The following is a 72089-nucleotide window of genomic DNA, read 5'->3' on the forward strand; positions in this document are numbered from 1 at the left end:
TAATACTCTCAAAAAATTGTGAAAATTCTGAAAGTACCATCACAATTTTCATTTACTTCCTACTAGTGTATTAATAAGAAAGTGTTGTAACAATTGATGTCTCATACATAATTTGGGTAAAATAAATCTAAATATAAGTAGAAATTCTATTCATATTATATATTACTTTAAGACATGTACATAAATATTTATGTTAATTATTATATAGGTGGGGTTCCTACAAGTGTATCCTATAATTTGATACATATTATATATATATTATATATATATAGTACCTGACCTGTAGTTAGGAAAATAGTGCATGGCATATAATTGGGTATTTAATGTGCAATGCCTGACAAATAGTAGGTGCTTAGTAAATATTGTTGAATAAAACAGTAAATGATTAAATGATTTAATTAATTTATGTCAAAGATATGTCTGAAATTGACAAGAGGAAGGAAAGAAATGGGAAGTGAGCCAAATTTCATGGTTCTACAAGATAATGGCTTTGAAGCCCTAAATGCCAGAAAAGAGTATATGCAATACCAGAATACTGAGAAAAGGCTAAAAATCAATTTGCATCTAACACTGGGATATTTAACAACAGAGTCTAAGCTTAGTGTTGAATTGTTATAAGTCTTTCTTTAAATGTTATCTTCTGGGGTGCCTGGGTGGCTCAGTTGGTTAAGTGTCCACCTTCAGCTCAGGTCATGATCCTGGAATCCTGGGATTGAGCCCCATGTCAGGTTCCCCACTAGACAGGGAGTCTGCTTCTCCCTCTCCCTCTGCCCCCTCCCTGCTCCTTCTCTCCCAAATAAATAAATAAAATCTTTAAAAAAATAAATGTTATTTTCTATGTTAATATATAATATGGATACGTGATTTTTAATAAAATAAGAATTTTCATTATAACTTACATTTATATAGAAAAGATGTAATTTACACATTCATTTCAGTTTTAGTTACACTGTCCTAAGGAACAAGGAAGTGAGCCATTGAGTCTTTGTACCTTTACCTGGTGTTGCTGTGCATATTTTGTCAGTGATGAAAATTACAGTAACAAAAAGCAATTAAGAACGAATGAGATTCATGCCTTGTAGAGGTAACAATATATTATTAGCCTTTCAATAATCATTAACTTTCCCTTTCTTAAAAAAAACTAAGAAAAACAAATTTGTTTTAATTTGGTAATAAGAAGAAAATTATTATTTAAACCAAAGTAGAAAACATATATATTATATGCAAATGGAAACACTGTCAAATGAAAAGACATCATGTTATATTTATGAAACCCTAAAAAAGTCAGAAAGCCTACCCAGAAATTCATAAAATCAAGAGCAGGAAGTTAAGACAAATTCAAATCAGCAATATTCCTTTTTATTTAAACCCCCTGAAAGTCTTATAAAGAGCTTTTAATAGTCACATTCACCAATTTAATTTTTATAAATTCAGCAGCAGTCTTTGGAACACTAGGAGACAAAGGACTGTATTGTAATCTTCAGTGAACAAGGTGGATTCTTGCTCTATTCCATAGTTCAGGTCTTCATCATGGGATCTTAAAGGCTGAACTGAAACCATAAATAGAAAAACTGTTATTTTCCTCTTTATACACACTTGCACAGAGGAATTATACTATAATGTCATATAATGTGTTATATGACAACACACACACACACACAAACTCACATGTATTAAGAAGCGTACCACTTCCCTGAACAGAAAACTTCAATGCAATGATTTGCAAACTTTAGCATGCATAAGAATTATTTCTATTTCATAGAACTAAGATGGCACCCCAAAATGCCATTTTAAAGTACCCTCACGTGATTCTGAAGCAGTGACTCAGCAATGATTCCTCTTTAAGGAAAAAGTAGTTTAATCCTTATTCATTATGTTGGAATAATATTCATATGTTCAAGATTATAAATCGTAAGTCTATTGTAGTCTTAATCTAACAAAGTTCAATTTTTAATGTTTCCATATACATATACCTACATATAATCTTATAGGTGTAAACATTTAATTATATCTGATAACATGAACACATAAATGGAATGATGCTGCATTTTTGTGGATGATTTTTCCTTTTTCAGTTGGCCGTACCATAATTTTCTAGCCATTAGCTCACTGACATTCATTCTGTTTCCAGCTTTTTGCCACTACTCACAATGCTGTAAAAAGGAATCATTATATATAAGTTCTTACACACTAGTGGCTTTATCTGCAAGGAAGAAATTCTCAGGGGTAGAATTTTGCATGAATGGATCTGTGGAATATTTAAAAAAATATTTCATAGACATTTCCAGATTGTTTTCTGCAAAGGCTACCACACCTCCCATTTCCAATAGCAACGTTTGAAATTACAATTTTCTCTGTATTCCCACCAGCAATAAATATTGGTGCTGTTTTAAATTTTTGGTGGTCTGATTTACATAAAGTGACATCTCAGTGTTAATTATAATTTGAATTGCCTTGACATACTGGTGAATTTGAGCATTTATAAATGTGTGTTTGTCACTTGAAATTCATAGCTTTGCCCAGTGATGATCCATCAAATGCTATCCTTTAATAATTGTTAAGACATATATTAAGATGCATATAAATGTATATTTATCCCTTTCATGCCATATACAATTTATTACCTTTTATGTGTGTATGTGTATATGTATGATTTAACACTTTATATTTATATACTTTTAAGAGTTCCAACTTTAATCCTGTGTCTCAATCTGTATTTCTTATAAAAAAAAAACCCATGCTTTGGTATATATTATTTCTAAATATATAGTCTTCCCAAAATTGTTTTTTTTAATGGAAAATATATCCACTACCTCATTTCACCATCTTTTCTTTTTAATGTATAACTTAACAAATTTCTTCTGTTATACATTCTGCATGAAAGCAAATTATAAAATGCAAATCTGATTGTGTCTTGCCCCAGCTTAATCTTTCAAAGCCCACTGCCTCCATAACAGTCCCTAAAATAAAATATAAATGTGAAATATAGCAGACAAGGCCATTCATGATAGGGCTGTATGCAGCCTTTTCAGCTTAGATTCTCACCACTTCCTCTCTCTTGAGATTTACATTAAACAATCATGTCTTTGTCAGTAATATCTTTTATTTATGTGTCTTCAGTGCTCAGAACACTACTTGTTACCATAAATATGATCAATACATATTTTTTTTCCAATGGTTGTACCATTTTATTTTATTTTTTTAATTTTTTTTTGGTGGTTAATTTTTTTTTATTATGTTATGTTAATCATTTTTAAGGTTTTTATTTTTAAGTAATTTCTACACCCAACATGGGGCTCAAACTTACAGCCCTGAGAGCAAGAGATGCATGCTCTCCTGACCAAGCCAGCCAGGCACCCCAGTTCAATATATTTTTTTTTCAAAGATGTTATTTACTTACAGAGAGAGACACAGTGAGAGAAGGAGCACAAGCAGGGGGAGTGGGAGAAGGAGAAGCAGGCACCCCATGGAGCAGGGAGCCCGATGCGAGGCTCGATCCCAGGACCCTGGGATCATGACTTGAGCCGAAGGCAGACGCTTAACCACTGAGCCACCCAGGCGCCCCTCAATACATATTTATGAATGAAAAACTTCTTACTGTTCCCCAAAGATGTGGTTCTTTTCTATGCCTCCATATTTTGTACATGCTATGTCCTTGCCCTAAAATTGTCTGTCTTTCAATCATTTGATGTTTGCCTTGAATATCACATCTTCAGAATTTCCTCCAATTTCTTAGGAAAACTTTCTATGTTCTTATGGCATCTTATACTACCTTTACCATAACGTGCACTATACAAGTGTTGACATAAGTCTTTTCTCTTTCACAAAATGACCGTTACAATATCTTAAAAAAATTTAATCATATAAATGTACCCAGTTTCTCCTTAGCTCCATGATATACCATTGTTATTGCTTAGAATATATAACTAATAATTGGGGTGCCTGGGTGCCTCAGTCAGTTGAGCATCTGCCTTGATTTCAGCTCAGGTCATGATCTCAGGGTCGTGGGATCAAACCCCGAGTCGGGATCCCAGCTCAACCAGGAGTCTGCTTGGGATTCTCTCCCTCTCCTTCCCCCTCTGCCTCTCCCCTTTTTTCTCTCTCTTTTTCTCTTTCAAATAAGTAAATAAATCTTTAAAAATAATAATATATAACTAAGAGTTGGATAAGAGTCACATTTATAAAGAGCTGTTATATATTCTGAATATGGATATACATACATACATAAATAAATATACATATGTATGGAAATATGTGTATATACATTCTTTCTTTTTTTATAATACCAGAGGAGTTCCCAATTTTCAAAAAAATGTATCTGGTTTGAACAACATTGAATAATTTCTCCTCACTCACCTTCTTGGGTTGTAATTCCCATTTTCCTTTTCAGTGTACCTCAGAATGGTCTTCTTTTTCATCCAGAAACAGGAAGAGATTTAGACACAGAAATTAGCCCAACATCATTAAAATCATCTGACTCATTGGGATTTTCTGAAAGGAAGGAAATAATTACTGGGAAATAAATCAGACCTCCCCTCAAGTGCCTTAGAACCTCTTTGAACATTTAGACGCATTGCCCACAATTAGGAAGGCAAAGGTGTGATTTACGGGGCACAGGAAGTCTTTTCCATGCCTTAAATATGTTTTCCCGACATAGTTGCCGCAAATACCAAGTCCCTGGGATGGAAGAAGTGAGGCAGGCCCTTCTCAGAAGGTAAGGAATACAGAGAAGGTGTTGATCCTTCATGGAGTAGGTGGGTGTTGGGCTATTTCTTCCAACCCAGCAGAATTAGGCCGCCCAGAGGCAGAATTAGTGCATTGGTGCTAAACAGAAGTTGGAGGACAAAGAAAGCCATATGATGTAATGGGAAATAGTGATGGCTTCTATGGGAAAAAGATATAGGAACTTTAAGCTTTTATTTTTATTTTTATTTTTTTTAAAGATTTTATTTATTTATTTGAGAGAGAGAAAGCATGAGAGGGGGGAGGGTCAGAGGGAGAAGCAGACTCCCTGCCGAGCAGGGAGCCCGATGCGGGACTCGATCCTGTGACTCCAGGATCATGACCTGAGCTGAAGGCAGTCGCTTAACCAACTGAGCCACCCAGGCGCCCGGAACTTTAAGCTTTTAGATTTTTAGGGGAAAATATAAATATCAAGTTAGAGTAAGGAAAGGAGCAGGAAGTAAGAATGGCAGGAATTGTGAAAGAAATGTGAAAAGTGAAACCTTTTAGATTAATTTGTTTCAGTAAGATGAGGTCCAAATCAAATATTCTACTTGCATGGTTCTTTGTACCTCCACCAGAAATCATCACAGACCTCTAAGTCAGATCGCATGATTGCAGTTTTTATGTTCTCTAAGAGTCACTTGTAGTTCATTCCTGCCTTTCTTCCTTATATTCATCATAAGCTTCCTATTACATGTTTGAGATTTCTTTCACAGCTATGCAAAGTACAATGCCTCAGCTGCAACTGTAGCTACTGGTCTGAACCCCAGGGCTGTAGACCCTCAAAGAACCCACAGACCTGAGGAAGTCAGCACATCCAGATCATCTGCTTTCAGGCAAGAATTCATCTCCCGGTATTGAACTTGGTGGACAGAATTCTCTCCTCTCGAGCAAACTGACAACAGAGGTCCTAGATTAGGGATCAGCAGATCATAATAAAACTTGCCCTCCCTACCAGTGCTTTTTCCCAGCAGTGCACACATACTCAATCTTTATCCATGCCCTTGTCTTGTTTGCATCCCTTCTACTACCAAGCTTTTCCCTTATAAGGCTACAAACTCAAATGCAGTAGGTTGAGGCGAAACCACCCCTACTGCCATCAGATGCCACCCCAGTTTTTCCCCCCAAGCAGGCGGCAGTCTTCTCTAATTCATGGGAGCTTTAAAAAAAAAAAAAATCTCTGAAATCTATCCATCCTCTCTTCTCCATGCTCACTATCAAGTCCTTTTCATCTTTCATGTCAACTATTTCAAAATGCTACCCCTGTCAATAATGTGGTCTTCCTACAACCCCTCACACATCCCGTCATCAAACAGAACTTTCTAAAAAACAGCTGGACTATTTCACCCTCCCCGATCACATAATACTCTTTGACGTCATCTTCTTACCAGGAAGTACATGATTCATCCTTTGTTCCCCATTCTTCTACAGCCTTATCAGTAGCTTCTCTCTTTGAGCTCAACTTTTACTTCCCCTCAAAATGGCAGGTGGCTGTCCCTTAAGCTTCTCTACACTTGTACATATTTTTCTCTTTCCCTATAATGCACTTTACCTAGTTCTTGGAACTTGATTTTCAAAATGTCTCAAAAGCTTCCTAGAAGCCTCCAATTCTCCCCCTGTCCCTCCCCTAGTTAATTACTGTCTTCTCTGTGCCACTTGTGTTCCTTATTCTCATGAATGTGCAATACTACATGGTGCCTTATTGTCTGCATATATCTCTCTTCCGCTAGACTTGAAATTCCATGACTACCAAAACACTTGACTATTGCTGTCTATATCTTCAGAGCCTAGTACATTGCTTAACAGAACAGTAGAATGAGTACTAAGTATATAGTAAGAGCAAATACATATTTGGGCAATAAAAGATTCCTCCTAAACCATATAAGCATATTCATTCTAAACTACCAATTCTATAATGTCCCAATTAAACATCCAGCTAAAGTACAGGAATCATCAACCAACCAAAACCCCTTTCTCCTCTGAAATCTTGTTCCCTCTTTTGGAGAAACTGCTTAAACCTCTTCTAGGTTCCATCATTTTGGCTGTTTGATGCTTGAGTCTAATATGCATACACTTGCTTTTAATATGTATATATATATTTCAGATAATATGTATTTTATCCCAAGAATTTTCTTATCCCATAGAGACATTAGAAAGACCATAGCTTGGCTCAGACCTGTAAGCCGCTGTTGCTGTCTTCGCCTCTGAATCCACAGGAGGAGAACAACGAGAAAGGCCAACACAATGACGCCAAGGATCCCAAATGCAACAAGGGATGCGTGACCTAAGTGCAAGTAAGTATCACAAGAGATGATGTCTTAGCTAACAGACTGAGGTCCCTGGTACCATCCCTCTCTTAAATACAGGATGGCTGAAGTAAGTTTCCCAATCCTCAGAAAGACTTCTGACCGGGGCGCCTGGGTGTCTCAGTCGTTAAGCGTCTGCCTTCGGCTCAGGTCATGATCCCAGGGTCCTGGGATCGAGCCCCGCATCGGGCTCCCTGCCCGGTGGGAAGCCTGCTTCTCCCTCTCCCACTCCCCCTGCTTGTGTTCCCTCTCTCGCTGTGTCTCTCTCTGTCAAATAAATAAATAAAATCTTTAAAAAAGAAAAGAAAAGAAAGACTTCTGACCCAAAGTCTCTTAACAAAAAAGATTCTAAATAATGCAGACAATTGGACCCATGCTCATAAACCCCATGATATACCTCCAGCATTTGATGATCTCTGCGTCATGGCAATTTCTGTAGGAGAAAAGAGAAGGAGACTCAATTTGGGGAGTAATGTGTAGAACAAATATTTCTATTTTTTTATGTGAGCCTCGGTGCCTCTCAACCAAGTAAACTACTCCTTCCCACCTAAAACTAGGGTCCCTTTATCCTTATTCTTCCTGTACAGAGATACATATAAGTTATATGCTTTTCCTTGGTGAAAGCCAATGTATAACAACAAATGTTCTCATCGTTCCTTCAGATTGAAATATCATCATTCTGGGCGCCTGGGTGGCTCAGTTGGTTAAGCGACTGCCTTCGGCTCAGGTCATGATCCCGGAGTCCTGGGATCGAGTCCCACATCGGGCTCCCGGCTCAGCAGGGAGCCTTCTTCTCCCTCTGACCCTCTCCCCTCTCATGCTGTTTCTCTCTTTCCCTCTCAAATAAATAAATAAAATCTTAAAAAAAAAAAAAAGAAATATCATCATTCTTTCCCCACCAGGTCTCTGTGTTGAGGTGTCCAGTCTTGACACAAGGCACTTCAATGCCCACCCCCTCATTGCTGCCTGAGATTCCAAGCTTACTCCAGGCTCCTGGCACTCACCTGAGCACCTCACAGCAGCATCTTCCTTGTGCCCACAGTCACTGTGCCCCCAGGGTCTGGCAGGACAATCCCACAAGGAAGACTCATTTCCTTTGCATGTCACTTCATTGAGCCATATGGGCCCAGTCCCCTGGCCAAATGCTGCCTCTTTTAGTGCCTCTAAGGCTGGGCCACAGCCCACCTGCCGACACACCACCTGTGCGTCTTCAAGGTCCCAGGAGTCATCACACACTGTCCCCCAGGAACCTCCATGCCAGAGCTCCACACGTCCAGAACAATTAGAGGTTCCTTCTTGAAGTCTTATCTTGTCTGAAAAATCACAGACACCTAAATCATTTCTGAGAACATAAAAACTTCTAAGAGGTCACAGAGGAAAAGAGAGATTTGAAATTCTTTTTAGATCTCTATTTTAATACTTTGCTATTTAATGTGCATTTAAAAATATATTTTTAACAAAATTTATCCTTTATGAAAGCCTATGTCCTTTCAGCAAACTGGGTGTATTTCATCCTGGACATCAGAACATTAGTGTGGGGGCACCTGGGTGGCTCAGTTGGTTAGGCATCAGCCTTTGGCTCAGGTCATGATCCCAGAGTCCTGTGATTGAGCCTTGAGTTGGGGTCCCTAATCAGTGGGGAATCTGCTTCTCCCCTTCCCTCTACCTCTCCCCACTGGTGCATGCTCTCTCTCCCTCTGTCTGTCTCTCCTGCTTGCTCTCCCTCTCTCTCTCAAATAAATAAATATTTTTTTAAAAAAAATAACATTAGTGTGAGTCAGAAAATGTGAAATAAACAAAGTTAACACTGTATAATGTTAATTTCTCTCAAAGAGAAAACGATTTAGGAGATTGCCAGGTACATAAAAAACCTCTTCCAGTGTAAGAAGATGGAGAATGGCAAAATACTTCAGGATTGATATTTTTGACTGCTTCCCTTCTTCTATTAGTAAAGCAAGATAATATTTGAAAGAAAAGTGGGAGGAGGGGCGCCTGGGTGGCTCAGTTGGTTGAGCGTCTGCCTTCGGCTCAGGTCATGACCCAGGGGTCCTGGGATCGAGTCCTGTGTCGAGTTCTGCTCAACAGGGAGCCTGCTTCTCCCTCTCCCTCTGCTCATGCTCTCTCTCAAATAAAAAAGTATTAAAAAAAAAAGAAAAGTGGGAACGGTAAGGTAGACCATTCAATAGTCAACTACTGAATTATATATTTTCTGCTCTTCATGTGTTCTCAGAGAAAGCAATTAAATAAAACTTTCAAGGAGACCGTGGGGAGTGTAATGCTTTTTGGACAACTAATCCGTGATCCTGAATACCTATAAGCCAAATTAAATGAAACCAATTACACCATCAGGGTAGAAGAGGTAGCAGAGGTTGTTCATTCCTACTTAATGAGATCAGAAGATGATAGTAGAATTAAAAATGGAATTCTCATATCAACCAGCGGATACTCACCGGCACATATGATCCAGGTCTCCTCTGAAGTGCTGGCCACTCTCTGTTTCCATGGAGCAGATGGACACTGCCATAACGTGTCGGGTCCTTTCGGGCACTGGACATTGTCCACCCACATGTGCCTGGATGTTGGTTTGTCTAAAGATGCAGGGATGATGTCTCCTCTGTCTGCACAGCCCAGCTGCCTGCATACCACCTCCACGGTGGCTGCAGACATACCACTTTTGCCAATGCTGCCCCAAGCTCCATTGTAAAAAACTTCCAGACGCCCTGCACAACTGTGTCTGTTGGTTTCATCAGTCAGTCTCAGAGACATGAACTCTGGGGTGAAATACAGAGTTAGTAGTTTCACATCCTCTCTGAAGATTCACAGGGCTCCCTCCCTTTACTCTAAGGTAGAATGGTTTTAAAAATAGGTATAATATGTCAATTACTAGTAATTCTTTAGTAACTTCTGGATGATTTAGTAGATTTCGATAAAATGTATTATGTTCTACACTAAATATAGTATAGCTCTATAAATAGCTTATGGTGTTCTAGTATTGGGTTTTGTGCTTAGGGACCTCTTTAGAAGACCACCAATGATTCTAAATTGATTTCTAAATCTTAATCAAGGGCTCAGAGCCTTTATACCAATCATATAGTTTGTATTTTTCTCCCTAAATTACTGCAATTTTAGCCTCAAGAAACTTATTTCATTAATTTTTTTTGCAGCTCTCTTGATAGTTCACATTTATGGAGATACTCAGACACTAAAACCAATGTTGTGTACATTACCTTAAAATAAAATATTTCCTTTTCTGACTCTTCATAGTTGGCTGTGTATGTCCTCTACCAGTTTATGATATTAAATGCAAATGATATCAAATCACTTCTGGCATATAGAATTTTTCCCTTCCCCAAGTAACCAAGTCATAATTCTGTTTTTCCCAATATACTACAACTGAGTACAGTTCTCAACTTCACAATAGTTTCTAAAGCTTGCCATGTATACAGAATAAAAGCGGTGGCTTCTTATGATAATTTTTACTCCTATGACAAGTTAAGTTTCATTTGCCTATCATGAAAAATTACTTGGGTATGGTAATTATCTTTTGCCCTGTAGAAGGTAGTGCTGGATTTATTTCTTCTTGTCCCTTTTAATCTACTTCTTTATACAGTGATATCAAGTGGTGCACTGAATGTAGCTCCATATATATTCATAAAAGAAGTTCTCAATCTTAGTTTTGTTCTCATGTTCATGATACGCAAGCCTATTTCTGTATTTTCCTCTTTCTGATGTTATACTACCTTGCACATGGGGTAGCATTAATTAATCAAATCCACATGTCGGGACCCTGACTCAAGCAATAGTTTCCTCTAAACCTGCTTCTCAGGGAATTCTCTCAGTTGAATATCCCTCACTCCCCTTGGCTCCTCCTCAGTCCTTTCTTAAGTAATTGTGACCAGAGCTTCCGTGCAGAACTTACCTGAGCAGATAACTCCCGCATCCTCCTTATGTCTGCAGTTGTGCCGCCCCCAGCCATGTGAACGGCATTGCCAAATACGAGATTCTTTTCCATTGCAGTTCATCTCATCCAGCCAGATGGGCCCTGTTCCTTCCCCAAAATGAGCAGAGCCAGTGGCATTAATGGCCATTCCACAGCCGAGCTGTCTGCACACCACGTGGGCATCACTCAGGTCCCAGCTGTCATCACAGATGGTGCCCCAGGAGCCCTCATGGTAGATTTCTATTCTCCCAGCACAGCGACCACCTCCATTTACCAGGCGAAGCTGACCACTCCCTGAAAAGAGAAAATAAAATGTTAATAAAAATGAAGGGGGGGGAATCGGAGGGAGAGATGAACCATGAGAGACTATGGACTCTGAGAAACAAACAGGGTTTTAGAGGGGAGGGGGGAGGGGGATTGGTTAGCCCAGTGATGGGTATTAAGGAGGGCACGTACTGCATGGAGCACTGGGTGTTATACGAAAACAATGGATCGTGGATCACCACATCGAAAACCAATGATGTATTGTATGGTGACTAACATAATATAATAAAATTTAAAAGAGTTCAAAAAAAAAATAAAACACATCCATAACGATTGGGATCATTTTTATAGATTGGTCACTGATTCTCACCTATGCAAGGAACACCACTTTCTTCTGGAATGGTAGACATCGTGTCCAGAGATGATGAGTTGCATGGCGATAGCGTCTGACTCTGATTTCCTGCAAACACCAAACTGCTCAGTCATACAAGATACAAAAAGTTAGGGTGAGGAAGGGAGATCTGATGAAGTGTAAGACAGATGAGCTGAGAACAAACAGCTTTAGAGAGAGGGGAAGTTGGTAGGTCAACCAGGCTGGGAATGAGTCAAACGCTTTGAGAATGGCTGGTACATGGTAAGCACCAGGTATGTAATTATGAGGTTTGTGAAAATTAAGTTTACTTTTCCTCTAAAAAGACACATGAGGTTAATATTCTGGCACACTTCTCATGATTCCTTAAAATAGATCATGCCCTTTTACTTTTGTTCTTCATCTCTATAGGTACACCTGCTCTGAAGGCACGCCACCATGAGAAACGTTCGTCATTGGCTGTCCGTCATCCTCTTACCTGAGCAGATTACAGAGGCCACTTGCCCGGCTGAACATAGTGACGCACCCAGAGCAGTTACAGGACAGTCTCCCATATGCTGCTCAGTCCCAGTGCAGTGAAACATGTGCCTCCAGATCGGACCACTTCCTTTCCCAAAATGCGCTCCTCCTGGGGTAGAAAGGGCTGGTCCACATTTGAGCTGCTGGCACAAAACGTGGGCATCTTCCATGTCCCAATGAGAGTTGCAGAGGGATCCCCAGTTCCCAAGTATCTTAAGCTCCACTCTTCCCTCACATTGGGACTTGCCATTCACCAAACGCATTTCTGTGTATCCTGGAAAGAGACAGGGCTTTTAAAAAGATGTCTGCAATTACCTAACCCCACCCTCTTCACAGTATGGGAACAACTTGAACATGTTCTCTGGGTCTCACTTGAGCAGACGACTCCAACATCCCTGCTGTGGCTACAAGTCCCATCTGGCCGGGGGGCTACTGAGCAGAGTGAAAGATGGGACTCCTGCCCCTCACACTGGAATTCTTCAGCCCAGATCTGTCCATTTCCTTCTCCAAAGTGAGCTCCCCCTAGGATGGAAATGACTGTGCCACACTGTAACTCTCTGCACAGCACACTGGCAGCTTCCAGAGAGAAGTCAGAGTCACAGACGGTGCCCCACCTGTCGCCATGTTTCACTTCAACACGACCAGAGCAGGGAACTTCTCCTCCAACGAGTTTGGGTTCCCTGTGGGCTGAAAAATGATACTATTTCAGTGAGAAATGACATGATTCCTAGATTTTCCTTCATGATGCGACTGGAAAGGGGAGGCCGGGGTGTTTAATGATTTTTCATACTTGTCCCCCTTGGCTTTTCTGCCTGGAGTTGGGCATAGCAAATTCTAGATCTCCCCATTCCTCACTGGACCAATTCATCTGAGAGAATTTTAGAACTTTGTTTCTTGGCATCAACCATTCCTAGAAGCATGATAACTCTTTCCATTTAGTATTTTGTGTACATTATTCATAACACTGGAGACCATAGATGATATATAGCTTCTCTTTTTATTTTTTAGCCTTATATTCATTTCTCTACCCACCGCAGTCTGGTGTTGGCCCCAACCTTTTTGAATGGTTTAATATAAAGCGTTGCAGTATACTTCCTGTTTTCAAACTGAACATGGGATTTCTTCTTCCCTTTGATATATGTTACACTAGATACATGAGATACTCTCTTCTCCTGTTTTCTCCTCCTTCCCGTCTGACAGTGCTTTACTAAAACACTTCATGCATTCCCTGACCAAGATTCTGTCCTCAACTCCCTCACCTTCTCTTAAATGCCAATAAATATGTTTTCATCTCTATGTTTCTCTTTAAATTTATATTCATAAACCTATCTACTTGGACATCAGAATATAAAGTGTTCAAAATTGAATGAATTATTTTACTGACAGGACCACAGTATTCTTTACTCAATTAATGACATCCAGACCAAATTAGAATCACTTAAAAATCGAACCACTTCTTTATCTCATAAATAATGGTAATGATAATGACAGTAGTGAGCATTAAATGAGCACCTATTTTATTTATGGCACTTTACTAAATATTGAGCAAACATTATTTCACCTAATCTTTACAATCTCCTCAGGGGATAATTATTAGTATCATTCCAATTTTACAGACAAGGAAACTGAAACAGAGAGGTGTAGTAATTTGCTGCAATCACATAGAGAGTTACTGAAGGGCCAGGATTCGAAGGCAGGCAGTATGTTCCAGAGCCTAGAATCCTGACCTTCTCAATACACTGCTCATGTGGAACATCACCAAGGTCTGTCAGTCCTCCGGGATATTTCTCCTCCTTATTTGTTGCTACTGCTTTTTCTTTTAAGATTTATTTATTTATTTTAGGGGGGGCAGAGGGAGGGACGGGGAGAGGGAGAGAGAGAATCTCAAGCAGATGCCCCGCTGAGCGCAGCACCCGACACAGGGCTCAATCTCACGACCCTGAGATCATGACCTGAGCCAAGAGTCAGATGCTTAACTGAACCACCCAGGCACCCCTGTTGCTACTGCTTTAATGTAATTTGTCATCTTATGTCATGTAGACCTTTGCAATGGCTTCCTAAGCAATCTTGTTTCTAAGCCTTCTTTCTAATAAATATATGCATGCCCACAGATATGTTATTACATTTCAAGTATTTTCACATGATTTCTTTGTCTTCAAGGCAATTCAACGTTTCTTTACTATTTATGCAATAATTTATCATTTCAACAAATAGTATTAAGGACCTACAATGTTTTAGGCATTTGGGTGGGCTAAAAAGTCTGTCACAGTTCAGTCCATCAGTGAAAATAGCTACTGCTACTAATAATAATCATAACCATAGCAGTTAACATGTATTGATCACTTGTTGTGTAATTCCTGTGAAGCAGGTATTATAACTACCACTTTTCTTTTGAGGCAATTGAAGCACAGAGAGCTTTGGTAGATACTCCAATGTCACACATCTATTAAAATTAAAGAGAGATAATAAACAGTAATTTCTTAGCATACTTTAAAATACTTTATGATGTCACCTTTAAAGCTTTCATGTCTATTACTCTATCAATCATACCTGATGTTCCAGCCTTAAAGAATCCTGGTCATGCCATGTTTCTGGGCCTCTGCAGAAACTTTTCTCTCCATTTATAATGTATTTCCCAACCTTTGTACCTGGGAGAAAGCTACTTCTTTTCAAGGTTACTCAATCTCTCATTGAACACCCTCTCCCTCAAAAACACACAGGTGAGCAGAAGATATACATGCTCAAATAATGATGAGTCCAGGGGTGCCTGGGTGGCTCAATCTGTTAAGTGTCTGCCTTCAGCACAGGTCATGATCTCAGGGTCCTGGGATCGAGCCCTGCATCGGGCTCCCTGCTCATGGGGAGTCTGCTTCACCCTCTGCCCTTCCCCCGTCCTGGTGCGCTCTCTCTTTCTCTCTCTCAAATAAAATATTAAAAAAGCAAATAATGATGAGTCCAAAACTAAAAATATATGTTAGATACAAAACTAATAAACGAAGGAGTCATCAGCCCTGTTGGAGGCTTTGCAGGAAAACTATAGAGAGTGCTATAAATTCGAGCTGAGTTTTGAAATAAAAAGATAAGGAGTTTGGCAAGTAAGCGATGTGTAAATCCACATTTAATGGATACGGTCATAGGGGCGCCTGAGTGGCTCAGTTGGTTAAGTGTCCTACTCTTGATTTCAGCTCAGATCATGATCTCAGGGTCATGAGATTGAGCCCCATGACAGGCTCTGCACCTAATGTGGAGCTTATTTAAGATTCTTTCTCTCCCTCTGCCCGTCCCCTGCTCTCCCTCTCTTAAATAAAATAAAATAAAATATAAAAATAAAGGGTACAGTCATGAAATATGGCATAATTGAGGAATTATGAATAATTTAGTATGAATGGGATTTAAAATGTAAAGAAAAGACGCACCAGAAATAAAGCTAAAGAAATGGAGCTCAGGTTTTAAGAACACTCTTTGCCAAGTACAACCATCAAGATAAGTAAGAGTTTCTTTTAACATACTCAGAGATGATTGAAATTATTTGGGGAATACAAACTGATTCCTTTAATTAATTTTTTAAAGAAAGGAAGTGCATTTGAAGGACCTTCTAAAGGGCATACGTCTTTTAGAAGTGCCTGCTGTCAAACATCACTAATTCCCTTGACATTACTCTCAGCGTGACACAGATATCCTATCAGCACTTGCCAGTTTCTGAAAATGTTTTAGATCTGACTATATTCTCTATTGTAGCAGTATAAAATACCCCAGCACATTAAAATTTCACCACTTATCCATTAAATCTGTACAAAGCAAGTCTCTACACAAATGTGAATTGAAGAACACATTGCTTTCTAAACACAGCTCCGAGTTTAAAGCAAATAATGTCCCTAACCCCACAAATAATGAAGGACTCTTGAGTCCTTAATTTCTTCTTGCTAAATCATTATCTGAGCATGAAATTCCTCTAAGATATCATTAGCTAGTATGCATATGATCCCATTCCACTTTGGGAGAGATATAAACCTTTAAATAAAGGCAGTTTCTTAGACTGAGCCAAAGTCAGCTTTCTTGTAACCTCTTGCTCTCTCATCTGGATCCATCTCGAACAAAATAAAACACAGCTGATGCCAAAACAAACCAAAAAATGAAACCAAACCAAATAATTTTCTCTTTGATGGTGAAAACTTGTGAAGCACTGGAAAACAGTTCCCTTCTATAAATACCCTCGTTTCCTTTTTTCCTAAAATGTTTGAATCCTGAGCAAAAGGAGAGTCTTCCATTCAGAAATGACTTGGGAGATTCCATTCTAGCTTTCTTTTTTTTCATGAATCTGTTAGTAATACATTAATCTACACCATGAGTTGGCTTCCTTATATCGTTTACTTTGTGTACATGGTTAGACTATTCATAATTTACTCCTTTAAGAGATTTCTTTCCTGCTAAACCTGTGACTGCATTTTAACATAAAAGCCATTAATTTGATTTTTGTACCTGTATTTAGCTCCTTTGATCAATAATTTAAACTTTCCCCTGGCATAAGTAACTGAATTTGTATTTCTTTCTTTCTCTAGAAGTAAATAAATGAAGACAGAAGAACAAATATAAGAATTCATTAGAATTACTTCCTTTTGTTTAGTAATAGATAAAATACACAATATGATTTAAAGAAGCATTAACACATTTTTATCATTTATTCCTTTCCAGACTCTGAAGAAGTATAAATCATTCTAGTATCAAAACTATTTCTCAAACCTTAGTAAATACAGGGGCGTCTGGGTAGCACAGTTCGTTAAGGGACTGACTCTTGGTTTCTGCTCAGGTTGTGATCTCAGGGTTGTGGGATCCAACCCGAGGTCAGGCTCTGTGCTCAGTGCTTAGTCTGCTTGGGATTCTCCCTCCCTCTGCCCGCCCCCCCCACCCTGTGTTCTTTCTCTCTCTAAAAAATAAAAATAAATCTTAAAAATAAAAAAAACCTTAGTAAATACAGCACAAATCATATGAACTGATGCTTAAGTTCAGATGTTCTCTGTGGCACATACATAGCCATCACAAACAAAATGTCTGGGATTCAAAGTAATTTTGTAGCCAATTTTCTTAAACCGTTTTGTGGCTGGCTTATAGAAACTGCACATCAGAGATAAACTGTTGCTTTATCTTTCTAGTCTTCCTGCTTTGTTGAGTTCTTTGGCCCTTTTCAGCCCTAAAGCCCTGTGCTCTACAAAACTAAGAACTCTAAGAATCTAAGGAGATAATGGAATTTGTAGTTTGAATTTGGCAGGCACAGAGATAGTATTTCCATGATTTTCCCCCCTGGAAATCTTCTGGAAGTACCAAGAAATCAAGAAACAAAATTAAAGGGGCAGCTAGGTGGCTCAGTCAATTAAGTGACCAACTCTTGGTTTTGGCTCAGGTCATGATTTCATGGGTTGTGGGATCGAGCCCACTTCCGTTTCGGGTTCCCTGCTCAGCAGGAAGTGGGTTTGAGATCCTCTCCCTCTGCCCCTCCCCCTACTTGTACTCGCTAGCTCACTCTCTCATAAATAAATAAATCTTTCAAAAAAGAAACAAAATTACAAATTCTATTTCTAGCAAAACAAGAAGAGTGCTAAAACCTAGGTACCCACTAAGTAGAAGAGCTTCTAAAAACTGCACGAATATAACAAAAGAGTTTACAAAAGAAGACAAAGAGCACACACAACATACTTAACAAACAAAAATATAGTTCTGTAAACAAAAGGGCCCACCTTCTGCTGCAAATTTATGCTATTTCTATTTGGGATTTCTATTATATGCAGTTGAATAGAATCCTAAATAATTCAGAATGTTACCAAAACTGCGTGCTCTAGTAATAAAACCTAAATTTGGATGCGGTTGAATGGAATGGATGGAAAAAATATATAATAACTCAGATATTATAGGCTGGAAAGCTAATGTCTTGTTATCCATGGTAAGATATTTGGACAAGTGTCACCTTGAAAAGAAAACGATGTGTGCTCTGAAGCTGAAAAATCAGAGAGTGTCCTTGGAGAACAAAAAAAAACTGAAAAAAAAATCGGAATGCTGGCATGACGTAAATCCTCCTTGCCACTTTCAGCATTTACAAGAGAGAGATGAACTCAGACTTGAAGTAGCCACACTGAAAGAAAAAAATGGAAGGAAAAATACCAATTTTGTGAGGGAGGTATGTTCTGCCTTCAGCTACTACATAATGAAATGAGAGACCTATAATTGGGAACTTGCAGGATTGAAAAAACAAAACAAAACAAAACCCTAAGCATCCTTATCCCCCAAACTGAGGTGGTGATAAAACTGTAGGCTTAGCAGAAAATAGAATTGATACTCCACAAAGTCCATGAGCCTACCAGCAAAGACAGGACTTTGGTCTTGCTTTTTCTCCCAAACCCCAGGTTTCAAATGACCTTAGGGCAGTGAAGGAGCTGGTCATAGCAAAGATCAAAGTTTATAAATATATTCCTTGACTCTGGTTACTTTCAAGTGGCATTACCATGAAAGAAAATTGACCAGAAGAATTCTCAGTTTGGAGAGAATTATTTCGCTGACTTTGAGGACAGCTGACATCAGCCAACAGTAACTCAACCTGTAAAGCAATCCAAGGGTCCCTGAACCAAAGTCAGCAGAAAGTGGGTTGTGAAAGGTGTGCAGCCCCCAAACCGCACCTAGATATGACTTTGGAGAGCCTGCAGTAGAAGGAACTGGCCCAAGAATAGACCTGGGCCCATGAAGGACAATGGACAGAGGACAGCTTCTCAGAGGGCAGAACCTGGACTATCAGATTGGCTTACCAGGAAGCTCACTCAGTTGCAGGGCAACTTATCATTCTTGACCAATAGGATTTGATAATTACCTCAGAGAAACAATTCTAGGCACTTCTTGGTGACCACAGAACCACCCAAACAGCCTTAAACTGCTTACCTATTTGACTTATTTTAGTGAGAAAGAAGTAAAATTTTCTTTATCCACTCTTATTTGGCTTTCTTTTGGATGCTGCTAAACTAAATGCTAACTAATATAAAATACAATTAATAGGAAAATATTTAGAAGAAAATGATCTTACATACAATAATGCTTACACATGCCCAAACATAAGCAAAGTTCCCCCCCAAAAAAAGTTATATAGAGAAATATAGTTCATAGTTGTAGCATGATACATGATGACAATAAATATTATGGATGTATAATATGACAACAAAAAATGAATAATATGACTAAGTTAAGGTCAAATATGTCTCTCATCTCTCAAAATTAATCCAATCAGAGTTCTTTTTAAAATAAATCTGAATTCTAGGATGAATACAAGTGATGCGCCTAGAACAAAATGATTCATAAAGGTTGAAAATAAGAGAATAGAAAATAAATAAAGCAATAGTTGTGATACTAATATCAGACAAGTTTGGGGGTGCCTGGGTGCCTCGGTGGGTTAAGCATCTGCCTTCGGCTCAGGTCATGATCCCAGGGTCCTGGGATCGAGCTCCGCATCAGGCTCCCTGCTCAGCGGGGAGCCTGCTTCTCCCTCTCCCACTCCCCCTGCTTGTGTTCCCTCTCTTGCTGTGTCTCTCTGTTAAATAAATAAAATCTTTAAAAAGAAATATCAGACAAGTTTGATTCAGAACAAAAATCATTCAACCATAGAAAAGGGGAAACTTTATAATACTAAAGAGAACAATTCATAATGACCACATAACAGTCATAGGAAGATCTATGTCCCAGATTCACAGAGCATCAATTTGTCAATTATATGAGGCAATCACTGGTATATTCAGTGGAAGACCTATAACCTCACGTATTTATATTAATAACTAGGAAAGAATCAACATTAATTAAGCACTGCACTCAAAAAGTTAAATCAGTCAGAAACCGGAAAGGAATTAATAGAAAGAAAAACAAATTATAATGAATTAGAAGATGAAAATAATATTAATCTTAAAAAATCCAAATGCTGGTTCATTAAAAAAAAGCAAAACCAAGCTAATTTTATCTAATAAAAGAAATTAAAAGTATAAATAAAGTCACAGAGTAATAAATGATAAGAAAAGAAATGTCATGGATAGAGAAGTAATTTCAGAAAGGTCTTTAAATATTGATATGAAATTACGGTCAAGATGTTTTACCAAGTGAATACTAAGGTACACAACAATTCATATAATATACCATCACTTGAACAACAAAATGAGGTGAAACTTATATATGGATTTGTTTGTATTTACATAAAATATCTCCTAAAGAATATATATATATATATATATATATATACACATACATACATATATATATATTTGTGAATATATATATATGTGAAGAATAGAACTGGACAGCTGGGGATAATTTTTGGGAAGAGCTTACACTTTCATTTCAAAGTGTGAATCATAAAAAAAACCACACACATACATACACGAACACACACACACACAAAGTGTGAACCATGTGAATATATTGTCTAATCAAGGAATCTCTTTAAAAAAGAAAAGAAGAATGGTTGAAAAGCAGATATGTATATTCAAATTTGTACCTTAAAAGATTGTCTTTTTCCAGTCAGAGGATAATTTCTATGTAACTAAAGGTAGACACAATTTGTAACATCAGGTAATGCACATAGGAGCACATCTAGATTAGGATGTATCTGAAGTAAAGTCATTGGTTAGTGGACATGGAGCACCACATGACCACATCTCTATATGGTTAACAGTTTTGTTCTTAGGTTGCTTTTCTTAAAGTCTTTCTTTTACCATATCAGTAATAGTTATGTCAATATGTTACCTTACAGTTGTTAAAAAAGGCATCACTTTTCAACAATGTTAACATTTGTGTAAATGTGATTAGCATAAAATACTAGAGATTTTCCTTAAACCTGGCCAACTCACAGCTCACTTTGGAACTGCTAAAAGAAGTTGCAGTGAAAACACAAAAACATTCAGAAAGAAGAAATTCTTGCATAGTCATGCCAGTTTATCCAACATATTTTTTTTTAATTTTGTTTTATTATGATATGTTAGTCACCATACATTACATCATTAGTTTTTGATGTAGTGTTCCATGATTCCCTGTTTGTGTATAACACCCAGTGCTCCATTCAATACGTGCCCTCCTTAATACCCATCACCAGGCTAACCCATCCCCACACCCGTCTCCCCTCTAAAACCCTCAGTTTGCTTCTCAGAGTCCATAGTCTCTCATGGTTCGTCTCCCCCTCTGATTTCCCCCCTTCATTTTTCCCTTCCTACTATCTTCTTCTTTTTTTGTTTTTTTTTGACATATAATGTATTATTTATTTCAGAGGTACAGGTCTGTGATTCATCAGTCTTACACAATTCACAGCGGTCACCATAGCACATACCCTCCCCAGTGTCTATCACCTAGCCACCCCATCTCTCCCACCCCCCACCACTCCAGCAACCCTCAGTTTGTTTCCTGAGATTAAGAATTCCTCATATCAGTGAGATCATATGATACATGTCTTTCTCTGATTGACTTATTTTGCGTAGCATATAACCTGCTAGTTCCAACCACGTCGTTGCAAATGGCAAGATTTCATTCCTTTTGATGGCTGCATAATATTCCATTGTATATATAGATATAGATATAGATATAGATATAGATATAGATATAGATGATATAGATATAGGTTTCTATATCTCTCTCTATATATATACCACATCTTCTTTATCCATCCATCTGTTGATGGACATCTTGGCTCTTTCCATAGTTTGGCTATTGTGGACATTGCTGCTATAAACATTGGGGTGCACGTACCCCTTCGGATCACTGTATTTGTATCTTTGTGGTAAATACCCAGTAGTGCAATTGCTGAGTTGTAGGGTATCTCTATTTTCAACTTTTTGAGGAACCTCCATACTATTTTCCAGAGTGGCTGCACCAGCTTGCATTCCCACCAACAGTGTAGGAGGGTTCCCCTTTCTCTGCATCCCCGCCAACATCTGCCGTTTCCTGACTTGTTAATTTTAGCCATTCTGACTGGTGTGAGGTGGTATCTCATTGAGGTTTTGATTTGGATTTCCCTGATGCCGAGCGATGTTGAGCACTTTTTCATGTGTCTGTTGGCCATTTGGACGTCTTCTTTGGAAAAATGTCTGTTCATGTCTTCTGCCCATTTCTTGATTGGATCATTTGTTCTTTGGGTGTTGAGTTTGATAAGTTCTTTATAGATTTTGGATACTAGCCCTTTATCTGATATGTCATTTGCAAATATCTTCTCCCATTCTGTCGGTTGTCTTTTGGTTTTGTTGACTATTTCCTTTGCTGTGCAAAAGCTTTTTATCTTGATGAAGTCCCAATAGTTCATTTTTGCCCTTGCTTCCCTTGCCTTTGGTGATGTTTCTAGGAAGAAGTTGCTGTGGCTGAGGTCGAAGAGGTTTCCGCCTGTGTTCTCCTCTGGGATTTTGATGGATTCCTGTCTCACATTTTTTAAAAATCATTTGGAGACATTCCCATGAAAGACATATTTAAGTTCTACCTTCAAAATTTTAATCCTTCTTAATCTTTCAGTACTTCCATGGATTTAAAAATGACTCAATTGTTTTGTTTCTTAATCAATAAGCATAGGGAAAAGAAGGGAGAGGGGCAAACTAAGAAACAGACTCTTAACTATAGAAAACAAATTGATGGTTACCAGAGGGGAGGTGGGGCGGATGAGATTGAGGAGGGCACTTGTGAAGAGCACTGGGTGTTCTTTATAAGTGCTGAATCACTAATTTGTACATCAGAAACTAATATTATACTGTATGTTAACTAATTTATATTTTTAAGATTTTATTTATTCATTTAAAGAGAGAGAGAGAGAGCTGAGGGAGGCTCAGAGGGAGAGGGAGAGAGAGAATCCCAAGCAGACACCCCAACGAGCACAACGCAGGGCTGATCTCATGAATGTGAGATCATGACCTGAGCAGAAATCAAGAGGTGGTCGCTCAATCAACTAAGCCATCGAGGTGCCCCTTAATTAACTGTTATTTAAATAAAAACAAAAACAGGGGCGCCTGGGTGGTGCAGTTGGTTAAGCATCGTGAGATTGTCGTGAGATTGAGCTCCACACTCAGTGGGGAGTCTGCTTCGGATTCTCTCTCCCTCTCCCATTGCCCCTTCCTCTGCTCAATCTCTCTCTTCCGCTCATATAATTAAATCTTAAAAAAAAAATTCCTGAAAAGCTAAAATGAACAAAAACAAAATAAAACAAGTCACACCCTTGACCAAGGCACAAAATGAATTATAATTTCATCTGAAACTCACACAATGGAATAGGCATTTTCTGGTTTCTTGAGTGAGATCTAGTCATAAGTACCAATGTTTCTCATCAGTTTCAAGGATCTTACTGGAAATTTATACCCCTGGAATTCAACTTCTTAACACATTGATTGAAAGTCTTACCTGAGCAGGTAACTTTAGCTTCTTCATAGTGATCACAGCTAAGTCCACCCCACTGCCAGTTCTTGCAGTCCCAAAGAGAAGTTTCATTTCCAACACAGCTGCTTAAAAACAGCCATGTGTCTGTTGCCTTAACTTTGGAATAAATCTGATAGGATGTTTTGAGAGCAGATCCACATCCCAACTGCCTGCAAGCCACATCGGCTTCTTTCAGTGTCCAGCCTCTGTCACATACTTTCCCTATCAGTTTCTGAATTTCCACCTCCACTGTCCCAGCACAGCGGCTGCCTCCACCAACAAGTCTCAGCTCCAGATCGGATCCATCTGCAAAAGAAACTTAAGCTTAGTCCATAGGTACATATGGAGGTTAGCTCCCAAAAGATAGATTTTTTTTATCTTGCTCCTTCCCACATACTGAGGCATTGGAAAGGATGACTTATCCATCTCTTGGTGTTTTTTTTTAACAGCCAGTATAGGCTATGAATTCAGTTAGAAACAGGATTATAGTTGCAAGGGTTAATAAAAATTGTCAATGGCAGAAAAATATGAGCAAGCCAGAGATTTTTTAAAAAGACATAACATTTTGTGTCTTGGAGCTCCAGGTAGATTTAGACTCTGAAATGTGGTCCCTAACAGAAGCCTGAATAATTACTACAGAAAATAGACAATCCTCCAAACTAGTCAAATAAAGAATGGGGATGTCTGGGTGGCTCAGTTGGTTGAACGTCCAACTCTTGGTTTCAGCTCAGGTCATGAGCTCGAAGTTGTGATTTTGGGATCCTGATCTCGGGGTTGTGGGGTCGAGCCCCACGTTGGGTTCTGCACTCAGTGTGGAGTTTGCTTGAGGATTCTCTCTCTCCCTCTCCCTCTGCCCATACTCTCTAAATAGATAGATAGATGATAGATAGATAAGACCTTTTTAAAAAGAAAGAAAAAAAAGAATGTGTTTAAGATTCCTTACAACATGGAAATTATTAGTTATTTCTATCTCTCCCATCTCACATCTATTCCTACTCCTAAAGAACACAGGTCCTTCCTTCTCTGTTTTTCTTTTTCTTTTAACTTACCAGAACATGTCACACCAGCATCTTCATTATGATTGCAATAATGCTTTCCCCATTCGTGGTGTCTACACTGCCAGAGAGCAGATTCATGTCCGTGGCAGGAAACACTGTCAAGCCAAATGTGTCCAGTTCCCTCAGTGGCATTAACTCGACCAGTGGTGGCGATGGCAGTTGGGCATCCCAGTTGCTTACATACCACAGCGGCATCATTACTATCCCAGCCATCATCACACACTGTCCCCCATTCCCCTTGGAATTTTACTTCTAATCTTCCTGAACATTCAGTGACTCCATCTACCAATCTCAGGCTGAGATCTGCTCCATCTGTAAGAGAGACACAAAACAAATCATAATAAAGAAACAAGAATAAGGGGGGACTATAAGTAGAGACAGAGAAAACAGTGAAAAATCATTAAAGGTGGAGAAAGAGTGGCTTGGGCAAGAAGACAGGACTTTTCAGAATGGCTAATAACAAAAACATAAGAAATAACAAGTCTGGTGAAGATGTGGAGAAAGGGGCACCCTCTCGTACTGTTGGTGGGAATGCAAACTGGTGCAGCCACTATGGAAAACGGTATGGAGGTTCCCCAAAAAATTACAAATAGAACTACCTTATGATCCAGGAATTGCACTACTGGGTATTTCCCCCCAAAATACAAAAACACTAATTTGAAGGGGTGTATGAACCCCTGTGTTTATAGCAGCATTATTTATGATAGCCAAATTATGGAAGCAGCCCAAGTGTCCATTGATAGATGAATAAAGAAGATGTGGTGTATATATATGGTGGAATATTATTCAGCCATAAAGAGAATAAAATCTTGCCATTTGCAATAACATGGGTGGAGCTAGACAGTATAATGCTAAGTAAAATAAGTAAATCAGAGAAAGACAAATACCATATGATTTCCTTTATATGTGGAATTTAAGAAACAAACAAATGAGCAAAGGGGAAAAAAAAAAAGAGAGAGACAAACCAAGAAGCAGACTCTTAACTATAGAGAACTGATGGTTACCAGAGGGAAGGTGGATGGGAGGATGGGTGAAAAAGGTGCAAGGGATTGAGTACACTTATCATGATGAGCACTGAGATAGTATAGGATTGTTGAGTCACCAATTTGTACACTTAAAACTAATATAACACTGTGTTAACTATACTAGAATTAAAATACAAAACTTAATAAAAAATTTAAAAATAGAAATACCATATGATCCAGTAATTCCACTAATGGTTATTTACCCAAAGAAAATGAAAATGCTAATTTGAAAAAATATACATACTTCTGTTTATTGCAGCATTATTTACAATAGTCAAGATATGGAAACAGCCCAAGTGTCCATCTACAGAAGAATGGATAAAGAAGATGTGGTGTGTATATATATATATATATGATGGAATATTACTCAGCCATCAGAAAGAATGAGCTCTTGCCATTTGTAACAACATGGATGGACCTATAGGGTATAATGCTTAGTGAAATAAGCCAGACATAGAAAGGCAAATATCATATGATTTCATTTATATGTGGACTCTAAAAAACAAAACAAATGAACAGATTCTTAACTATAGAGAACAAACTGGTGGTTGCCAGAGGTGAGGTGGGCAGGGGGATGGGTGAAATGGATGAAGGGGGTCAAGAGGTACAAACTTCCAGTTATAAAACAAATAAGTCAGAGGAAGAGCAAGACGGCAGAGGAATAGGAGACCTGGATTTTGTCTGGTCTCGGGAATTCAGCTGGATAGGGATCAAACCATTCTGAACACCTACAAACTCAACAGGAGATTGAAGAAAAGAATAGCAACAACTCTCTGAACAGAAAAGCGACCACTTTCTGGAAGGTAGGACATGTGGAGAAGTGAATCTGAGGTGATATTTGGGAGGATAGACGGCGGGAGAGGGGTCCTCCAGCGGCCGCTTCTGGCAAGTGATAGAGCAGCGGAGCACAAAATCGGAACTTTTAGAAGTCTGCTCTGCTGAGGGACGTTGCTCCAGTGGCTAAGAGGGGGTGGAACCCTCATGGGACAGTGTGGTCTCAGGACCCTCGGGGTCACAGAAAGACTGGGGGTGCCTGAGTGCGGCAGAGCTCCCAGGTATCAGAGCGGGGAAGCTGGCTGCAGAGACGGAGCCGAGGAGTGGGCTCTCAGCTCAGGGTTGCCATAAACTGTGATCCACAGCACAGTTGGGGCAATGCTCCTCCAGCAGGGACCCAACAAGCGGCAGATCCGGGGAGACTCCCCTTCCTCCCCCGGGAGGAGCAGCGTGGGAGCGCACTGCTGGGATCTGCTGGGTTTGGAGACTCCACAATGAGTCCGGTGCCAGAGATAGAAACGCTCAGTCACAGGCCAGCTGAGCACGGAGTGCAGCCGGAGACCGGGGAGACGGGAATGATTGACTGCTTTTCTCTGGGGTGCACTGAGGACTGGGGCCCCAAGTTCTCGGCTCCTCCGGGGCAGAGATTGGGAAGCTGCCATTTTCACTCTCGTCCTCCAAAGCTGTACGGAAAGCTTGCAGAGAACGAAAGCTCCCGAGAGCAAACCCAAGCAGATTACTTACCCTGGACCAGGCAAGGATGGGGCAATTCTGCCTCCTGCAAAGACATTTGGGAACCGCGGCAACAGGCCCCTCCCTCAGAGATCAGCAAGAACAGCTAGCCAATAAAATTAACAAGTCAGGAGAGGACAGATGTTGGTGGGGATGTGGAGAAAGGGGAACCCTCCTACACTGTTGGTGGGAATGCAAGCTGGTGCAGCCACTCTGGAAAACAGTATGGAGGTTCCTCAAAAAGTTGAAAATAGAGCTACCCTATGACCCAACAATTGCACTACTTGGTATTTACCCCAAAGATACAAATGTAGTGATCCAAAGGGGTACTTGCACCCCAATGTTTATAGCAGCAATGTCCACAATAGCCAAACTGTGGAAAGAGCCAAGATGTCCATCGACAGATGAATGGATAAAGAAGATGTGGTATTATATATATACAATGGAATATTATGCAGCCATCAAAAGGAATGAAATCTTGCCATTTGCAATGACATGGATGGAACTGGAGGGTGTTATGCTGAGAAAAATAAGTCAATCAGAGAAAGACATGTATCATATGATCTCACTGATATGAGGAATTCTTAATCTCAGGAAACAAACTGAGGGTTGCTGGAGTGGTGGGGGGTGGGAGGGATGGGGTGGCTGGGTGATAGACATTGGGGAGGGTATGTGCTATGGTGAGCGCTGTGAATTGTGTAAGACTGTTGAATCACAAACCTGTACCTCTGAAACAAGTAATACATTATATGTAAAAAAAAAAAAAAAAAAAAGAAGAAGATAGCAGGAGGGGAAGAATGAAGGGAGGGAAATCAGAGGGGCAGACAAACCATGAGAGACTATGGACTCTGAAAAAACAAACTGAGGGTTCTAGAGGGGAGGGGAATAGGGGGATGGATTAGCCTGGTGATGGGTATTAAGGAGGGCATGGCCTGTATGGAGCACTGGGTGTTATACGCAAACAATGAATCATGGAACACTACATCAAAAACTAATGATGTAATGTATGGTGATTAACATAACATAATTAAAAAAAAAAAAGAACAGCCAGCCAAGACCAAGTTTACCGATCAATGAGAACGGCAGAACTCCAGCACTAGGGGAATACTGCACATAGAATTCATGGCTTTTTTCCCATGATTCTTTAGTCTTTCAAAGTTAATTTTTTTAACTTTTTTTTTGAATTTTTCTTTTTCCCTTTTTCAACCAACATCTTATCAATCCCTTTTTTAAAAAATGTTTTTTTATTTTTCATTTTTAGAGTCATATTCTATCCCTTCATAATAGTTACCCTTATTTTTGGTATATATATATAAGTTGTTCTCTCTTTAAAATTTGGGATACAGTTTCTTCTAACAGATCAAAATATACCCTAAGTATCTGGTGTATGACTTTGTTCTAGTCTCCTGCCTGATCACATTCTCTCCCCCCCCTTTTTTTTTTTAAATCTTCTTCTTTCTTTTTTCAACCAACTTCTTATGTTATCAATTCCTTTTATAAAATCTTTTATAATTTTCATCTTTACAGTCATATTCTATCCCTTCATCATATTAACCCTTATTTTTGTACATATATAAGTTTTTCTTTCTTTAAAATTTTGGGAGGTACTTTCTTCTAACAGACCAAAATATGCCCAAAATCTAGTGTGTGGCACTGATCTATGCACCAGCCTGATCATATTTCATCATATTCTGTTTTGTTTTTGTTTTTGTTTTTGTTTGTTTTTATCTTTTTCTTTTTCTTTTTTCTTTCTTTCCCTTTCTTTTCCCTGTTTCAAGTCTTTTCTGATTTGTTTAGTGTGGGATGTTATCACCCTGTTAGCATTTTGTTCTCTCATTCATCTATTCTCCTCTGGACAAAATGACGAGACGGAAAAAATCACCTCAACATAAGGAACAAGAGGCAGTACCAACTGCCAGGGACTTAATCGATAAAGACATTAGTAAGATGTCAGAACTAGAGTTCAGAATGATGATTTTAAAGATAATAGCTGGGCTTGAAAAAAACACGGAAATTATTAGAGAAACCCTTTCTGGAGAAATAAAAGAACTAAAATCTAACCAAGTCGAAATCAAAAAGGCTATTAATGAGGTGCAATAAAAAATGGAGTCTCTAACTGCTAGGATAAATGGGGGCAGAAGAGAGAATTAGTGATATAGAAGACCAAATGATGGAAAATAAAGAAGCTGAGAAAAAGAGAGATAAACAACTACTGGATCACGAGGGCAGAATTCGAGAGATAAGTGATACCATAAGACAAAACAACATTAGAATAATTGGGATCCCAGAAGAAGACGAAAGAGACAGAGAGGGGCAGAAGGTATATTGGAGCAAATTATAGCAGAGAACTTCCCTAATTTGGGGAAGGAAACAGCCATCAAAATCCAGGAGGCACAGAGAACCCCTCTCAAAATCAATAAAAATAGGTTAACACCCTGACAGCTAATAGTAAAACTTACGAGTCTCAGAGACAAAGAGAAAATCCTGAAAGCAGCCCAGGAGAAGAGATCTGTAACCTACAATGGTAGAAACATTAGATTGGCAACAGACCTATCCACAGAGACCTGGCAGGCCAGAAAGGACTGGCATGATATATTCAGAGCACTAAATGAGAAAAATATGCAGCCAAGAATACTATATCCAGCTAACTGTCATTGAAAATAGAAGGAGAGATAAAAAGCTTCCAGGACAAACAAAAACTAAAGGAATTTGCAAACACGAAATCAGCCCTACAAGAAATCTTGAAAGGGGTCCTCTAAGCAAAGAGAGAGCCTAAAAGTAACATAGACCAGAAAGGAACACAGACAATATACAGTAACAGTCACCTTACAGGCAATACAATGGCACTAAATTCATATCTTTCAATAGTTACCCTGAATGTAAATGGGCTAAATGCCCCAGTCAAAAGATACAGGCTATCAGATTGGATAAAAAAATAAGACCCAGTGATATGCTGTCTGCAAGAGACTCATTTTAGACCCAAAGACACCTCCAGGTTGAAAGTGAGGGGGTGGAAAACCATTTCCCATGCTAATGGACACCAAAAGAAAGCTGGGGTGGCAATCCTTATATCAGACAAATTAGATTTTAAACCAAAGACTGTAATAAGAGATGAGGAAGGACACTATATCCTACTTAAAGGGTCTATCCAACAAGAAGATCTAACAATTGTAAATATCTATGCCCCTAACATGGGAGCAGCCAGTTATATGAGCCAATTAATAACAAAAGCAAAGAAACACATTGACAACAATACAATAATAGTGGGGGACTTTAACACCCCCCTCACTGAAATGGACAGATCATCTAAGCAAAAGATCAACAAGGAAATAAAGACTTTAAGTGACACACTGGACCAAATGGACTTCACAGATATATTCAGAACATTCCATCCCAAAGCAACAGAATACACATTCTTCTCTAGTGCCCCTGGAACATTCTCCAGAACAGATCACATCCTAGGTCACAAATCAGGTCTCATCTGGTACCAAAAGATTGGGATCATTCCCTGCATATTTTCAGACCACAATGCTTTGAAACTAGAACTCAATCACAAGAGGAAAGTCAGAAAGAACTCAAATACATGGAGGCCAAAGAGCATCCTACTAAAGAATGAATGGGTCAACCAGGAAATTAAAGAAGAATTAAAAAAAACTCATGGAAACAAATGAAAATGAAAACACAACTGTTCAAAATCTTTGGGATGCAGCCAAGGCAGTCCTAAGAGGAAAGTATATAACAATACAAGCCTTTCTCAAGAAACAAGAAAGGTCTCAAATACACAACCTAAACCTACACCTAAAGGAGCTGGAGAAAGAACAGCAAATAAAGCCTAAACCCAGCAGGAGAAGAGAAATAATAAAGATCAGAGCAGAAATCAATGAAATAGAAACCAAAAGAACAGTAGAACAGATCAACGAAACTAGGAGCTGGTTCTTTGAAAGAATTAACAAGATTGATAAACCCCTGGCCAGACTTATCAAAAAGAAAAGAGAAAGGACCCAAATAAATAAAATCATGAATGAAAGAGGAGAGATCACAACCAACACCAAAGAAATACAAACAATTATAAGAACATATTATGAGGGACTCTATGCCAGCAAATAAGATAATCTGGAAGAAATGGATGCATTCCTAGAGATGTCTCAACTACCAAAACTGAACCAGGAAGAAATAGAAAACCTGAACAGACCTATAACCACTAAGGAAATTGAAGCAGTCATCAAAAATCTCCCAACAAACAAGAGCCTAGGGCCAGATGGCTACCCAGGGGAATTCTACCAAACATTTCAAGAAGAATTAATACCTATTCTTCTGAAACTGTTCCAAAAAAGAGAAATGGAAGGAAAACTTCCAAACTCGTTTTATGAGGCCACCATTACCTTGATCCCCAAACCAGACAAAGACCCCATCAAAAAGGAGAATTACAGACCAATATCCTTGATGAACATGGATGCAAAAATTCTCACCAAAATACTAGCCAATAAGATCCAACTGTACATTAAAAGGATTATTCACCACCAACAAGTGGGATTTATCCCTGGGCTGCAAGTTTGGTTCGACATCTGCAAATCAATCAATGTGATACAATACATTAATAAAAGAAAGAATAAGAACCATATGATCCTCTCAATAGATGCAGAAAAAGCATTTGACAAAGTACAGCATCCTTTCTTGATCAAAAGGCTTCAGAGTATAGGCATAGAGGGTACATACCTCAATATCATAAAAGCCATCTATGAAAAACCCACAGTGAATATCATTATCAATGGGGAAAACCTGAGAGCTATCCCCCTAAGGTCAGGAACACGGCAGGGATGTCCACTATCACCACTGCTATTCAACATAGTATTAGAAGTCCTAGCCACAGCAATCAGACAACAAAAAGAAATAAAAGGCATCCAAATCAGCAAAGAAGAAGTCAAACTCTCACTCTTTGCAGATGATATGATACTTCCTGTGGAAAACCCAAAAGACTCCACCCCAAAACTGCTAGAACTCATACAGGAATTCAGTAAAGTGGCAAGATATAAAATCAAAGCACAGAAATCAGTGGCATTCCTATACACCAACAACAAGACAGAAGAAAGAGAAATTAAGGAGTTGATCCCATTTACAATTGCACCCAAAACCATAAGATACCTAGGAATAAATCTAACCAAAGAGGCAAAGGATCTGTACTCAGAAAACTATAAACTACTCATGAAAGAAATTGAGGAAGACACAAAGAAATAGAAAAACGTTCCGTGCTCAAGGATTGAAAGAACAAATATTGTGAAGATGTCAATGCTACCTAGAGCAATCTACACATTCAATGCAATCCCCATCAAAATACCATCCACTTTTTTCAAGAAATGGAACAAATAATCCTAAAATTTGTATGGAACCAGAAAAGACCCCGAATAGCCAGAGGAATGTTGAAAAAGAAAAGCAAAGCTGGTAGCATCACAATTCCGGACTTCAAGCTCTATTACAAAGCTGTCATCATCAAGACAGTATGGTACTCGCACAAAAACAGACCCACAGATCAATGGAACAGAATAGAGAGCCCAGAAATGGACCCTGAACTCTATGGTCAACTAATCTTCGACAAAGCAGGAAAGAATGTCCAGTGGAAAAAAAGACAGTCTCTTCAACAAATGGTGTTGGGAAAATTGGACAGCCACATGCAGAAGAATGAAACTGGACCATTTCCTTACACCACACACAAAAATAGACTCAAAATGGTTGAAAGACCTCAGTGTGAGACAGGAGTCCATCAAAATCCTAAAGGAGAACACAGGCAGCAACCTCTTCGACCTCAGCCACAGCAACTTCTCCCTAGAAACAGCGCCAAAGGCAAGGGAAGCAAGGGCAAAAATGAACTATTGGGACTTCATCAAGATAAAAAGCTTTTGCACAGCAAAAGAAACAGTCAACAAAACCAAAAGACAACTGACAGAATGGGAGAAGATATCTGCAAATGACATACCAGATAAAGGGCTAGTATCCAAAATCTATAAAGAACTTATCAAACTCAACACCCAAAGAACAAATGATCCAATCAAGAAATGGGCAGAAGACATGAACAGATATTTTTCCAAAGAAGACGTCCAAATGGCCAACAGACACATGAAAAAGTGCTCAACATCGCTCGGCATCAGGGAAATCCAAATCAAAACCTCAGTGAGATACCACCTCACACCAGTCAGAATGGCTAAAATTAACAAGTCAGGAAACGACAGATGTTGGCGGGGATGCAGAGAAAGGGGAACCTTCCTACACTGTTGGTGGGAATGCAAGCTGGTGCAGCCACTCTGGAAAACAGTATGGAGGTTCCTCAAAAAGTTGAAAATAGAGCTACCATACGATCCAGCAATTGCACTACTGGGTATTTACCCCAAAGATACAAATGTAGTGATCCAAAGGGGTACTTGCACCCCAATGTTTATAGCAGCAATGTCCACAATAGCCAAACTGTGGAAAGAGCCAAGATGTCCATCGACAGATGAATGGATAAAGAAGATGTGGTATATATATACAATGGAATATTATGCAGCCATCAAAAGGAATGAAATCTTGCCATTTGCAATGACATGGATGGAACTGGAGGGTGTTATGCTGAGAAAAATAAGTCAATCAGAGAAAGACATGTATCATATGATCTCACTGATATGAGGAATTCTTAATCTCAGGAAACAAACTGAGGGTTGCTGGAGTGGTGGGGGGTGGGAGGGATGGGGTGGCTGGGTGATAGACATTGGGGAGGGTATGTGCTATGGTGAGCGCTGTGAATTGTGTAAGATTGATGAATCACAGACCTGTACCTCTGAAACAAATAATACATTATATGTTAAAAAAAAAAAGAAGATAACAGGAGGGGTAGAATGAAGGTGGGGAATCGGAGGGGGAGATGAACCATGAGAGACTATGGACTTTGAGAAACAAACTGAGGGTTCTAGAGGGGAGGGGAATAGGGGGATGGGTTAGCCTGGTGATGGGTATTAAAGAGGGCACGTTCTGCATGGAGCACTGGGTGTTATAGGCAAACAATGAATCATGGAACACTACATCAAAAACTAATGATGTAATGTATGGTGATTAACATAACATAATAAAAATAAATAAATAAATAAATAAATAAATAAGTCAGAGCAATGAAAAGTATAGCATAGGAAATATAGTCGGTAACACTGTAATAACTTAGTATGGTGACAGATGGTGACCACACTTATTGTGGTGAACAGCTAATAATTTATGGAATTGTTGAACCAATATGTTGTACACCTGAAACTAATATAACATTTATGTCAATGATGCTTCAATAATAACTTTTTTAGAAAAAGAAGACAGGGGGTGCCTGGGTGGCTCAGTCGTTAAACGTCTGTCTTCGGCTCAGGTCACGATCCCAGGGTCCTGGGATCGAGCCCCACATCGGGCTCCCTGCTCAGCCAGGAAGGCTGCTTCTCCCTCTCCCACTCCCCCTGCCTGTGTTCCCTCTCTTGCTGTGTCTCTCTCTATCAAATAAATAAATAAAATCTTTAAAAAAAAAAAAAAAAAAGGAAAACATTCCTAACAGGAGATCTAGAGGCCACATTTTATCTAGAGGTTTGTTTGACTATCACAGAGTTTTTATTGGAATTGTTTGTTTTTTCTTGTTAAATATATATTTGCATGTGTTTAGGTGATATGCACACACTCCGGTTTGCCCAGGACTCAACACTGATTCATTACCTGTCTATGACTACCTGGTTTGCGTTATACACTTGGCCCCTTTGTGACCACTTCCTTAGTCTAAAAGCAAGCAAAGAGAAAAGGGGACCTCATCATTACCACTTTCACCTCCCCCAATCAATATTCCTCAAAAACCAGAGCTTGATCCTGAGCCATCTCTTATAATAAATAAGTTGCCCCTTTCTTCTGGCAGGTTTAGCGTTTGCTGCCACAATACAGTTTACTGGGAGTCCTCAGCATTGAGAAGAAATGTGCTGATTGGGGACCTAGAAAGATTTTGGTGGGTAAAGGAGAATGGAAGGTAACTCCTGTGCTTTTTTCGATCCCCAATCCCTCTCGCTTTCTTCAGCTAACAAATTCCATCTCTGCTGTAGGAACCCCATTCTTTGTAGTTCAAACAATAGATGGTCATGTTGTCCAACAACAACAAAAGGCCAATGTAAGAAATAGAAAAAGAGCCAGAACCCCCATGACACTGTTTCAGTGTTTGAATCCAGCCATGCATGAAGCCAACAGTACCTCTGGATTTCCCAGTTTTCTGAGTCAGTATCCTCTTTCCTTAAAGTTAGTTAGTTAAAGTTTGAATTGAGTTTTAGTCATTGGAAGAAAAGAAGATATCTGGTGAATACAGGGACATTTTTACTCTATTACATTTTTCTGAACTTTCTCTGGGGTTCAGGACCTACTAAGCTTCAAACTAAAAATTCAAGTGAAAAAAGGTGTGTCATCCCTGCACACACAAATCCACCGTCCCTGTGCCCTGAGCAAGCATGGAACACGAAAGTCTCTAGACAGAGTCCGTTCATACCATAGCACTAGCTTAAATGAGGTTTTAGTAGAAAACCAAACTATTTTTTTATCATTTGATTCTGTGAATTTGAACTAATATTTTGGGAAGGGGTGGGTTAAACTCTTTGCAGGTAGAGGATGATAAGGAATGTGATTTGTTTTTAAAACTCATCCCAAAAGTACAATTTGCTAGTTAAGCTGGTTTTTTTTTTTTTTTTCCTTTTCTCTTTTTCTTTCTTCTCTTTTTTGGGGGGGGTTGGGGGGAAGAGGAAGGATTGGATTATTCTCTAAACACCTCCTTCTATCCTCATGACTGGGATCTCAGTTTCCCTATTCATCCTTCCTCCCTAACCTAGTTATTCTCATTTCAGTTAAGATAAAATCTCCACAGGTATCAGATGGGGAACCTGAAATTAGGTCATAATAAGGTGATTGAGGAAGCAGGCCTCATTCTGTTTTTAAGAGTTCAGGCTTTGGGGCGCCTGGGTGGCTCAGCTGGTTAAGCGACTGCCTTCGGCTCAGGTCATGATCCTGGAGTCCCGGGATCGAGTCCCGCATCGGGCTCCCTGCTCAGCAAGGAGCCTGCTTCTCCCTCTGACCCTCCCCCCTCTCATGTGCTCTCTCTCTCTCTCATTGTCTCTGTCTCAAATAAATAAATAAAATCTTAAAAAAAAAAAAAAAAGAGTTCAGGCTTTTCAGACTCTTACCCCCTTTCTTTTGTCCTCTCACGAAGAACAGAACAAACCCAGATCAGTCCTTACCTAAGCAAATCACTCCAACATCCTCAGAGTGATCACAGTTATGCTTTCCCCAGCCTTCGTGCTTGCAGTTCCAGAGAGCTGACTCATTTCCACTGCATATAAGATCATCAAACCAGATTGGTCCATAACCTTCTCCAAAATTAGCTGAACCAGAGAAACTGACAGCACTTCCACATTCGAGCTGTTTACAAACCACAGAAGCATGATTTATGTTGAAGTTATCATCACACACTGTTCCCCACTGTCCTTGGAACTTGACCTCTATTCTTCCAGAACACTGGTTTCCTCCATTCATCAGCCTTATCTCCAAGTTGGATCCATCTAGAGCAGAGAAAAGACCAGAGTTCAGAAGTGATATTCATTCAGAAGTGACTTTAGGAAATAAGATTTCTCTGGACGTTTGAGATTTGATGCTGTCCTTAACAATGGTGCATTTTGGATGCTGCCCATCCTTACATATTGGGGAATTTTAATCTTTTAAAGACCAGCTAACAATGAGGACTCTCCTCTACACCTACTTACCAAGGAAAATGTTTTACAGATTAAAATTTGCTTTCTGTTTTGTTTTATTTCCTTCCATTGTTAAGACAAAGTAAGCACTCTTTTATATAGAAATTGATAAATTTGACTTAAAGCAGTTATCTTAAAAACTAGAGAAAATAAAATTAGTTCATCCAACAAAGTAGCAAAAATGGAAAACTGGTCGTTTGTTGAACATTTAAAATCTTTATTTTAATCTGTCTTTATTATCTACAGTTCAGAGCATGAAGAATTACCTGAAGTCAAATATAAAATTAGAAAACAGGAAAAAGGGGAAAATAAAAATGCCTAAGCATTCACAATAGTTTGCAAAAGCATCCTATGGTATACCAAATTAATAAAAATTAAAGAAAAAATAAGTCAAAATAATTCATTTCTTACTAATCTCCTGTTTGAATCAAAGCTTCCCCTCCCCCAAAGCATCTGGTACCATTTTTAGCAAAGAACAGCTCTTTCATAAAGGAAATTCTCTCTATACACTCTTCCCTAGATTTTCTATGAGGACTAAAATACCCAAGAAAAGGAGATTTGGGATGAAATCTGGGGACACGTGAAAAAAAAAAACTGTTTGGGCTTGAACAAAATTTTTAGAGGCTCTCTTTTTGAGAAAGGGATTCACTTTTAAAAGCTCTAAATACCAGGCAAAGACCTCTACTTAACAGGATTTTTTATTCTGGACAATTAATAATCATAAAAGTAGTAGTTCACAATTAAAATATGCATCTTATGTTCCAAGTGTATCACCTAAGCTATCAACCTTTACAACATTGAGCATTATGTGTTATTCCCACTATCCCTACTTCACAGATAAGCATTCTCAGTTTGCCTAATTGTCAAGGATCATACACCTAGAAAATAGTAGAGTCAGGAGGTTAAAAGAAAAAGCAGTCTAACACCAGCCTTTATTCTCCTGACTGTTATACTATATTGTCCCTGCGCGTGTGATGATAACATAACCTCCCAACAGGTAGAGGCTCTAAGGATTGAGCATTAGTCAGGTTGGGGAAATCTCAGAAATATAGCCTCTGAATCCTCATGGAACTAGGGAGTCCTTGGGCGACTAGGCATGTACCAGTTGGAGCATTCACTGTATAAACTTCAAAAAGCAAATTTGATTAATTCTATCCTTAAGTATGAAAAAACAGAAAACAAGAGTTAAAAGTGCTACACTGATGTCTTAGCTTAAACAGCTCTGTAGGCTGCAATAATTATAGTAAGAGTCTGGCAAGAGTTTTTTTTTTTTTTTTTAAGATTTTATGTATTCGTTTATTTGAGAGAGAGAGAGAGAGTAGGGAGGAGCAGAGGGAGACAGACAAGCAGACTCTGTGCTGAATGTAGAGCCAGACCGAGGCTCAATACCACCACCCCAAGATCATGACCTGAACCAAAATCAAAGGTCTGACGCTCGACTGACTGAGCCACCCAGGATCCCTGAGCCTGGCAAGATTTATTAGGATTTTTAACTTTGCTGTAGATGCTCCATGTAGATGTTACTATTGTTATTCCCTATCTTTCCCCTGTAATGATTAACAATAAAAGACAAGAAGAGGGAGGAGGGGAAGGAGTGGGAGGAGGAGGAGGAAGAGGAGGAGTGGGGAGCGCAAGGATGAAAGGAAGGAAAAAGGAAAAAGTAGAGCTCTCCATGTATTAAAGCACTGAGTTTTCAGAAACTAAAGTTTAGAAAAGTTTAACAACTTGCTCAAAATAACATTCATGAGCAGCTGAGTTGGAATTTAGTCCCGCATTTTTCTTTTTTCTTTTTTTTTAAAAGATTTTATTTATTCATTTGACAGAAATAGATACAGCGAGAGAGGGAACACAAGCAGGGGGAGTGGGAGAGGGAGAAGCAGGCCTCCTGCAGAGCGAGGAGCCCGATGTGGGGCTCGATCCCAGGACCCTTGGATCATGACCTGAGCCGAAGGCAGATGCTTAACGACTGAGCCACCCAGGCGCCCCCTGCATTTTTCTAGATACTAGCCTGTGTTGTTCTCAGTACACCCCAATGCCTGGAGAGAGATTAGTCCTTTCTAAAAATCAGTCCCATGGAGGAGATGGTCTCCAAGAAAGAGGCTAGGAGAGAGAGGCCAGTGAAATGAACAAGGAGAAATGGGAAGCCCAAGAATCTGAATTGGGTCATAAATATGACCCTGGGATTTACAGCAGAAAGGTCTGACGCAGAACTTTCTGAGTCATTGTAAGGTCAACTGAGATACAATTTATGAAATGTTTTATAAATCAAAACCACTATGGGGCATCTGGGTGGCTCAGTTGATTAGGCATCTGACTTGATTTCGTCTCAGGTCATGATCTGAGATCGACCCTGTGTTGAGCTTCATGCTCAGTGGGGAGTCTGTCTGAGAATTCTCTCTATATTCTCTCTCTCCTTCTCCCTCTGTCCTTCCCCCAGCTCTCTCTCTCTCTCTCAAATGAAATAAATAAATAAATCTTAAAAAAAAACCCACAACAAACCACCATTAAATAAAATGAACAGCATTATACACTGGAAAAAGCAATTATACTTGGCAAAACATCCTTCCTCCAACAAAGGATTAGTGCTAGGAATATTTATATCTCGATTCAGTAAGTTGAATATCAGTGAATGGACAAAAAGGTCAATGCACAAAAGCAGCACATTACTGAGAAAGACGACAAAAAATTCACTTAGATATCATACTTTCATGTAGGAGTAGAGACTTATAGTAAGATTACTGACTGTAAAATTGAGGCTGGTCACTTCCTTATTGATTGTGGTATTCAGAATCTCTTTTGATTTTTTAATGGGGTTTGTCATGCATCTTCTGGTCTTTAGCAATAGATTGGGTGATTTTATATATGAACTAGATGACTTATAGAAAACTGGCTCCTTTTCATTTTTAACCCATCTACATACCACCCCCCCCAAAGCATTTCATGTCGAGGCTTTGACTTTTGTAAGTCCTACCTGAGCAGGTTACTCCAACATCTTGTTGATGAGTGCAGTTATGCTTTCCCCATCCATCATGTTTGCAGTCCCAGAGAGCAGATTCATTCCCTCGACAAGAAACATGATCCATCCAAATGCGTCCAGAGCCTGGCCTGGAATTAGCCCATCCAGTGGCTTTGATAGCAGTGGGACATCCCAGCTGCCTGCAAACCACAGAGACCTCATCCATGCCCCAGCCATTATTACACACGGTTCCCCATTCCTCCTGGACTTTCACCTCCACTCTCCCGGTGCACTTGTCTTCACCATCAGTTAGCCTCAGCTCCTTCTCTGTTCCCCCTGCAACAATGTGTAAAGGCAGCGATTGGTCGGGATCCAGAGCGAGTGGAGAATTATTATTCCTTAGATTACTTATTTTTCAAAGCCAAATTTGAGAAGCTTTCTGGACTCATCCATGGTACAATAGAAGAATGCTATTTCATGGGAATGCAAGTACAAATATCAGCATCACAGGCTTCAGATGAAGCAAGGACATAAAACCAGTTAAGCTAAGTAACGCAATTGTGAGATTCTTTATAATGTCGATTTATATAATCTCCACAGAGAGTTTACTATGTAAATAATATATTACAAAATTTTATAGGTATGAGCTATGTAAGTTTCTCCAAGTTCCTAAGATTGATAGAAAGAAGGCTCATGATGAGGATGAAGAGACCAGTCTTAAGGAATTTAACGCCCATTACACACATATATGGAAAACACCAACAATTCTTAAAATACTAGTTGAAATCTGGCTGAAACTTTTCTACTTAAATGGAAGTTGAGATGGAGATATTTTCCTATTATCTCCTATCATGAAAAAAATCCCTCTCCCTCCCCCAAACCCCCCGCCCCCCAAATGTCTCAGCTACCACCCTACGATTACTTTAACTAACATAGGAACCTGTGGTCTCACTGATATTTATCTGGCCTCCCTCAATACATTTTAAGGTAAATTTTGGCATTTGATTTTATTAAAGTGTTCCTCAAATTCCATTTCATCCCAATAATTCTGAGGTTTTTCCTCTTCTGTATTGTTCCCTATTTTTTAGGTAGACATTATTTTAAATCTTTAAGCAAAATGCACATTTTTTTTTCCTGTGAAAGTTAATTTTATTTTGGGGGAAACCATGCTATTTTGTTCATATTTTGGTGTCACATGGTTAGGATCTTATTTTGTGCTTTTAATATCTGCTCCTTTGAAATCATGAAGCATGTTTTTAAATGCTGTTGAGCCTTCAGGAGAATTATTTGCATTTGACAAAGCACTCACCGAGAGAACTGGTGATCAAACAGGCACTGAGAACTGAGACCACAGCCACAGTGGAGGGGCTAAAGAGGGTGAAACATCTTCTACAGTCTGTGAAAAAAGAAAAAAAAGGAGAAAAGAAAAAGGACAAAAGTATTGCCTTCCCAAAAAAGAGAGTTTGGAGAAGACAGATAGTTTCAGAGATTTGAGGTTAACAAGGGAAATCGAACCAAGACAAAGAACCCTTCCTTCTAAAAGGCAAGGTGGACAGGAAACCTTCATACCCAGGATCATGTAGTCTCAGTGAAATAGCTTTGGAAGTGTTCATTTTAGAGGTGACCTAGGGGTGAGTAATAAGGAGGAAGTTGTGGATGGAAAAGAATTTCAAGAGCAGACCTTAAAACCTGGAAAATCGAAAAAACATCGATGAAGCTTAGCAGGGGCACAGAACGAAAGTCAACTACTGAGGTCCCTGTCTCCAAGCCCACTGGACCCAGATGGTTAGGTGGTAAGCTCCAGGAGGGAATGGATTCTATGTATCAGGCTCAGCACTACTTCAGTACCTGGCATAGTACCTGCTAAATAGTAGCTGAACATTGATGGAATAAAGTTACAATGTTTCTATCTGAAAAACCAAAATACTAGATCTTATCCCTAGATAGAGCATAAAGCTCTAAAGCTTTCATTACTCTCACTTCTTATTCTTACTCTAACCCGACACTCATGTAAAAGCAAGAATGCGTTGGTAGCCACACAGGAGCATGTGCTTTGGGATAAGTCACTGAACTGTGCACTTAGGACTTGTGCTTTCATGTGGTATGCTATACTATGATTAAAAAGCTTTGAATAAAGAGCCCCTCGGTGGTTCAGTTGGTTAAGCATTGGCCTTCGGCTCAGGTCATGATCCTGGGGTCCTGGGAGCCAGTCCCAAATTGGGCCCCCTGCTCAACAGAGAGTCTGCTTCTCCCTCTCCCACTGCTTGTTCTCTCTCTCTCAAATAAAGAAATAAAATACTTTAAAAAATAAGCTCTGAAAAAAAAAATGCTAAATGAGTTTAACACATCCATGTAAATCATGAAGTAGATTTCAACATTCAGGATGCTATTCTAAATTTCCCTATGTGATCAACTTGAAATCAATATTCATTCCTGTATGATCTATCTATGTTTTCTAACAATTATTGTTTTCCTACTCAATACAGTTCAGTTCGTTTCAGCTCCTTTCTTAATTTCACCTCAGCAGTTTTACAAAATTGATGCCAAATCTAATCTTTTTTTATGCCAAATCTAATCTTTATCCCCCATCTTCAATTCTGAATCTATGGCAGATAAAAGTTACTGCCATAAAAGCTTAATGCCCATTTCCCATTCCTTACTCTCCCAATGCCAATCACTATTAAATAAGATCCATTGACTGTTAACTTTATACTACATTAAAAGGCAAATGTAGACTAAATGAGAAATGTTTACCTGCAGATCCAGAGTTTCCATGTGGGACCATTCTGAGTTTGTCCAGTCCAAAGTTTTAATGATTTCTAAATCTTCTTGTATTTTTCCTTAGAAATGTTCTGCTAAAGAGGGGGACCACTAAGACTTCTAAAAATCATCTCACTTCCACAAAACAAAACAAAACAAAACAAAAAAACCAGAAACGCTACATAATGGAGGTGGAGTCAGTCAATGAAAAAAGGGAAGTCATTCATAAACTGAGGTTCCCTTTCGTGCTCATGTTTTCTTCAATATGGGACATGAAACAGCCAAAAGAAATTGAGAAACATTTACTACAGATTTATAAAAATTAAGGGGAAATATTAACTCATGTCCTATTGCTATTGAATATTTAGATTTCAGTACTTTGTTTTGGACTAATAGAAACAAGAATGACAATCATTATGTAGTTATGTCAAAAAACTAAAGTGAAAGAAGCAAAGCATAATTTAATAATATTTTATCACTATAATCACTTGTAATACTATTACCGTAATCAAATGTGCCAAATGAATAAATCTGTAGACTGTCTACGGACAGCACTTGCTTTTTCTTTTCTAATGAGATGAATAAAATTAGCCATGACCATTACAGATTCTACAAATGGTGCAATACAAATATATAAGACATAACTTTAGCTCTAAATAACTCAAATTCAAGTGAGAGAAACATATATGTTAACAATAATAAACAGAGGTTCAAAGCACAGGGTGAAAAATAGAGAAAAAAATGGTCATATCAACTGGGAGACAGGAATGAACTGTCAGAAAACTCTTTTCTGTGAGAAGGTGCTCAAATTGTGTCCTAAAATATGAGAAGGGCTTTGCCCCAAAGAAAAAGGATAAAGGGATTTAAGGCATAAGAAATGACACATACAAAACAATACAGCCATATGAAAACATGGAAATTTGATGGTCCATGATAAACATTCTCAGGTATAAGTGGTGTGCCAGAATAGGGGAGTTTAAGAAGCATCTCCCGTCTTGCAAGAAGATACTACAATCAGGTCAACAAGGGCATGCTGGCTTCTTTCCATTTCTTGGACATAACTAACCTCTTACACACATTGTTCCTTCTGTGTGTATTGCTTCCCGCCACTGTCTTTCCAGAGCTAACCCTTACTCATCTAGCTTTCATTTCTTCGTTAAACACCACTTCACTGGGAAAAATAACCTTAACCTTGAATTATTCAGGAAAATGTGCACTCACAGTAACCTGTGCTTTGAAGATTATAACTCATACTTTTTATAATTATTTATTGTTCATCTTACTAGCTGGTCTTAAAACACCAAGGATAGGAAGCATGTCTTCTTTTTCAACAAGACATCCACCAGCCCTTGCCAAAGGGTAGGCACTTGATAATACCTATTTTTTGTTACTGTGACAAATGTTGTTGATAATGCTGTTATTGTTTCAGAGCTAAACTGCAACATGAAGTTTACATGAAGAAGGGCATCCTGTACCATGCTAAAGAATTTGAACTTTATATTATAAAGGCCTACTCCTTGGCAAGGAAACTCTCTCAAGGCAATAAACTAGAGCAATCATTGGACTTAACCTGTTAGTTTCTCATCTCTCATGCATCACTGTCCTTTGTTGCCTGATATTCAGTGTCTTGAAAATTGTCATTTCACCTATTTTGTCTGTTTTTCAGTTATTTCTGGTGGGAGAATAAATGCACTTCCTTTTTCTTCATTCTTAATGGAAGCAGAAATTTTTTGCTCACTAAGATTTTTCTCTTTTGGGGGCGCCTGGGTGCCTCAGTTGGTTGAGCGACTGCCTTCGGCTCAGGTCATGATCCTGGAGTCCCGGGATCGAGTCCCACATCGGGCTCCCTGCTCAGCAGGGAGTCTGCTTCTCCCTCTGACCCTCCCCCCTTTCATGCTCTCTCTCTATCTCATTCTCTCTCTCAAATAAATAAATAAAATCTTTTAAAAAAAAGATTTTTCTCTTTTGAATTTTGCACTGGTCTATTCCTTCCATTTGCCTACTATTTTTTTTCAATTAGGCTCTTCTTATACTCTTAGTAGATTTAAAAAATAACATTCTACTTTCACTGCATTTTACTCTTGCCCTCCTTTCTATTACCACCCCTGCCTCCAATCATCCTCAATATTGCTACCAAGATAAAATGTAAAACACAAAACATCTTGGGGTGCCTGGGTGATGGTGTTGGGTAAGCATCCGACTCTTGGTTTCAGCTCAGGTCATGATCTGAGGGTGGTAAGATTGAGCCCCGTGCGTTGGGCTCTGTGCTCAGGGGAGTCTGCTTGAAGATTCTTGCCCTCTGCCCCTCCCCCCACTTGCTCTCTCTCTCTCTCTCTCTCTCTCTAAAATAAATAAATCTCTAAAAAACACACACACAAAAAACATCTTTTTGATACTCCAATTTTGAAAAACATTTACTGTCATTATTTGTCTATCATATAGCCTGTACTTTGAAAATTATAACTTGTACTTTTTATAATTATTGTTCATCTTACTTGCTAGTCTTAATATACCAAGGATAGGAAGAGTGTCTTCTTTTTCAGCAAGTTGAATATATGACTCCTCTATTTGTTATTTCTTGTGACTTTCATTTTTTCCCTTTGCCCTTCAATCCTGCTGCCTGCACCATTTTCTCTCCCAGCCCTTGTCATGGACAAACACTCCAGTATTTGATGCAGATCCTCAAATATGCATACATGCAGCCTTGTAAAATGAGTTTTGCTTGCTTGTGTTTTTAAATTACATAAATGACATGTTATAACTAAAAAGTAAGAGAGGCACCTAGGTGGCTCAGTCGGTTAAGCATCTGACTATTGATGTCAGCTCAGATCATGATCTCATTTTCATGAGATCAAGCCCCATGTTCAAGTGTGGAGCCTGCTTAAGATTCTCTCTCTCCCTCACCCTCTGCTCCCCCCCTAAAAAAAATAAATAAGAAAAGATCATAACAATAATAACAAAGATAAGTAGACAAATGGAAGAATATTATTATAAAATTATGTACTATATATATAGAGTGGCAAAATATCTTTTGAAGGTAGACTCTGATGAGCTACATTGTATACTATAAACCTAAAGAAGCCACTAGAATAACAAAACAAAGAGTGGTAGCTAGTAAACCAACAAAGTAGATTAAGTGGAATCAAAGGTATTTAATCCAAAAGAAGTCATAAAGAGAGAAAAAAAGGAACAAAGAATAGATTGGACAAATAGAAAACAAAGAGCAAGATAATAGATTTGGACTCAACTATATTTATAATTACATTAAATGCAAATGGTCTAGGCATACCCAATTAAAAGGCATAAATTAGCAGCTTGAATTAAAAACACAATTCAACTATATGATGCCTAAATAATATAAAGAAAAAAATAGGCTATGAAAATTATGAAAAAAGATATTCCATGCTAACATCAATGAAAAGAAAGGCAGAGTGGCTATATTAAAATCAGTGAATGTTGATTTCAGTGACAAAGAAAACCATTTCACAATGGTAAATGAGTCCATTTATCAAGAGTGCATATCAATCCTAAATGTTTATGAAATTAACATGAGAGCTTCAAAACCCATGAAGCAAAAACTTATAGAACTGCAAGACGAAATATCAAATCCATAATTACGGTAGGAAATTTCTATCTCTCTCTCTCAATAATTGATAGAACAACTAGGCAGGAAATCAGTAAGAAGATAGTAGAATGAAGCAAAATTATCAGTCAACTTAACCTGATGAACATGTAGAGAACAGTTTATTCAGTAACAAGAGAATATACATTCTTTTCAAGTGCATGCAAAATATTTCCTAAGATGATATTTCTGGACATATAAGAATTCTCAACACATTTAAAGTAATTCAAATCATACAAAATATTGTCTCTGATCACAATGGAATGAAATTAGGGGCTCGTGAGTGGCTCAGTCGATTAAGCGTCCGACTCTTGATTTTGGCTCTGGTCATGATCTCAGGGTCCTGGGATCCAGCCCTAAGTCAGGCTCACCTCTCAACAGTGAGTCTGCTTGTCTTCCTCTCCCTTTGCCCCCCTCCCCAACCCCACACCCTGCTCTCGCTCTCTCTCTAAAATAAATAAATCTTTAAAAAAACCAATGGACTGAAATTAGAAATCAATAAAAATATCTCGGAAAACTTTAAATATCTGGAAACTAAATAGCTCACTTTTAATAATCCAATGGTCAAAGAAGAAATCAAAAAGGGAATTAAAAAATATTTAAGGATAAATAAAAATGAAAATAAAACATATCAACCTTTATGGGATGTCACTAAAACACTACGTAAGGGGAAATTTATAGCACTAAACTCTTATATTAAAAAAAGACATGACAAATAAATGACACCAACTGTCACCTTAGAAAAAGAAAAGAACCAGCAGATTCCTCTCCAACCTGTAACTTTGATGTGTTCTGGGTCAGCTTTTAGCTCTTGATAGTATATTACTGTCCTCTAAACCCCTTCTTCACTGCTACCCTATGGTTCTGGCTTCTTCCCACTGCAGCACACTTACCCCCAGTGTATCCTACAGTTCTAATTTCTAGAGGTTACCAGCAGCTTGACTTGGCACTTTAGACCCCTTAGCAGGGTGAGCTGTTAAAACTGCATGCCTACTTCTCTCACTCACCCCCATATCCTCCATTCCCTGCTGGGTTTTGGAAAGGAAAGATTCATGAGGACCACCTCCCTCCTCTGTGTCTCTGGCACTTTAGTCCCTTCCCAGTATCTCTAGTTAGGTCGCAGTCGTGCTCATTTGCTTGGAAGCAGGCTCCCAACAGGAGGGGGCTGCTGTCTACATGGTTTCTCTGAACATAATAGGACAGGGCTCTGTATCAGTGAGAAAAGTCCCAGAAATTTGCACTTTGTATGTGTGGGTTGTGTTGTGAAACCTGAAGATTCCTTATTTATTAATGGAAAGTCTGATTTTGGGGGGCGGGTCTTTGTTGCTGTATTTTGTGGGCCTGGGAGAGATTCGATTATTCTGACATGGGGTTCTTTCTATAAGAGACACTTCTGAAGGTGAGATATAGGGTTGAAGAAGCCCAGCCAGCTTCTAAAATCATAGTGGCCTTTAAAGAAAGCTGGTCCTCGGCACTAACAAAATCACTACAGTAGCCTACTGCTTTTTCAGAAGACTTTTTTAAGGAAGGATGTTAGGTTTTCAGTAATTAGTGCTCTCTGAGTTTTTAGAGCATTGAGATTTAGGAATTTTGAGGGGATGAGAAGGGTTGTTCAGGGTCTGACTTATGGATAAAAGATTTTCTCTTGTGAATTTTTTTCTTTTTTTGTTCCCATCATTTCTTTCCCTGTACCTTTCTACTGGCCCAACTCGGGCCCCCTGCTTTGTTTTTGGTTTTGCTTTGCTTTATCATTGGTTCATTCTAGCTCCCAATTAGTGACGTAAGATGAATTTCAATCCTTACATCATATAATACAAAAATTAACTCAAAATGGATCAGAAGCATAAATTGAAGACCTAAAACTATAAAACTTTTCAAAGAAAACAGAGGAGAAAATCTCTGTGACCTTAGGTTCCACAAAGATTTTCTAATATTAGGGGTGCCTGGGTGGCTCAGATGGTTAAGCGTCTGCCTTTGGCTCAGGTCATGATCCCAGGGTCCTGGGATCAAGCTCCGCATCGGGCTCCCTGCTCAGCGGGGGGCCTGCTTCTCCCCCTCCTTCTGCTTCTCCCCCTGCTAATGTTCTCTCTCTCTCTGTATCTCTGTGTCTCGAATGAATGAATAAAAAAAATCTTTAAAAAAAAAAAAAGATTTTCTAATACCAAAAGCATAAGTCATAAAATAACAATTTGATAAATTGGATAGCATCAAAATTTTAAGATTCTGCTCTTCAAAATCACAAAAGAATGAAAGCCAAGCCACAGATTGAGAGAGAAAATACTTGCAAATCATGTATTTGATAAAGGACTTATATTCAAAATTTATGCAAAATTCTCAAAACTCAATACTATGAAAACAACCAGCCTCATCTAAAAAATAATACAAGAATTTTGTACAGACACTTCACTGAGGAATGTACAGGATGGTGAATAAGCAATGGAGTGATTATCAACATCATTAGTCCCTAAGGAAATGCAAGTGAGAAATCCACAATGAGATAAAACTTACTTATTAGAATGTGTAAAACTACAAAGACTGACTATACCACATGTTGAGAATCCTGAGGAACTGGAACTGTCATATAGTCTTACAGGGAATTTAAATGATGCAACCACTTTTAAAAACAGTTTGACAGTTTTTTTAAAAACACATTAAACAAATTCTTAAGTTTTTACTTAAGAGAAATGGTAACATATGTCCATTTAATGATTTGTGCATGAATATTTATGCCAGTTTAATTTGTAATAGACAAAAACTAGAAATAAACCAAAGGTCTTTCAACTGGTGAGCGGGTTAACAAGCAGTGGAATGAACTACTGACACATGCTACAGCAGGAATGAATCATACTTTGTGATTCTATTTCTATAGAATTCGGGAAAACGCAAACCCATCTATTGTGACTGGAAGCAGTGGTTACTTAGAGATGGATTGGGAAGGGTGGAAAGGAGGGATTACAATAGCGGGTAATTATGATGAAACTTTTTGGAGCAAGTGATGCGTTCATTGTCTTTTTTGTGTTGATGGTTTCAGGTATACACCTATATCAAAACTAAAAAATTGAATACTTTAAGCATGTACGTACAGCTTAGCATATATCAATTATCCCTCAATACAGCTGTTTAGGAAATTTTAGTGAGCAATTATTAGTGGAAGATAAAGGAAAGGAAAAAGTCAGCCCCATATTCCAGGTTTACAACAATTCATGGGGCAGGGCAAACCCTCCAGTGAGAGTCAGGTTTGGGGGAATTAGATATGTACAAAAATGTAAATGGATCTGGAAATTAGAACATAATTTGGTAGGAAATCTGTGACATTTTTATACAGGCCTGTGCATGGCAGATAGAAGAAGGAAGAGAAATGAGAAGGAGGGTGGTACGAGATTTTGGAACTTCTTTTGAATTTTGAAACAGATTTGGGGCTTATTAGTAAAGCCACTGTGCCCATATTCTCATTGTGTCCCTTCTCTAAATGAAGTCATTAGCTTCACCTGGTGGTTTATAATGAAATAAGCTTTATTGCTGTTTTTAAAGTCGCTACATATAAATTGCAGGTTTATAGTATGATTATACAAAGCAGAAAAAAATTCATGCTTTTTCCTTCATCTTCCACCACTCACCCATAGAGAATATCTGTGTTCTCTTCCTAATGTGTCTAAGATACAGTCTCCATAGAGCTGAGCAAGCTCAAGTTCAACTTTCCCTTTCTTTAGGTTCTACCAATCACTGAATAAGCAGTCACATTAATTGTTTAGTCTTCGTTGCAGTTTATAGAGAATGGCCACACCTGAATATCCTTTGTGACAGAATGCCAAAACTCCTTTGGTTTCAGATTCTTCAGGTATTATTTTTTAGCCTTTCTGGAAAGTTCTTCACCTCTTGTATCTGATTTTTTTTTTTCCCGTCAAACCCCAGAGTGCAATGTCTTCTGACTCCTCTATGCTCTTGGCCCTCACTCAATATTGCCCTTGTTCTCAGATTATTTTTGCTTAACACTCCAGCATACTGAGTACAAATTTAAACTACACATTTGCAAACTCATCATTTACATTGAACGTATAAAGTGTGCATGTGGCATATGAGTAGTTCGTCAGAAGCTGCTTATTGACTAATAGTTGGCTTTGATTCCATCATACTCTGATATTTTTTCCCCAATTCTAGTAATTGGACTTCTGCTTTTCTCTGGCCTTGTGACAGCCTTTGCCATGGACCAAAGTAATTCCAGTAATTTGTTTCAGATGCTCTATTTATGCTTCACTTACTATCTTGATTACCTCTCCAGATCATGAGTGCTTCACGCAATATGTAGGAGACAGAAGCAAGGTATTGCATACTGTTTTACTACCAGCCAGAGACTGGATATCTTTCTCTTTACCCTAACAGTTGCCATGGCTAAGCTATCTAATATCACAGTTTTATGGTTTATAACTAGCCTGTATTACTCCCCTATTGAGTCTAAATTGTTTATTCTCTACAAAGTAACATCATAAGTACTGCTATACCTTTATGGGCTCCTGAAAATTATCATTTTCTTAGCCTTTATTTTGTTCTTTAAGCTAGTCAAACACAACTACACCCTATGTATGGAACAGCTTTTGAATTACAAGTTATGGATAATCCCACACTGACCTTTCTCCTTGTTTGCAATCTTTTCTTGCTCTTTCTCCACATCTCCTGTAATAGAAACTTTTTGCTCTCAATCTGGTCTCTGATTTTATCCCCGGGAGCTTAGATTTCATGTTGTACTCAATACCCTCAGCATTTGATATTTGAGTTTCCCAGTATTCTTTAGCATAGACTTGCAACTCAAGCTTTTCCCTTTTATAATTTATTTGGTAAAAAGCAGTTCGTACTCACAATTTGCTTTCCTTTCATCCAACTGAACTCAGTTTAATATGGCTTCTATTCCATATTTTATATTTTTGCATTTAGTAAACAAATATATTTAAATGTTATTTGTACCAAGTACTCTGTTAGTTTCTTGGAATACATTAGAAATTAATTCATTCATGCATACAGTCTAGGAGGAATGGTAGACAGAAACATAATAGGTAGAGGGCAGGAGCATAGCAAGGGGACTTAACATCCTGCAAACAATTCTAAAGGATTTGTATGACACCCAGGAACAGTGTCCTTTAAGTTGAGCTCCAAAGGATCAGTTAGATAGCTATAATGGAAAAGTAGAAGATTTTCCAGGCAGAAGGAAAAGCATTTTGAAAGTCCAGGAGGTAAGAAATAGACTGATGCACTGCAGGAACTAATAAGCCAGTATCATTGCAATAAAGAAACAGGATGACATTGGCATTTGATGAGTTCAGAGGTAGGGCAGAAACAGATCTCATGAAACACTTCAGGCCATGTTAAGAATTTTTCATTAAAGGCATAAAGAAGATGCTGAGTGGTTGCAAACAAGTAGTACTATGATCAGATTTCTGTTTTCAACAATTACTCTGGCTATGTTTTAAAAAGAACTTGCAAAAGGGCAAAAGTAGATGTAATAATGCCGGATAGGAGACCCTTATTGTGCTCAGTAAGAATGACATATGGTGTGGAGGATGGGATGTGGTGGTGGGTTCTTCTGTGGTCAGTTATTCTTATTCAATTCTCATCTCAATCTTGAGTCAGTACTTTAAACCTACATGTCTGTAGTCCATCTCTGCTAAGTATTTCCTGGTACCACTGCCCCACTTTGTTCTTCAGGTACTGACTATTGTATCCAAGCCCTGGAAGAACCACCTGTGTAGAAGAAGGAGGACAAAATTACATGAAACAGCCTTCCGAAAAATATACAATCATTATATCACTAAGATTTGGTATATAAGAAAATCACTGGGGTGCCTGGGTGGCTCAGTTGGTTAAGCATCAGCCTTTGGCTCAGGTCATGATCCCAGAGTCCTGGGATCAAGCCCCATGTCTGGCTCCCTGCTCAGCGGGGACCCTGCTTCTCCATCTCCCTCTGCCTACCACTCTGCCTACTTGTGCTCCCTCTCTGTCAAATAAAGAAATAAAATCTTTTTTAAAAAAAATGACTGACTAAATAAATAAATAAGATGTATGTGTGTATCAATAATAACAATGTGCCATAGCCCAAGGATTATCACTGATTCAACTGTATCTACCTGAGATCCAAGAATAGAAGAAGAAGAAAACAAGTGGATATGGGCAAAATACACACTGGTAGTCTAAAAGATAAACTTTGATGGTTGATGATGAGGGGTGAGAGGATGCAAGGTGATGGATTGGACAACCAATAAGGTTGTCATTAACTATGGTAAGGAATACTGGAGTAAAACCGGAATGAAAGGCAGTAAGTTAGAAGTGACAGTTGAAGTCTCTTGGAAACATCCAGGAGGAAGCAATGAGAAAGCAATATACATGCAATTAAGAATTGTGGAGAAGCAAACTAGACTGGAGATGTAAGTTTTGAAGTGTTTAGCTGGCAATTGAGGGATGTAAAAATCAAAGAGATCACTTACCCTGAGAGCATGGGTAGTGATGAACATCCAAGAAACTCCAACATGGAATGATGGGACAGAGAAGAAAGAGTTTTCCAGAGAAACAGAGAAGGAATCCTCAGATACCTTGAGAAAATCTTGGAGAGTGAGGCCCTATAGTCAAGAAAAGAAAATATTAGGAACAAAAAAAAAAAAAAAAGAAAATAATCCATGTGTCAAATGATTTGACATATCAAATGAGATGAGGACTAAAAAGAGTTTTTTAGATTTGTGATGTAGAGTTCAATAATGAATTGATGTAGAATTTCAGTGAAGTAATTTTATTTTTGTGTGTGAAATATGAACACGTGACATAGCACAGATTTTGGGAAAGTGAGTGCATAACAAAACAGAAGACCCAGATGAGGATTGAGATTATTATTTAAAATGATTCCTTTCTGCTCAATATTTTCCAGCAGTGATCACAGCCAGGGGAAATAAACAAGATGAGCAACTGGAGCAGAGCAAAATCCAGCCTCAATGTCTCTCTGGGTCACCCACTCAGAACTTCCCCATCATTGTGTAACAATTCATCATTATTACTAATTCCAGAAGCAATTACACTGCAATTCTACCAAGAAAAGGCTACTTCCCATTCTTTCTATCCCACTTTTTTTGAAACAGCCCATTGCATAAATAATCTCTAGTCTCTGTGAAGACATTCTAAAGAAATGCTAGAGAGGACAAGTTCTTGTCTCACTCTTAACTGGCCACTGCAATTTCCAGCAACATGCACAGTGTTGCTGAAAGGAGACTCAAGGGTTAGTGGTTTCAGAAAGGGGAATAGTATATATGTCTTGAAGAAATGTCAAAGAGTTCAACTTCTGTGGTCTCAGTTACAGGGAAGATAATTTTTAACTTCTCATCAGACAAGTGGGGAGAAAAACCACCACCTGGAGCAGATGAAAGGCCCCACATAGTTGCACTGATTTGGGCCCTAAGGCCAGAGCATGTGTAGAACTCCAATGGGACCTTGTAGAAATGAGAAAAGGTTTACAGATTTAACCAGTGCCCTTTGCTGAGACGTAAATTAAATCACCATGAACAGGAGTTTGAATTCTTTGTCTGCTAGGCTGAACTGGTAAGAGGAGGAAGGAGAAGCGTTGAGTTCTGTTATTTGCCACAGTCCTGGAAGATCATTCAAGCCACTTGCATCCTAAAAAGACACCTTTAAAATCTGCATGCATATTTGAGGTTTATACTTAGTTCTATGGCACTCTATATCTTACTTCTTAGCATATAAAAACATTATATTTTAGAATCTTTTGCCTGTCTACTATTTTTAATTTAGAAAAATGGTTCCACAGATTTTTTATTTTCTTTTTCTCTTCTTTGACCCCCTTTCAAAAGTTGTCCAAGCAAACATGACTTTTACCTTCTAGTCACTTTTTTACCAAAAGTTTCCTACAACTTTACTTTGTGTTTATATTTTTTTAAAAGTTGGATGGAACTAGAGGGTATTATGCTAAGCAAAATTAAGTCAGTCAGAGAAAGACAATTATCATACGATTTCACTCATATGTGGAATTTAAGAAACAAAACAGAGGAGCATAGGGGAAGGGAGGGGAAAAATAAAACAAGATGAAATCAGAGAGGGAGACAAACCATAAGAGACTCTTAATCATAGGGAACAAACTATAGGTTTGCTGGAGGGGAGGGGGGGTAGAGGGAAAGTGTAACTGGGTGATGGGCATTAAGGAGGGCACTTGATATAATGAGCACTGGGTGTTATATACAACTGATGAATCACTGAACTTACCTCTGAAACTAATAATACACTATATATTAATTAATTGAATTTAAAAATTTTTTAAAAGGTCCTTGGGGGCTTGTTTTGTTGAGGAAAAAATAAAATAATATAAAAAAATTAAAAAGTCAATAGTTTTTACTAGGATACTTTCAGATAAAAACTTCACCTTTGGGGGGCGCCTGGGTGGCTCAGTTGGTTAAGCGACTGCCTTCAGCTCAGGTCATGATCCTGGAGTCCTGGGATCGAGTCCCACATCGGGCTCCCTGCTCGGCAGGGAGTCTGCTTCTCCCTCTGACCCTCTCGTGCTCTCTCTGTCTCATTCTCTCTCTCAAATAAATAAATAAAATCTTTAAAAAAACAACAACAAAAAAAAAACTTCACCTTTGGGTGAGAAGATATTTATAACAGTTAACCATCTGGATAAAACAATTTTTGAAATACGTGTCAAATTTTACCTTTTCGTACATAATGTATACAAAGCACAAAGTACAAAGCAATTTTACGTGGGGAAAAACTTTATCTGAATCAGGAAATATTATGGGGAAAAAGGTAATGAGCTGATTCTGAGATAAAAATACAAATACTATGTCACAGAGTAGTAACATATAAACTTATTAGTATCTATTAATAATCTAACAGAAGTTTCTTTACCAAGTAAGTAGCTAATAGCAAGTGAAACTCAGGGAAGGTAAAGAAAAGCTCAGTTCTAAAAAAGTCAAGATTCTGGAATAAAATTCAGAGGAAGGTAGAAATCTTTCATCAAGATCTGTAAGGAAAATTGTGAGAGATAGAAAATATCAATAGACATGTAGAATGTAAACCCCAGAACAAAATTATCAAAAACAAAATTTAGGGGCGCCTGGGTGGCTCAGTCGGTTAAGCTTCGGACTCTGGGTTTCAGCCCAGGTCATGATCTCAGGGTTGTGAGATCCAGCCTTAAGTCTAGCTCCATGCTCAGCAGTGAGTCTGCTTGAGATTCTCTCTCCCTCTTCCTCTGCCCCTCCCCCTGTGTGCTCGCGCACGTGCTCTCTCTCTCTCAAATAAATAAATCTTTAAAAAACAATTTAGTTCTACAAAACTAGTCACAGGATAGAGTTAAGAACCACTCATGTATCAGTAATTTGTTTGAGCCTGGCACATAATATTAAGCACTACATGAAAATATGTTTGCTGAATAAATTAATAAAAGAATATATTTTAGTTTCAAAGTATTTTGTTTAACATTTTTTTATACAATCTCTCATTTGAGTCTTGTTCTAAGATAATGTCTGAGTATCCATGGAGAAAATTTTCATTTAATGGATCTGTTAGCACATTCATTCCATAACTCAGTTAATGCAGCTTGGTCTATGCCAGCAGGTGTGGTAAGTGCAAGGAATAAAATAAGCACGATCCCTACCCTCAAAGAACTTACAGTCTAATCTAGAGCTTAGCCAATTACAATGTCCTAAGATTTATTTTTTTTATTTTTTTAAAGAAGTATTTATTTATTTTAGAGAGAGGGAGAGAGAGAATCTCAAGCAGACTCCCTGCAGAGTGTGGAGGACAACATGGGGCTGGATCCCACAGCCCTGACCTCATGACCTGAGCCAAAATCAAGAGTCGGCTGCTCGACTGACGGAGCCATCCAGGCGCCCCACAATGTCATAAGATTTATATACAAAATCATAAGAGAGCATTTTTTTAAAAAGAAGAATCTATTAACTCTGCTCTTGGTAGTTAAGACTTCAAAACAAATTCTGGTTCAATAACGTGAGATAACCCTATTTTAAATGAAGATGTGAGTAAATAAGTAATAAAATGAAAGAAAACTAGAAAACATTTAGGTTGAGGATATTATTACATTAGAAGTTGCTCCTGGAGACCGTCCCAAATGGTGGAGTTTCACTGCATTTCCAAACGTGTCTTTTGAGCTTGATGCTTTGGCTTTTCAGCTGTATTATTTCATGGCCAAACTTGCACGCAATAATAAGTTAATTTTCAATGCGGGCACCTATGATTTAAAGTTAAAAGGAAAAAAAAGCAGAATATAAAGTAAGTCATTTTAAAATTAGGTCCAGTAAGTAGTGAAGGAGCAGGAATAACTAAATGGAGGAAAATAGCAGTCTCACCAAGTAAGAGAGACCACTTAGGACATAGGTCAGAGCGTGTTCCTTTGAGTATTAACACCAGAAACATAGAATCTGAGGCGGGGTGGAAACCAGTTGTAACCATCCATCAGGCAAGACTGCAGGAATGAGGGCACTTCCCTTGGTTCATCAAAATATGCTGATGCTATACATATGCGAGAAAGCAGGATTGCCAGTGTGAGTGGGCTACAGAATAGGATATCCAGAAGAGAAAACAGACATTGCAGAAGTCTTTTTACTTCCTGGAAAATGATAAGGTCTGGAAAATGGGTATCAAAATTGGAAAGAATTAGACCTTTTCTTTTAAAATTAAGAAAAAGTCACTTTAAAAATTAGATATTGAGGGGCGCCTGGGTGGCTCAGTTGGTTAAGCGACTGCCTTCGGCTCAGGTCATGATCCTGGAGTCCCGGGATCGAGTCCCGCATCGGGCTCCCTGCTCGGCAGGGAGTCTGCTTCTCCCTCTGACCCTCCCCCCTCTCATGTGCTCTCTCTCTCTCTCTCAAATAAATAAATAAAATCTTTAAAAAAAAAAAAAATTAGATATTGAGGTGCTCCTGGGTGGTGCAATCAATTAAGCTGCCAACTCTAGGTTTTGGCTCAGGTCATGATCTCAGGGTCATGAAATTGAGCCCTGTATCAGGCTTCATGTTCAGCTGGTCGTCTGCTTGAGATTCTCTCTCTCCCTCTCCCTTTGCCCCCCCACTTGTGCGTGCGCGCGTGCTCTCTCTCTAAAATAAGCAAATAAATCTTTAAAAAAATCAAATATTAAACATGAGGAAGCAAAACATTCCCAGGGACAAAGGGGAATAGTAAATACTGAATTCTGATGTGTAACAAAGAGAAGGAAACTAAGGTTTAGTGAGAATCAAGCCAGTCTTGTCTGCTAATAATTGCAGACGACCCATTCTTCGCTCAGGTGATGTGTTGTACAGTTGCAGGCGGGTTGCCTCATTTAATCTTGCCATTTAATTTCTTCATCTTGCAGGTAAGAATACCAAGGCTTATAAATTAAATGGCTTACCCAACTTGGTTATTGTGCAGAAGAATAAGGATTGAAACTGACATTTTGACTCCAAGCCCATTTTCCTTTCCATTTAAATATATTGTCCTCAGAGTTAAAACACCTTCTTAACTCTATAAAAAATATCCCCAGGGGGGGCGCCTGGGAGGCTCAGTCGTTAAGCGTCTGCCTTCGGCTCAGGTCATGATCCCGGGGTCCTGGGATCGAGCCCCGCATCGGGCTCCCTGCTCAGCGGGAAGCCTGCTTCTCCCTCTCTCACTCCCCCTGCTTGTGTTCCCTCTCTCGCTGTGTCTCTCTCTGTCAAATAAATAAAATCTTAAAAAAAAAAAAAAAAAAAATCCCCAGGGGCGCCTGGGTGGCTCAGTCAGTTAAGCGTCTGCCTTCGGCTCAGGTCGTGATCCCAGGGTCCTGGGATCGAGCCCTGCATCGGGCTCCCTGCTCAGAGGAAAGCCTGCTTCTCTCTCTCCCTCTGCCTGCCACTCTGCCTACTTGTGCTCTCCATCTCTCTGTCAAATAAATAAATAAAAATATTTTAAAAAGTTAAAATAAAAAATTTTAAAAATTAAAAAGATTCCCAAATCCTTAAAGCAAGGGGAAAGCAAATCGCACAATGACTTTCCGTCATGAAGAACACAGTTCCAAAGACCAGAAACTTTCATTTAGGCTGAAAGAGTTGGAAAGGAGGGAAAATCTCCATCCCTAGCAAACCTTAAATCCTCAGAAAAGTGCCAGTATAAATGGGCAGATTATAACAAGGTGGGGTTCTGAGGCATTCGTTTTTTTTTCTTATTGTTAGTGTTCTTGGTATAAGGATGTTGTTACTTATTTTTGGTAAGACAAATCTTTTCTCTAATTCTCTCTAGAAAAGAAAAGAGCAATAAATTAAGTGAGTACCACATTAGTCTTCCTACTGAATTCCAACAGTGGTATATGAGCTCTATGTTCACCCTTGTACAATTGCCTTATATTTTGTCAGCATAGAGTTGAATGTTTTCATAAATGGATTTTTTTAGGAGTGTAATGTTCTTCCCTTTTTGAAAGCAGCTGTTTGTGAAAACCAGGAACATCACACCCAGTTATTTGCTGAAAACCTCAGCCTTTTATTCCATAATAAGAATTGGGTGCAAAATGTACACAACACAGACATCCCCCCTCCCCATGTGTTTACTATTAAATCCTTAAGTCCAAGAAATTTAAGATTTCACCTACAGACATAGATTTTAAGGAAGCAAGTGGGCAAATATGCCAATATAAATATTCAGAGTTATTTAGCACAACGAAACTTTGAAACAAGCATGTTTCCAGTAAGAAGAGAAAGTTGTCAGCAAAATTTAGGACATCTAGGGGTGCCTGGGTGGCTCAGCTGGTTAAGCATCCAACTCTTGATTTTGGCTCAGGTCATGATCTCGGGGTTGTGGGCCTGAGCCCTGTGTCAGGCTCTGTGTTTAGTATGGAGCCTGCTTGAGATTCTCTCTCTTTCTCCCCCTGCACCTCCCTGCTCACACTAAGAAAAAAAAAAAAAATTAGAACATCCATTCAGTGGAATACTATGCAGCTGTTAAGAATAATATGGCACATTTTTATGTACAGACTTGCAAAATCCATGCTCTTTTATAAGTGAGAAAATCAGGATACAGAATATTATAGTATGATTACATTTTACAAATGTCTGAAAATATTTGCACACACATCTATGCATATACTAAAAGTTCTGAAGTAATCAAACAAAAATCGAATTGTCCTTTATTTATGACTCATATATATTTTATTTGTATATTAAAAGCAAAGGAGTATCTTTTAAAAATAATATGTGGCTCCCTAATTTATTTAGCTCTTCAATCACTTACTTAGGAAATATTTACTAATCATCTAGTAGATGCTAGTCTCTGAGATAGATGGTACAAATTCATAGATGAGCAAGGTGCCATAAACAAGAAAATCAACAACTACAACATGTGGCATAGGTTTGGATGGTCAGTGTGTATGGGTACTTTAAGAGCATGGATAAGCATCTCTTAACATCAAAGGGGTCAAGAAAGCTCTGTCTTCTGTTAAATCTGAAAATGCATCAATAGTAGTCATGCAGATAAGGGAGCCTGCTTGGGATTCTCTCGCTCCCTTGCCCTCTGCTCCTCCCCCTCCTCACATGTACATTCTCTCTCTCTTAGAAAAAAAGTTGATAAAAAGTAAAAATATGATATGTCATTTGTAGATATGTCAAATACCATCTGGTTTCATTCATATGTGGCATGTAAGAAACAAAGCAAACAAGGAAAGAAAAAAAAAAAAAGAGTGAGAGAGAGGCAAACCAAGAAACAGACTCTTACCTATAGAGAACAAACTGATGGTTACCAGAGGGGAGGTTGGTGGGAGGATGGGTGAAATAGGTGATGGGGATTAAGGAGGGCACTCGTTGTCAGAAGCAGTGGAGGCTTTATGGAAGTGTGGAATGACTATATTGTAAACCTGAAACTAATATTACACTGCATGTTAACTAACTGGAATTTAAATAAAAATTCTAAAAAAAGAAAAAAATGTGTTGGAAAGATTAAAGAGACTTTACGTTGAACAAAAGTAAATCATTGTAATTATTCTGTGACAGCTTTTCTTTTTTTTAAAATATTTTATTTATTTATTTGAGAGAGAGAGAGTACATGAGGTGGGGAGGGTCAGAGGGAGAAGCAGACTCCCCAGTGAGCAGGGAGCCCGATGCGGAACTCGATCCCAGGACTCTAGGATCGTCACCTGAGCCAAAGGCAGCCGCTTAACCGACTGAGCCACACAGGCACCCCAGTGACAGCTTTTCTGATCAAGATAAATGACATCCATTATGTTGACTACCAAATAAAGAATTTGACTTAGATGTTAGAAAAGAATTGTTAGAGAACCAGCATGAACGGCCATTTAGAAAATGTGCCAATGAACTGCTGTGTAAGTCTGAATGGAGTATTTCTTGGAGCTGGTTCTGATTCAGATTCAAACTCAGTTCTAAACCTTTGTGCATAGCTCACTCCATAAAGGAAATTAAAAGAACAATCTGAAATAGGCATTGTGATCTTTCAGTTGAGCTCTCCTAATCTAAGTATTATTAGACATTACAGGATGTAAATAGGGGAAATCCATGGGTTACCAATATGGATCCTAAGTTTTCACTGTCACATGAAAGGCAGGCCTGTTGATGGCAACACCACCATTTTTCAGTTCTTTTGATCAAAATTCTTGGGGTCACCATTGATTCCTCCCTTTCTCCCACATCACACATCCAATTCTTTGGGAAATCCTATTTGTATCACTTCATTTTATTTTTTTAAAGATTTATTTATTTATTTTAGAGAGAGAGAGAGAGAGAGAGTGAGCAGGGGAGGGGTAGAGGGAGAGAATCTTCAAGCAGACTCCCAGCTAAGCACAGAGCCCAACATGGAGCTTGATCCCATGAACCATGAGATCACAATCTGAGCCAAAACCAAGGTTGGACGCCTAACTGATTGAGCCACCCAGGTGCCCCTATTGGTATCACTTTAAAAATAGATATACATCTGTTACAATCACCCTGGTGGGAGTCCCCAACATCTCATGACTATCTTGCCTTAGCCTTCTAACTCCCTTCCCTCCTCCCAAGTATCTATTCTCAATGAGAAAACTAGGGTAAATCTTTTAATTTTAAGTCAGATGATAACATTCATTTATTCAAAATTCTCCAAAGGCTCCTTATCTCACTCAGAGTAAGACCTGAACCACTTACAATGGTGTATAGAGGACTAACCATCTTCCACCACTGCCACCACTCTCCTTACCTCTCTTAATTGACTTTAACTCTTTCGCTACTCTTTAGTCTCCTCCCATACTGGCCATGCTTCTGTCCCTCAAGCTCACCAAGTGTAGTCCTGCCATGGGGCAGCTGCACCTAATTGTTTCCTTTGTCTACAACATTAAATTCCTTCACCTTCTTCAAATCTCAACTGAGCTTCCTAGTGAGTCTTTCCAATAATGATTTGAAAAAGTAATTCCACTGCTGTATTTATTTTTCTTTTCATCTATAAAATTTTTACTTTCTGTCATACAATATAATTTATTTATTTATTGGCCTATTTTTTTCCTGGGTATCAGTCTTTCCCCTTCCCAACTAGCCATATATGAATATATGCTCTATATGGGGAGGGAATTCATTCTCTGATATATACCAAGCACTTAGTAAACCACTTGGTACAATTTTCAAGGGGACTAATATGAGTCAGTTATGACTTTTTCTTAATCAGTTAGTGCCAGGTATTGTAATTAGTATAATTCATAACAGTCTGCCCACTGCATTGAACAACTAATGCTATTCATTGGTACTAACACTTGGTTGGGGGTGACAGGAAGAGCCATGTAGCACTGCACCTTAAACCACTTTTTAGGACATCATCAATTTAATTTTGAAATTAGTGACCTTAATCATATCCCTTTGGACCTCCTTTCAAAAGCGTTTACTAAAGAACCATCATTAGTTGAGATATTTTAGGCACTGTACCCTTATAGGAATTGTCCTCTATGTAGTTAAATAAATATTTCACTAATGGATAGAATATGAATTAAATGAAGAATTGTTTCTATAAAGATGGAGTATTTGGGGAAAGTGAGTTGCTAATAAGAATTTTAAAAGATTAGCAAAAATCCAGGCAAATCCCACATAAAAATTACTTGAAAAACGTGTTTAAACTGACTCTATTTGAAATAATCTTAAACTAGTTATCTTAGACAATGCTTTATAGATGTAAGATCATTCAAGAATAAGGAGGCACAACTACAGTCAGTAAAACCAACAGAAAAAGGAGTAACCTTGGCCTTATCAAAAGATTTGAGAATGAGTGTACATTTACATGTTTTCAATTTTATATACTCTCTCACACAGTTTTTATTTTCTCAACCGTCTGAGAGTTAAGACATGATGTTCATTTTCTCCTAAATAGTTCCTTAAAACAGGCAACTATTTCCTGTTTCTTTGTGTTTTCTAAAAATAATGGCATTCTCTTCCATAACCACAGTACAATTATGAAAATCAGGAGAAATTTATAGTGTTAAGACATTAACATGAGAATAATACTCTTATTTAATCTACAAACCTTAATCATATTTTGCTAATTTCCTTAATAATATCTTCTATAGCACAAAAAAGCCCAGATCATGTGTTGCTTTGATCATTTGGTGAAGTGATGTCTACAGGTTTCTCCACTGTATAAATTTATGATTTTTCCTTTTGTGCTTAAGTAATTTGTAGAAAAATACTTTGAGAATATGTAAATATTCTCTTCTCCTCCCTGTTCCCCCAACTACCACCTGGTCTACTATCCAGTATTATTTTATATAGTTACCATGTCTTTTTGGTCTTCTTTAATCTGAAATAGTTCAGCAATGTTTCTTTGTCTTTGACTATATTAATAGTTTTGAAAAGTGCATGGCAGTTATTTTAGAAAAGACCTCGCAGTTTGGATTTTTCTGATATCTTATCATTAACACTCAATTATGAATACATGCTATAATTTTTAAAGTCCAATCCATTTAATTGAGAGGCTCTTTCTGATAAAATTGTACTGTTTGTGTTTAATTATTTGCTAAGATTTTATTATGATTATTTTTGTCTTGTTTGTGTGCTAATAAAAATTATAATAACAATGAATTCAGAAAAATCAGAGTTAGGCATTTAAAAAATTCTCCTCAGTGCATTATATCATGGATGAAGAATGTCAATTTGTTCCACTATTGATGAGGTCAACTCTGATCCTCTGGTTAAGGCTTCTGTGTATTCTAGAGTCAAGCAAATGTACTGGGAGACAGATTTTCCACTATGAGAGTAGAGAATTATAAATATGGAATGAGAGCAGTTAGGATGAATCCTGGGCTATTGGATTAGAAATGGAGAGATCAGTATAAATTCATAGTTTTAATAGAAAAAAAGAGACATAGGTATAGGGGAGTGAGAGAGAGAGAGAGTGTGCGTGTGTGTGTGTGCATGTGTGTGTGTGTGTGTGTGTGCATGTGAGTAGCTTTGAGTGTTTAGACAGCCTAAGAACAGTGACATCCTAGAAGCAATAAACTCAGTCTTGAGATCTTGGTCTCTAAATACCATTCTCTACATAAAGAACCAGGACACTTTAGATACATGGCTGATTCCAGCCTGGAGGAGAAAAGTCTGTAACTTTTTTAAATTTCCACTTACAATTTTATTTTAATTTTTATCCAGGTGACAAAAATTATTGTGGATTTAGTTATGATTATAATTTTTATTAGTGTAGAAACAACCAAAACAACATAATTACATTGAACTGTTGGTGTAAAATTATTAAACATAAAAATACAATTTTATTAAAAACGCTCTTAATGAAATGAATTAGAGTTTAAAAAATTATACATGTATTCATAATTAATGTTATATGTTACTGTAATCTATAGGACTCAGCATAAATTCTTTCATAATTTTTGTATATCAAAGTGCTGAGAAATCTTGTTCAGATAAATATGGAAATAGTAATGGAGAAAGTTTTGTTACGGCAATGCCATTTGATTTGTTGAACTCCTTTTGAGTTATGTACCAAAAAATATACAAGGAACTATCAATTATTATTAATGATGACTCAGCTAACCACTCTAATCAATATCCCTTCAATTTTATTGAAAGCAAAGAAATGGAAATATTCTAACTTTCAAATGTATTTGTCATCTGTAAGTAGAGTAATTCCCTTTCTAAACAAGTACCAGTATTTCATTTTGTGTTAATTGACACACTGGGGTTTACAACACCCCAGGAAAGTGCATTACAATAAAGTCAAGAGAAAAAAAGATACATATCTTTCTTTTATAGAAAAAAGCAATTATGATGGGGGAGTTTGGAAAAGAGACGTTTTAGCTAAGTACATATGAAATTGAAGATCTAGACAATGATTCCCTTTATGCTATCTTTGTCAGGACAACCTTTGGAAATATCATCAAAGATACAGGTACTCCATTCTGTAAACTACTGAACTCAATCTTACGTAAGGTCTTTTTTTATTTCCAACATTTTATGAAATATAAACTGCAGGAAATTTGGAATAGTGCAATTTTTGCCAACCACTGGTTAGCAAATCTCTGGGGTCTGTTACAGAAGTGAAAAAGATTCACATCAGTAAATGAGGTAACAGGATATTTCAATTTCTATTGTTGAAAAAGTTAGTAAATATTATCAAACCATTTTATACTTTAAAGGGAACAGTTTGGAAGCCTTCAAGAAATTGGAGCAAAGGGCCTGTGATGGATTTGACCTGGCACATAGTTAACAATGATGAATTATGAATTATTTGGATATGGTCAAAATCATTCTAGATACCAAAAATTTTAAATTATAACCATTAGTGATTGGAAAATTTTAGCTATGGATGGCCCAATATTTTTTATAACTTGATTTAGTTCACATGAATTTAGACAAAGTAACACATGATTTTAAAATATTTCCTGGTGCCTAACATAACATAATAAAAATAAATAAATATGTTGAGCACTTTTTCATGTGTCTGTTGGCCATTTGGACGTCTTCTTTGGAAAAATGTCTGTTCATGTCTTCTGCCCATTTCTTGATTGGATCATTTGTTCTTTGGGTGTTGAGTTTGATAAGTTCTTTATAGATTTTGGATATTAGCCCTTTATCTGATATGTCATTTGCAAATATCTTCTCCCATTCTGTCGGTTGTCTTTTGGTTTTGTTGACTATTTCTTTTGCTGTGCAAAAGCATTTTATCTTGATGAAGTCCCAATAGTTCATTTTTGCCCTTGCTTCCCTTGCCTTTGGCGATGTTTCTAGGAAGAAGTTGCTGCGGCTGAGGTCGAAGAGGTTGTATCACCTCACACTAGTCAGAATGGCTAACATTAACAAGTCAGGAAATGACAGATGTTGGCAGGGATGCGGAGAAAGGGGAACCCTCCTACACTGTTGGTGGGAATGCAAGCTGGTGCAGCCACTCTGGAAAACAGTATGGAGGTTCCTCAAAAAAGTTGAAAATAGAGCTGCCCTATGGCCCAGCAATTGCACTACTGGGTATTTACCCCAAAGATACAAAGGTAGGGATCCGAAGGGGTATGTGCACCCCGATGTTTATAGCAGCAATGTCCACAATAGCCAAACTATGGAAAGAGCCAAGATGTCCATTGACAGATGAATGGATAAAGAAGATGTGGTATATATATACAATGGAATATTATGCAGCCATCAAAAGGAATGAGATCTTGCCATTTGCAACGATGTGGATGGAACTGGAGGGTGTTATGCTGAGCGAAATAAGTCAATCAGAGAAAGACATGTATCATATGATCTCACTGATATAAGGAATTCTTAATCTCAGGAAACAAACTGAGGGTTGCTGGAGGGGGGGATTGGGAGGGATGGCGTGGCTGGGTGATAGACATTGGGGAGGGTATGTGCTATGGTGAGCACTGTGAATTGTGCAAGACTGTTGAATCACAGATCTGTACCTCTGAAACAAATAATGCAATATATGTTAAGAAAAAAAAAAAAGAACAAGATAGCAGGAGGGGAAGAATGAAGGGGGGGAAATCAGAGGGGGAGAAGAACCATGAGAGACAATGTACTCTGAAAAAGAAACTGAGGGTTCTAGAGGGGAGGGGGGTAGGGGGATGGGTTAGCCTGGTGATGGGTATTAAAGAGGGCATGTTCTGCATGGAGCACTGGGTGTTATGCACAAACAATGAATCATGGAACACTACGTCAAAAACTAATGATGTAATGTATGGTGATTAACATAACAATAAAACTAAAAATAAATAAAATAAAATAAAATAACAAACAAAAAAATATTTCCTGGAGAAAGGTGGTCAAAAGGTACAAACCTTCAGTTATAAAATAAATAAGTACAGGGTGGGAGGATGAGTTAGCCCAGTGATGGGTATTAAGGAGGGCATGTATTGAATGGAGCACTGGTGTTATATGCAAACAATAAATCGTGGAACACTACATGAAAAACTAATGATGTAATGTATGGTGACTAACATAACATAATAAAATAAAATTTAAAAATAAATAAATAAGTACAAAGGATGTAGTGTGTGACATGAAAATGACTGTAGCTCACTTTGCTGTACAATATATGTGAAGGTTGTTAAGAGTCCTAAGAGTTCTTGTCAGAAAGAAAAACAATTTAAAAAATGTTTCTTTTTATTGTATCTATATGAGATAGAGGATGCTAACTAAACTTACTGTGATAATCATTTCACAATATATGTAATTCAAACTATTATGTTGTGCACCTTAAACTTATACAGTGATGTATGTCAATTATATTTCAATACAGCTGGAAAATAATATATAAAATAAAAATATTTTCTGGATTATATTAGAAGGAAAATATTAATTTGTGAAAATATTTTATTATTTTTTGAAATCTATCATTAGACAATATTAACATTCACAACTTCTTTTGGTAATTCAAAAAATATATATTATATTAAGTGAATAAGAAATACGTATCTTGAGGCACCTGGGTAGCTCAATTGGTTAAACATCTGACTCTTGATTTTGGCACAGGTCATGATCTCAGGGTCATGAGATCAAGCCCCGTGCCTGGCTCTGTGCTCAGCAGGGAGTCTGCTGAAGATTCTCTCACTCCCTCTTCCTTTGCCCCTCCCCTGCCCTCGAGGGCTCTCTCTCCAATGAATAAATATATCTTTAAAAAATAAAAAAAGAAATATGTATCTTTATAAAGAGAATATAACCTTTGTCAGAAAAGGAGATATAAAAGGTAGTAATGATAGTGAACTACACTGAGTTCACAGTAATTTTCGAGTTTTCTGTTGTTTATAGAGAATGGCTGTCTATACCCGATTATCCTTTGTGATAGAGTGCCAGGACTCCCTTGGTTTCAGATTCTTCTGCTATTGTTTTTTAGCCTTCCTGGAAAGTTCTTCATCCCTCATATCTGATCCCCCCCCCAAAACCCCAGAGTGCAATGTCTTCTGACTCCTTCATGCTCCTGGCCCTCGCTCAATATTGCCCTCGTTCTCAGATTATTTTCACTTAATATTTTAGCATACTGAGCAGAAATTTAAGCTACATATTTGCAAACTCATCATTTACATTGAACATATAAAGTGTGCATATGATACATGCTTGTTGCATATGAATAATTCATTGTAAGCTTCTTATTGACTAATAGCTGGTTTTGATTCCACATACTCTGATTTTTTCCCTCAATTCTAGTAGTTGGACCTCTGATTTGCTCTGGCCTTGTGACAGCCTTTGTCATGTGCCAATTCCAATCATTTGTTTCATATGCTCTACTTAATGCTTCATTTATACTATCTTGATTACCTCTCCAAATTGCTTAATGCTTCAAGACTAGGAGTCCTTCTTTATAACCAATATGTAGGAGACAGAAGCAAGATATTGTCTTTATACTGTTTTACTATCAGCCAGAGAATGGATATTTTTATCTTTACTCCATCCATTGCCATGGCTAAACTATCTAATATCACAGGTTTACACCTGGTCTCATTAGTCCCATATTGAGTCTAAATTCTTTTTCTCAACCAAGTAATATTATTAATGCCCTTACACATTTATGATCCCCCTGAAAATTATTATCTGCTTAACATTTTATTTGCTCTTTAAGCTAGTCAAACACAATCACACTTTATGTACACAACAGCTAGTGAATTATGTGTTACAGATAATCCCACACTGACCTTTCTCCTGTTCTTGATCTTGGTCTTTCTCCAAATCTTTGCTCCAAATCTGGATGTATTTAATTCCTGGGGGCTTACTCATATTGTACTTGACATCTTCAGCTTTTCATATTTGAGTTTCCCAATGTTCTTCAGCATAGACTTTGAACTCCTGCTTCTCACTTTTTAGAGTTCTTTGTGAGAAAGCAGTTTATACTCACAATTTGCTTTCCTTTCATCCAACTGAACTTGATACAATATGGTTTCTTTTCCACATTTTGTATTTTTGCCTTTTTAATTAACAATAACTTACCTGGTGGTGTCTAGAAAGAACTAGAAAAAACATGTATGAACATCATACATCCTTGGTCTCAAGATATTAGAACTGCCTAGATCTATCCAGTGCTTGTAAGTATATTTCTGGTCCCACAAGTTATCAAGAAGACATTAGAATAAAGTAAGAGTTTTGAACAATATGTCCAAGAGCAAACATACTAATTTGTGTAAGGGTGACGTAATCAGTTTCCTCTTTTTTCTCTTAATGTTTTTGTTATTTGTCCTGGTGTTGGGAGGTGAAATAAACTGAAAATTAGGAAGAAATTTTTAAAAATGTAGGTACTGGCCAAAGGATTTTACTTATATAAATGTCAAGATCCACAGCTCAAGAGGCATCCGTGTTGGAAAGGAAGAAGTAAAACTTCTCCGTCACTATTTGCAGATGACCTAATACTATATGTATGGAATACCCTTAATCACCAAAAAACTAGTAAAACTAATAAATGAACTCAGTAAAGTCACAGGATACAAATTAATATACAGATATGCAGAAGTAAACACGAGTGACACACATTTGTATCTTATATAGTGAATGAACAAAAAAAGTCAGCTTTATATTATAAAGGATTATTGGGTAGGACAAGGAGTATCAACATGGAGGAAAAGCATCTCCTGAGAAGTTAGATATTTTGTCATCCTCAGTAGGTTTCCACATGTTGTGGCCTTTATGAGGTATGAACAAACAAACATGGGAAGAGAGCATGATGGCATCAAATTATAATAGGAAGAGTTGTAATGACAGCTTGCTGAGGTTAGTGAGGCTTGTAGAACATTGAAAATGTTACATTGTAATTAAAATCTGTATGGCAGGAAGTAAAGAAGGTAATTGACAGTACAGAAAAATAAATTTATAAGAGGAAGCTAAATCTGAGAAACTCTAGTAGACAATTGAGGAGAAGGACAAAAATGGTCTATAGGGGGTGGAGAGTAGAAATACAACCTAGGAAATAGAGGTCTTTTCTAAGTATCAATCACAATAGATGGGATAAAAGAAAATATGTATCAAATATGTAATTGGAGTAACAAAAGGTTTCTAAAGAGAGAAAGATAATGAAATATGTAGATTAAAATGGATCATTGTATTTTGGAGAATAAATAATAAAAAGAGAATCACACATATTATTTTAGCAATAAGTTTTAACTACAAGGGGAAAGATAGGTAACCTATACACTAAAGGAACAGAACAACACTGACCCTAGGCTTATTTTCTGCAACAGGTGACAATGGATATGGAATAATACACTGTTAAAATAATTATGATCCAATAATTCTACTCAATCAACTCATCTGTCATGTGCGAGGACAGCAGAATGTTTTAATTATTTAATGTCTTAAAAAATGTATACTCACACACAATGCCCAAAATTATTTCAGAAAGAAGCAACAAAAGTGACTAATTAAGAAAGATATGGGAAAGCAGAACAGGAGGAAAACAAGGGGAGACAGAAGAATATGTGTGTCAGCAGGACTACTGGGTAAGTCCTCCTGGAATCAGCGAAACTAAGTGTGAGAGGAAATGCTGAGTTTATTACTTAGGAGAATTTGTGGTTGAATTTTTCACCTCTTGCCATGCTCTTCTTCCTTCCACAGTCCTCCTTCCCTGGCTACTGTCTCTAGGGTTAGCAGGGGAAGGAGAAAGTAAGCATGAAGAGGAAGTAAATTTGGAAGGAATGAGGAAATGTAGTCAATGTGAGGACTATGACCTCTTCCTAAACAGGGAAAGGAAGTAAAAGTGGGCAACTCTGAATTACAGCAATCAAAATGAAGGTTACAGTGTGTTCACAAAGGCTCATATGATTTGGAAGGCTATGACTTTGGGTTAAAGGACTGTTAATTTTCCATGTAAGTTTTCACTCTTAAGACTATGTTGTGGAACACTATTCAACTGACCTGACTTGAACATTACTGGTCCTTACACAGACATGGCGGGCAGAAAAGGGATTGTAGCAAGAGATGTGTAGGACATAGGGCCAAGATTAAGACCTTCAGGCTGTTCCAAGGTCTGAAGACATTATGGTGCTATTTCATATACATACTTCAAAATAAAAATACGTTAAACATTCAAACATGAGTAAGGAAGCCCAACAAGATTCTAGATTATTCCCCAACAATTACTCCTTCAATGGTTTGTTCTATATTTAGAATATGAAAAATTTCCCCCAATTGTATTAATTTGATGGTACCCTAAGCACATGCTTAGTCTTTCTGTTAGGTAAGACTTTACTGGGATTGTAGTTTAAATACTGTGTGTGTGTGTGTGTGTGTGTGTGTGTGTGTGTGTGTGTGTACCTGTATCTCTCTTTCTTGATTCCTATCAGTGAAATTCACACATCCTTATTTAGCAAAACCCTGTTACTTCTTAACTTTCTTCTCTGTAGGATTTCCTTATTTTCCTAGGTCCTCACTTATGTTACTCTTTTATGTTCCATTTGATGCATCCTTTTGTCTTATGTAGTTCCCATCATCTCTCTCTCTCAAATAGGTCAGATTCCTGTTAGTTCATAACACATCTTGAATTTAGTGTATTCAGCTTGCTTACCTCTTTCTTTACTCTTCTAGACCTACAAAAACTTGATTTACCAGAAAGAGTAACTCGTTTCCTTCCTCCTCTCTCTCTAGCTTTAGACTGTTCCATATCCATGTCTCAATGAGAGAGATGACAATGAGTTGGCCTTATCCCGTATTGATGCCCCTCCATATTATTCCTGCCTTATAGAAATGCTTTTAAGGTTAACAGAGGCAATTATTATAAAGTGCTTACCACATTAAGACAAATTTAAGCGTCTGCCTTCAGTTCAGGTCATGATCCTAGGGTCCTGAGATCGAGTCCCACATTGGGCTCCTTGCTTGGCCAGGAGCCTGCTTCTCCCTCTGCCTCCTTCTCCCCCTGCTTATACTCTCTCTCACTCTCTCTGACAAATAAATAAAATCTTAAAAAAAAAAAAAAAAAAAAGAAAGTGTAGCTTTGGTTGTGTGCCATGGAGTGAGTTGGAAAGACTGAGCTGAATATGAGCATTTTATGCCACTGATTTTGTCTTATGCCCACTGTACACATTGGGTTTAAGGCCCTATGGTCAAATGATAAAAAAGAAAAATGCTACTTCTCTAGGGGAAGGGTTTAAAACTTACTTTTGCAACATCAGTAATGAAAAAATAGTCCAAATATTTTTTAAAAATTGAATGTTTTGCTTCCTCTCTTTTCTCTTTACCTTGTTGCATAATTGGTGTCTAAAATAAAAATTTTAGAATCGTATTATTATTGCTGTTATGATCACTAATTTTTCTTTAGGTTTTCCATTTCTCTTTCAAGGATTATTTATTTCATTCACATAGTTTTATAACCTTAGTTAAAGCAATTCTTCAGACTTAATTCCCATGTTTAGTTGTTTTTATTGCTTCTAATAACCCCTTTAATATTTTTCCTAGATTCTTTAAAATTTTTTCTTTTTT

General features: G+C 38.1%; 1 protein-coding gene across 1 annotated transcript; it reads right to left on the reverse strand.

Annotated features, from left to right (window-relative positions):
* Positions 1-1337: 1337 nt before the first annotated feature.
* On the reverse strand, positions 1338-42757 carry CD163 (CD163 molecule). The gene is given in 18 exon segments (XM_078075555.1): positions 1338-1550; positions 4357-4417; positions 4420-4491; positions 5525-5635; positions 6902-7009; positions 7429-7464; positions 8036-8344; positions 9482-9802; positions 10951-11265; positions 11606-11695; positions 12084-12398; positions 12497-12811; positions 23510-23830; positions 24574-24894; positions 36377-36697; positions 39858-40178; positions 41152-41238; positions 42597-42757. Coding segments are annotated over 18 exon segments (3477 nt in total). The 5' UTR covers positions 42628-42757; the 3' UTR covers positions 1338-1528.
* Between the last annotated feature and the right edge of the window lie 29332 nt (positions 42758-72089).

The sequence above is a fragment of the Halichoerus grypus genome, chromosome 6 (assembly GCF_964656455.1).
Source record: "Halichoerus grypus chromosome 6, mHalGry1.hap1.1, whole genome shotgun sequence".
Taxonomy (NCBI): domain Eukaryota; kingdom Metazoa; phylum Chordata; class Mammalia; order Carnivora; family Phocidae; genus Halichoerus; species Halichoerus grypus.